At 38.3% G+C, this 72,089-nt stretch overlaps 2 protein-coding genes across 4 annotated transcripts; one reads left to right on the forward strand and one right to left on the reverse strand.

The window, feature by feature from the left end:
- Positions 1–17,699: 17,699 nt before the first annotated feature.
- On the reverse strand, positions 17,700–49,413 carry C22H21orf91 (chromosome 22 C21orf91 homolog). Of its 3 annotated transcripts, none has more exons than XM_009233848.4 (5): positions 48,274–49,413; positions 46,888–47,021; positions 25,337–25,873; positions 23,964–24,026; positions 17,700–22,328 (listed from the first exon to the last, which is right to left on the reverse strand). In XM_009233848.4, exons 2-5 carry the CDS (start codon positions 47,012–47,014, stop codon positions 22,162–22,164), a joined length of 894 nt encoding a protein of 297 aa, XP_009232123.2. In that variant the 5' UTR covers positions 47,015–47,021; positions 48,274–49,413; the 3' UTR covers positions 17,700–22,161. The 3 variants fall into 3 exon arrangements, with proteins under 3 accessions (XP_009232123.2, XP_002830614.2, XP_009232125.2); XM_002830568.4 differs by lacking the exon at positions 48,274–49,413 and adding an exon at positions 48,003–48,083; XM_009233850.4 differs by lacking the exons at positions 23,964–24,026; positions 48,274–49,413 and adding an exon at positions 48,003–48,095.
- Positions 47,537–49,428, forward strand: LOC134760807 (spidroin-2-like). Its single transcript, XM_063720797.1, has 2 exons — positions 47,537–48,313; positions 49,316–49,428. Exon 1 carries the CDS (start codon positions 47,537–47,539, stop codon positions 48,224–48,226), a length of 690 nt encoding a protein of 229 aa, XP_063576867.1. The 3' UTR covers positions 48,227–48,313; positions 49,316–49,428.
- Positions 49,429–72,089: the final 22,661 nt, after the last annotated feature.

Genomic DNA, 72,089 nt, shown 5'->3' on the forward strand with positions numbered 1-72,089 from the left:
TAGGATTGTCTAGGCTATGTGGGCTCTTTTTTGGTTCCGTATGAAATTTAAAGTAGCTTTTTCTAATTCTGTGAAGAAAGTTAATGGTAGCTTGATGGGGATGGCATTAAATCTATAAATTACTTTGGGCAGTACGGCCATTTTCACAATACTGATTCTTCCTATCCATGAGCATGCAATGTTTTTCCATTTGTTTGTGTCCTCTCTTATTTCCTTGAGCAGTGGTTCATCGTTCTCCTTGAAGAGGTCCTTCACATCCCTTGTAAGTTGTATTCTCAGTTATTTTATCCACTTTGTAGCAATTTTGAATGGGAGTTCACTCATGATTTGTCTCTCTGTTTTTCTATTATTGGTGTATAGGAATGCTTGTGATTTTTGATTTTTGCATGTTGATTTTGTATCCTGAGACTTTGCTGAAGTTGCTTATCAGCTTCAGGAGATTTTGGGCTGAGACGATGGGGTTTTCTAAACAGACAATCATGTCATCTGCAAACAGAGACAATTTGACTTCCTTTCTTCCTATTTGAATACCCTTTATTTCTTTCTCTTGCCTGATTGCCCTGGCCAGAACTTCCAATACTATGTTGAATAGGAGTGGTGAGAGAGGGCATCCTTGTCTTTTGCCACTTTTCAGAGGGAATGCTTCCAGCTTCTGCCCATTCAGTATGATATTGTCTGTGGATTTGTCATAAATAGCTCTTATTATTTTGAGATTCTTTTCATCAATACCTAAGTTTTTAGCAAGAACGGGTGTTGAATTTTATCAAAGGTCTTTTCTGCATCTATTGAGATCATCATGTGGTTTTTGTCATTGGTTCTGTTTATGTGATGGATTACATTGATTCATTTGCAGATGTTGAACCAGCCTTGCATTCCAGGGATGAAGCCAATTCGATCACGGTGGATAAGCTTTTTGATCTGTTGCTGGATTCAGTTTGCCAGTATTTTATTGAGGATTTTTGTGTCGATGTTCATCAGGGATATTGGCCTGAAATTTTCTTTTTTTGTTGTGTCTCTGTCAGGTTTTGGTATCAGGATGACACTTACCTCATAAAATTAGTTAGGGAGGAGTCCCTCTTTTTCTATTGTTTGGAATAGTTTCAGAAGGAATGGTACTAGCTCCTCTTTGTACCTCTGGTAGAATTTGGCTGTCAATCCGTCTGGTTGGTCCTGGACTTGTTTTGGTTGGTAGGCTATTAATTACTGCCTCAATTTCAGAACTTGTTATTGGTCTGTTCAGGGATTTGACTTCTTCTTGGTTTTAGTCTTGGGAGGGTGCATTTGTCCAGGAATTTATCCATTTCTTCTAAATTTCCTAGTTTATTTGCATAGAGTTGTTTATAGTATTCTCTGATGGTAGTTCGTATTTCTGTGGGATCAGTGGTGATATCCCCTTTATCATTTTTTATTGTGTCTATTTGATTCTTCTGTCTTTTCTTCTTTGTCTGGCTAGCAGTCTATTTTGTTAATCTTTTCAAAAAAACAGCTCCTGGATTCATTGATTTTTTGAAGGGCTTTTCGTGTATCTATCTCCTTCAGTTCTGCTCTGATCTTAGTTATTTCTTGTCTTCTGCTAGCTTTTGAATTTGTTTGCTCTTGCTTCTCTAGTTCTTTTAATTGCAATGTTAGGGTGTTGATTTTAGTTCTTTCCTGCTTTCTCCTGTGGGCATTTGGTGCTATAAATTCCCTTCTAAACAGTGCTTTAGCTGTGTCCCAGAGATTCTGGTACATTGTGTCTTTGTTCTCGTTGGTTTCAAAGAACTTATTTATTTCTGCCTTAATTTTGTTATTTACCCAGTAGTCATTCAGGAGCTGGTGGTTCAGTTTCCATGTAGTTGTGTGGTTTTGAGTGAGTTTCTTAATCCTGAGTTCTAATTTGATTGCACTGTGGTCTGAGAGACTATTTGTTATGATTTCTGTTCTTCTGCATTTCCTGAGGAGGGTTTTACTTCCAATTATGTGGTCAATTTTAGAATAAATGCGATGTGGTGCTGAGAAGAATGTATATTCTGTTGATTTAGGGTGGAGAATTCTGTAGATGTCTATTAGGTCTGCTTGGTCCAGGGCTGAGTTCAAGTCCTGAATATCCTTGTTAATTTTCTGTCTCGTTGATCTAATATTGACAGTGTGGTGTTAAAGTCTCCCACCATTATTACGTGGGTGTCGAAGTCTCTTTGTATTTCTTTAAGAAGCTGCTTTATGAACCTGAATGCTTCTGTATTGGGTGCCTATATATTTAGGATAGTTACTTCTTGTTGTTGCATTGATGTGTTTACCATTATGTAATGCCCTTCTTTGTCATTTTTTTTAATCTTTGTTGGTTTAAAGTCTGTTTTGTCAGAGACTAGGATTGCAACCTCTGCTGTTTTTTTTTTTTTCTTTTCATTTGCTTGGTAAATATTCCTCCATCCCTTTATTTTGAGCCTATGTGCATCTTTGCACATGAGATGGGTCTCCTGAATACACCACATCGATGGGTCTTGACTTTTTATCCAATTTGTCAGTCTGTGTCTTTTAATTGGGGCATTTAGCCTGTTTACATTTAAGGTCAATATTGTTGTGTATGAATTTGATCTTGTCATTATGATGCTAGCTGGTTATTTTGCCTGTTAGCTGATGCAGTTTCTTCATAGTGTCAATGGTCTGTACAATTTGGTATGTTTTTGCAGTGGCTGGTACTGGTTTTTCCTTTCCATATTTAGTGCTTCCTTCAGGAGCTCCTGTAAGGCAGGCCAGGTAGTGACAAAATATTTCAGCATTTGCTTGTCTGTAAAGGATTTTATTTCTCCTTCACTTATGAAGCTTAGTTTGGCTGGATATGAAATTCTGTGTTGAAAATTCTTTTCTTTAAGAATGTTGAATATTGGCCCCCACTCTCTTCTGGTTTGTAGCGTTTCTGCAGAGAGATCCGCTGTTAGTCTGATGGGCTTCCCTTTGTGGGCAACCTGACCTTTCTCTCTGGCTACCCTTAACATTTTTTCCTCCATCTCAACCTTGGTGAATCTGATAATTATGTGTCTTGAGGTTGCTCTTCTCGAGGAGTATCTTTGTGTGGTGTTCTCTGTATATCCTGAATTTGAATGTTGGCCTGCCTTGCAAGGATAATATCCTGAAGAGTGTTTTCCAACTTGGTTCCGTTTTCCCCATCACTTTCAGGTCCACCAATCAAATGTAGGTTTGCTCTTTTCACATAGTCCCATATTTCTTGGAGTCTTTGTTTGTTCCTTTTCATTCCTTTTTCTCTAATCTTGTCTTCACACTTTATTTCATTAAGCTGATCTTCAGTCTCATATCTTTTCTTCTGCTTGATGGATTCGGCTATTGATACTTGTGTATGCTCACAAAGTTCTTGTGCTGTGTTTTTCAGTTCCATCAGGTCATTTATGTTCTTCTCCTAACTGGTTATTCTAGTTAGCAATTCCTCTAACCTTTTTTTAAGGTTCTTAGCTTCCTTGCATTGGGTTAGAACATGCTTCTTTAGCTCGGAGGAGTTTGTTATAACCCACCTTCTGAAGCCTACTTCTGTCAATTCGTCAAACTCATTCTCTGTCCAGTTTTGTTCCTTTGCTAGAGAGGAGTTGTGATCCTTTGGAGGAGAAGAGGCGTTCTGTTTTTTGGAATTTTTAGCCTTTTTGCACTGGTTTTTCCTCATCTTCATGGATTTATCTACCTTTAGTCTTTAATGTTGGTGACCTGCAGATGGGGTTTCCGTGTGGATGTCCTTTTTGTTGATGCTATTCCTTTCTGTTTGTTAGTTTTCCTTCTAACAGTCAGCCCCTCTGCTGCAGGTCTGCTGGAGTTTGCTGGGGTGCACTCCAGACCCTGTTTGCCTGGGTATCACCAGCAGAGGCTGCAGAAGAGCAAAGATTGCTGCCTGCTTCTTCCTCTGGAAGCATTGTCCCAGAGGGGCACCCGCCAGATACCAGCCGTAGCTCTCCTGTACGAGGTGTCTGTTGACCCCTGCAGGGAGATGACTCCCAGTCAGGAGGCACAGGGGTCAGGGACCCACTTGAAGAGGGCATCTGTTCCTTAGCAGAGCTCGAGCACTGTGCTGAGACATCCACTGCTCTCTTGAGAGCCAGCAGGCAGGAAGGTTTAAGTCTGCTGAAGCTGTGCGCACAGCCACCCCTTCCCCCAGGTGCTCTGTCCCAGGGAGATGGGAGTTTTATTTATAAGCTCCTGACTGGGGCTGCTGCCTTTCTTTCAAGATGCCCTGACCAGAGGGGAAGAATCTAGAGAGGCAGGCTGGCTATATAGCAGCTTTGCTGAGCTGCGGTGGGCTCCACCCAGTTTGAACTTCTGAGAGGCCTTGTTTACACTATGAGGGGGAAACCACCTACTGAACCCTCAGTAATGGCGGATGCCCCTCCCTTCACCAAGCTCGAGTGTCCCAGGTCGACTTCAGACTGCTGTGCTGCCAGCGAGAATTTCAAGCCAGTGGATCTTAGCTTGCTGGGCTCTGTGGAAGTGGGATCTGCTGAACTAGACCACTTGGCTCCCTGGCTTCAGCCCCCTTTCCAGGGGAGTGAATGGTTCTGTCTCGCTGGCATTCCAGGTGCCACTGGTGTATGAAAAAAATTCCTGCAGCTAGCTTGGTGTCTGCCCAATGGCTGCCCAGTTTTGTGCTTGAAACCCTGGGCCCTGGTGGTATAGGTACCAGAGGGAATCTCCTGGTCTTCGGGTTGCAAAGATCATGGGAAAAGCGTAGTATCTGGGTCAGAGTGCGCCGTTCCTCATGGTACAGTCCTTCATGACTTCCCGTGGCTAGGGGAGGGAGTTCCCTGACCCATTGCACTTCCCAGCTGAGGTGACGCCCCACCCTGCTTCAGCTCGCCCTCTGTGGGCTGCACCCACTGTCTAACCAGTCTTAATGAGAGGAGCCGGGTACCCCAGTTGGAAATGCAGAAATCACCTGCCTTCTGCACTGATCTCTCTGGGAGCTGCAGACCAGAGCTGTTCCTGTTTGGCCATCTTGCCAGCCACTCCTGTTGTCTGTTTTTTGAGAGAAGCATTTTACACTTTGTTGGTAATGAATAGAATGGGGTGCAGAATCATTGAATTATGGGAGGCATCTGTTTATGTGCCTGTTATAAAATAGGAGTTTTTATGACCCAGGGACAGACTGATGAATAGGCCTTTGAATGATAGCTGAAGAAACAGCAATTTTATAGTCTCCTACTTTTTAAACTAAAAGATCATCTATGAACAGCAAATTCGATCTATGATCTGGTTCATTTAATTAATATCACATGACTATTTGAATGTATAAATTCTCCTTTCATATAGATAACTCTTTAGCACAAGAGCAGCTTGCAAGGCAAATTTGCTGATGCTTAAAAACCCAAACAAATGGGGTAAGTCATAAGAGGCGATAAGAACAGTACATTTTGTCAATAGATACTAGACTTACTGGAAGTTGGAGCTAGACTCTGTTAGCCAGAAGGGCTGTCTCAAATCCCAGCTCCACCCCTTATAATAGAACAATTTCGTCAATGCAAATGTGTGCCTTTGTTTCCCATCTGTAAAGTAATAGTTCCCACTTTTTAGGTTTGTTAAGAGGATGAACTCATTTAATGATTGTAAAGTATTAGAACAACTCATGGCACTTGGTGGTTTTTGTATAGCATTTTATTATTATGTATTATTATTATTTACTCCCATGTCCTTTGGACTTTTAGTCTAGTCGCTCCTTCTTTTGTACTACTGCCACCCAGAAAAGCAAAGAAAGAACCTAATATGCTGGCTCAAATACATCATTTTGGCAAATGTATGTATGTATGTATGTGTGTATGTCTACATATGGGCAGTCTCACTTCACAGAAATGTCTCTGCCTCCCTTCATTGAGGAGGGGCCATTTAGACCATCGTAGGTGGCTCCCAAGTAATCTCTCCTTAGCGACCACTCTCACCACACTGTCCCAGAGTGACCTCTCATTCAAATGTTGAAGCCTCTACTAGTGAAAGTTTTAAGATCACTGGTGCTATAGTTAGCAGTTAAAAACCTTCTCAAAGAAATGTCTCTACAGGATAGCTTATTAGAGGCTCTGTTTACACAAGCCATCTGTGGGGGACTTTGGAATTTGGTAACTCATCAGTAGTTATAATGATCACAATCACCAGCCCCAAGACCAGGAAAACACCTCCAGAAGCTGTACATTTTCATAAGTGACACAAGGTATTCATCATTGATCACAATCAGCATTGGATTTATTGTTTCAGTTTTCAAGAATCTCACTCTGTTCTGAAAACCATGAAGTTTCCTCACTTAAAAGCCAAAATGTAAATGTGTGACATGTATATTTCCCCAAGGCAAGTGAGTCACTGCAGATGCAGTGACAAGCTATCCTTCAGTTTGATAGTTGATCAGTGAACTGGATGTAAAACTGCAGCAAGTCTGCAATATGAGGAAGTTAGATAAGCAAGATCATCTCTAAAATAAACCTCTACTTTTAAAAATATCTATTACTCCAGCCAAAGTACACAGGGACTGAGGTCCCAGAGATGATTTGGGGGACAACATTAATAGATCATAGATGATTGATTCAATGTGAGAAGGAATAGAACTAAAGGTTAGAATTAAGGATTAAAACAGTCAGTGTAATGATTAAATACACAGGCATAAGAGTTAAACTACCTGGGTTCACCCCTCTAATAGTATGATGGGCTAGGTTCTTAAATTCTCTGCACCTGTTTCCTCATCTGTAGGATGGAGATAATTGTACCTACCTCGTAAAGAAATTGTGAAAACCAAATGTGATGATGTCTATAAAACTTTAAGAACAATGCTTGCGTTTGAGTAAAACTCCACAAATGCTAGATAGTATTTTATCACTTATAATAACTAAAGATTTCAAACTGCTAACATTTGAAACTTTGATGATCAAGGATCAAGAATTTGTGAATACTAATGATAGTATTTATTTTAGCAATTTAAAGTAGCTTCTTTCAACTTGCTAACATTTGAAACTCTAAGGATCAATGATTTGATGAAGGATGAAGGATTTCTCAATTTGGGAGCCATTATATCATTTTTTTCATAGTAAAAGCTTTTCCATTTATATTTTGTTTCAAGCACTGTGTTATGATTGGATAGTCTTAATTGATAATATTTGTTGTTTGTTTTCTTTCAATGAGTAAGCTTTCAATGAGTAAGACCTAAGAATAACAAAGATTTTTAAAAAATTTTCACTATTTTTTATATATATATATATTTTTACCACAGTTATACATTCATATTGTCTTTAAAGGTCAAATTGTATTTTCTTTTTTTTGGTTGTTTCTTTTTTTTTTTTTGAGATGGAGTTTCGCTCTTGTCGCCCAGGCTGGAGTGCAATGGCTCAATCTTGGCTCACTACAACCTCCCTCTCCTGGGTTCAAGCGATTCTCCTGCCTCAGCCTTCCAAGTAGCTGGGATTACAGGCGCCTACTACCACGCCCAGCTAATTTTGTATTTTTAGTAAAGACGGGGTTTCACCATGTTGGCCAGGCTGGTCTTGAACTTCTGACCTCAGGTGATCTGCCTGCCTTGGCCTCCCAAAGTGCTGGGATTACAGGCATGAGCCACCATGCCCAGCCCAAATTGTATTTTCTTAAGGAAAATATTTAGCAGTCTCACATCTTTTCTTACCCCGTCCTCATCGTCACTGCCTAACATCAACTTTGATCACTTGATTAGAGTCGAGTCTGTTAGGCTTCTCCACCAAAAAGTAATTCTTTCCCTTTTGTAATTAATAATTATTTGGAAGGATGTATTTTGAGATTATGTAAATAGTTCATCTCTTATGAAAAACTCAATTTATGTATTCATTTCATCACACAGATTTTCCTATTTTATTCAATGGATTCACTAAGTATTTGGGTGCTTACATTGCCTCTGATTTGGCTAGTGGGGACTCCTTCAATATAGTTCTCTGTTATTTTGACATGTCCCCATCTTTTTTTAGTATTTCTGTACTTTCTGGAACAAAAATATATTCGACTTATCTTGTACCCCAAAGTCAATCGTTTCTCCAAAAGGGGCCCTGATTTAGTGGAGAACAGTTTTGAGAAAGCAGTATTTGGGTTCTAGTTGCTACTCATCACTTTTGTTGGGGGTCACTCTCCCAGACCCCCTTCTCAATGGCCAAGCACAAAGGTGCATTTACATCTGTGTGTATCTAGATTTGTATCTTATCTATGTATTGAAAATCATGCATTTACCCCATTATCTTCAATTGCAACCAGACTCATAGGGTTCATTCTGATTCTCTTCTTTCATATTTGTAACTCTTTGAGGAATGAGAAACCGAACTGCCCAAATTCTTAATATATTTACTTATTTAAATTCCTTCCTATATAACCAACCCTGTGTTGCCACTTTGTCCCTATAAAAGAAATCAGAATCTTGGGACCTCAAACCCACTATGCCAAAAGGAAAGTAAGCCTGGGAACTGAGTCATGCAAATATTGCCTTCCTTCTTCCTCAAACAGATAGCTGTCATTTCACAATTCTATGTCATAACATTGTATGTAAGCCAGGTTCCCAACACGGCAAAAGGCCATATACATCCCCAGATGGCCCCCTTCACAGATTGCTCTCAAGGAAATTCCGTTAGCTCCAAAATCTTTCAGGATACATATTCCCCTATAAAATCAACACATGCCAATTGTAACCTTGGTTCTGCCACCTAAGTTTAACTCCTAAAACCGAGTTCTGTTAAATCTCACCCTGACCATGTCAATTACGAGCTTATCTTCCAAGGTACAGAACAAGTACAAGACATGAACCACTCCTGTGCCTACTCTGAGATGGATGCATAATTGACTCTTTACTTTCTCTTTTCAAATGTTCACCTTCTTTTATGTAAAACATAGATTCCTTTAGTGCTAGTTTAGGCCTCACAAGGATGTAACTATTTGTTTCACTGCCTACCCTCCTTCCCTTCCCCCCGCCCCACCGCTTGCTTTTTCCCCTTAAGTAATGAGTTCCCCAAACCCTCTTCGGAAAGCCCAGGTTACAGATGCTCCTGTGACTTGTGTTTTTCCTGGGTCATCCTCAAACTTTGGCTTAATAAACCTCTACTAATTGAGACATCTGCCTCGTTTTTGTTTATAACCTTTCCCCCTGCTGCTTCCTCCGCCCACTGAGACTCTGGCACCCCACCCCCAATCTCCTGCTCCCCACTGTCCCCACGGGTGCCCTCCTCCTCCCACTCTAGATCTGACAGCCTGCGTCAGACCTCCCCACCCACCCCATGCTAGGCCCTCCTGGTTTGCTCCAGCTCAAACACACCTCACCATGCCCCTGTGAATGAGGATTAACCCTAACCTTGCTTGTTGCACCTGATAGCTCTAGGATGGAATTGTTCCAGAAGGAAAGGGGAAGGAATAGCATAAACTCCATTCTGGGGTTTTCTTAGGGGATTTTGCTGGTGCTATTTCTGGCATCTACCAGTAATGAGATTTTACCCAAGTTGACTGATCAGAACAATTCAGCATACCCAGAACATGTGGCTAAGCCGCAGGCTGCTCACAGGCATGAATTCTTTCTTAGTGGTAGTCTGTCTTCCTGTTCATTAGCACAACAGGAAACCAAGCACTGGTAATTGGATAAGTCCTCCTTTTACTTGTAATGAGCACCAAGTTAGTGGTGATGACTAAGAGGGCTACTTAACTGAGTTTCAGATCTTGTTCTAAAATTCTTTGTATCTAAGTGAGCTTCCATTTCAAATTCGTTCAGGTATGAGATTGGAATTTGGCTTCTTATGAGCTTATCATCTGCCATTCCATTTACCGTAGCCTTCTCTTTGGTTCCAGGATACGGTGCCAAAAAATATATTTCTGCACAAGAGATGCTAATATGATAAGGGACATCTGGGGGCTTTTGTACACATTGCTGTGATTTTCTTTTGTTGACAAGAAAATCCTAGCCACACAGTATCCACAGGCCCTTGAACATATGACTACAATATATAATTTGAGCTGCTTTACTTTGAAGATCTAGTCAGGAGCAGGAGGGTAAGCGATTTCCCCCACCCCGCACCAGGTAATCGCAATAGACGTGTGTAAGCTTTGAAATTTCCTATAAACAAATTTTGCTGAAACTGGCTTTTTGACGTGAAGCAGCATTTGTTATGCAAGTTCTACTGCTATTACTCTTCCCACAGTCTATCTTGGTTGACTTTCAGGATGAAGACATCTAAGCTACTTCTGGATTCCCTAGAAAACTTGTGCTGCCTATTCTTTTCCAACTGTGTAGTCCTCTCCTGGCTGTTTCTGTGGTCCAGCAGACTGTGGAGAAATAGCTTACTATTCCATTAGAAAGAAGATCTTGTGTAATAAAAATAAGAAGTGGTATCAGGTCATGGGAGCTTTGGAAATGGAATCAGGAGATTTGGTGCTTGTTTTTGCCTCTGTGGCTAACAAGGTATAGAATGTTTGGAAGTTTCTTAACTGACTTAGGCCACCTAAAGGTATTAGAGTAGACAAGCAGTTTCTAAAAGGTGCTTTGCAGGTAGCCAGGGGCCTGCTGGTCTCTCATAGCTGCCTCAGAGGCTCATGATAGAAGGTTTGGGAAACTAGGGGATTGTGACTGAGAGGGATACAAAGGGGACTTTGGTCGAATAATCTTCATTGTCTTTCGAGCAGAACAGCAGCAGCTCTATTTCCTATACATTTCACATTTTTTAATTCTTGAAGGATTTTTTTTTAAAACAAAGACCTCTGCTAAAACCAAACCAAACCAAATCAAATCAAATAAAAGCTACAAGACTCCTGAAGGTCCCTCTAGCTCTACATTTTTAGTACTTTCCTGTGATATTTATATATCTCACATGCTGGTTCACTTTGTCATCTGAGATGAGACCAATCTGTGTCCATCTGGGATAGAAATTTCTTCCGTACTTTGATGAAAAGCAGTGTAGTCCTGCAAGATGTGAGTCTATTTCCCCATACTTTATTCACACAGGTATGAAGATGAGAAGAGATGGAGGCAGCAAAGGAAATGTGGTTTTGCATGTCACTAGCTCAAGTCCCTCTGCATTTTCTTTTAAGCAAGGGAGGTGCCCCATTGTCTCTATAAGGCAACAGCAGTTCACTGGGTCCCCACATTTTTCTGGGGCTTTTGTGAGAAGCAGTAGGCAGGAACAGTGAAGAGAAACTTAGCAGGAGGCCCAGGTGCTGTCTTTTCTAGTTTCAGAGCTATCTGATCAGGACAAAAAGGAACAAGCTTGTCCACAGCAAGATGGCCAGCAACTTGGTTATTTACCCAGTTAGTCTTGGGGAACGCTAGAGCTCTTCCAATAGCTGGGCTATTTAAATTTTTTCAAGGAAACATATGCTGTGGGTTGGTGGTAGATGGGATTCAGGAGGATCCTTCTCTTATACAAGATGACTTTCTGGGTAGGTGTTTGTGGGGTACAGAGGGAGAGAGCAAGGAGAATAAGAGAGGAACAAACCAAATATTCAACATTCTAACACTCTCTTTAATAATTTATCTAAAATTATTGGATATTGAATTATTAGAGGCATTGAATCTTTTACTTTTTGTATGACACTCAGTCTTCAAATAATTTGATTGAACACTAGATTAAGAGGAAAAAATAACACCACAAATGAAATAACTTGTATTTTTGTTACGCAAAGGATTATTCTAAAAAATAATACGCTGTTCCTTTAACCCTTTTAGAATACATGGAAAACTTCAGAATAGTGTAAGAGCTTCTTACATGCACTTCTTTCTTTGGCGATTGTGATGACCCAAGTAGAGGATTTAGGATTGGATTGTGCTGCTCAGAGACAACTGTTTGGATAAAATAATGCCAGATTCATGGTTTCCAGACTTGTTAAATTCATGGAGTATTAAAATAAAATTGAAATAAAATGGAAAATACGATGCCCAGTTGTTTTGTCAAAACCAGTCTAGGTGTTGCTTTGAAAGTAGTTTTTAGATATGATTAACATTTAAATCAGTAGGCTTTGAGTAAAGCAGATTACTCTCTGTAATGTGGGTGGGCCTTGTCCTATCAGTCGAAGGTCTGAAAAGACTGAAGTCCCCTGAAGAGGAAGGAATTCTGCCCCTGATCTGCCTTCAGACTCAAGACTGCAGCATCAACTCTCAGAGTTTCCACCCATCCAGCCTGCCCTGCAGGTTTCAGACTTGTCAGCCCCCAGAGCTGGTTTAGGGAATTAAACCAATCTTTCTCTCTCCACATATATACATAGTTTGTTTTGTGTCTCTGGAGAACCCTGACTAATAGACCAATACAAGATTGTGGTTTTAATTTCACCAAGTAAGGACTGAAAACTAAACAAATAAACAAAAATGAAAATCTACCATCTATTGTCATCACTTCATGAAAGAAAGAAAAATTTACTATTCCCATAGGAAAGACATAATCTCAGAACAAAGAACAATTTTATTGATGAATAAATTCTATCCTATTAACTAGCTTACCACATTGCCTTTACGTGTCTCATTTTCCACACACAGGAGCCAGCCTTCAGGAACTGTACTGGAGGTGACCCAACTTCTGATTGTGTGGGAGAACTATCCCACTGTTACTCCTAAGAGAACATTCTCTCCCAATAGTTCCCCCTGATATGGAATGTGAGAGAGTAACAAGATGCCAAAATATATAGGCCTCTTTTTCTTTCTACAACATAGATGCTCTTAAACAGTATGCAGAGGACTGTGTAGCTGCTTATAATAGGAGCCAGGCTGACTCAGCTCTCTTTTCTCTTTTGTCACAGGTGATCACAGAAATAGCTTGCTATAACAGCACCTCACAGTTTCCTCTTAAAATGAAACCACATTTTCTTTGTGCCCTTTCAGCTCAGTTCTGCTGTTCATACAGGGGCTTGGGAGATTTTCCACTGTAGGTTTCTTAAAATTCATTATACTTGTAGAATGTCAGAGCTGGAAGGTTCCCTAAAGATCATAAAGTTCAATTTCATTTTTTACAGATGAGAAAACAGAGGCTAAGAGAGGTAAAGAGGTGCTTAGTTGTAGCAGATTAGAAGAGAAGTTCCTGCATGTCGGTTTAGCAATCATCTTGCTCATTACAACTTCCTCTTGTGCCTTAATCACTTTTCAGTTCAGTTGCCTCTTTCCTCTAGACTAGCCCTTCTCTATTCACACTGCCTTTTCTTTGCTTTGAAGTTACAGATCTGAAACTCTTGCGTTAGCTATGCTATGGTTTTCTTCTACATTCTGTACATTGTACTGACCATCCTCTTATAAGCCTCTTCTCATCTAGGTTAAAGATTTCTTGACTTCCCTCTGGTGAAGCTTGATACCAACTGACCTATAAGGGCTTGGTTTTCACAACAGAGTCTTAGTCCACCCTTGCCATCGCACCAAATACTGAGAGAACAAATAAAATTATTGCTTGAAAAAACTAAGTAAAGACTATAGTATTCATATTTTTCCCACATGCCATTTGCAGTAGCTTTTCATATTTCTCATCTATCCCACACCAGAAATTTCATCTACTGGTTTTGTAAATTTTCTTTTTGAGCCATAAATTTATCTCAGTTTCAGATTCTAATCTATTTTCAGTAGTGCTTTCAGTTTAGTTTACTCCCATTTCAAAAATACTCCCTCTTGTTCTTTACAGCAATAAAATCCAAATGCAAATTCTGACCACCTCAGCCAATGGTGAGTCATGGTCCCTCATTTCCACCTCTTCTAAACGGTCATGGTCGCTCATTTTCACTCTTCTAAGCACCTCTTCTTTACAGCAACAAAATCAGAAAGCAAATTCAGGCAACCTTATCCAATGGTGAGTCATGGTTCCTCATTTCCACCTCTTCTAAACCCCTCCTCTGATGGTCAGGACCCTTCTCATTCCTCAAGTAGTAGCTATTCAGCACTTTACCACTTCCCTTGAGTCTCTGACCCCATTATCTTTTTCGTCTTTCTCATAGAAAATACAGGCAGCCATTTAAGTACTTTCTCAACTTACTCTCCAACAAATCTGATTCAAATACGTTCATCTGTAGTTTTACTTTCTCTCTAGTGTCAAAACCTGAGGTAATCCTAAACCTTTTCAAAGACAAGTCATTCTCGGTGTGATACTCTGTTCTGTGTCTTCAAACTGGGCTCCTTTGATTATTGCTAACTCTCTATCATTAGCCTTTCTACTGGCTCTGTCCTCTTAGTATTTATTCATGTTCAAGTACTTCCCAACCTTAAAAAAAAACCTTGGACCCAACATCCTCTTTGCCTCAACTTCACTTCATAAAATTTTAAAGACATCATACCTCAAATCCACTATCCTACCTGTCTTAGTCTATTTTATGTTGCTATAACAGAGTACTACAGAATGGATAATTAATAATAGTTATTGATTTGGCTTATAGTCCTGGAGGTTGGGAAGTCCAAGGGCATGGTGATAGCATCTGGCAAGACAGCAAGACTTCATGCAAAAGAGGATGTGAGCAAGCAAACAAGAGGGGGCTGAACTTGCTTTTATAACAAAGGTACTCTCATGATAACTAACCCACTCTGTCCATAACATTAATTCATCCGTGAGGGCAGAGTCTTCATGACTTAATCACCTCTTAGTAGACTCCACCTCTCGATGCTGTTGCTTTTGGGATTAAGTTTCCAACACATGAACTTCAGGGAACACATTCAAATCATGGTACTACCTTGCATCCATGTAACAATCTGTTGTGATCTACTTTTGTCCCCACAGGTCCATTAAAACTGTACTCCATGAATTTCTGGTTGCTAAATACAATGAACATTATTCAATCCTTATTCTTTCAATCTCTTGGCAGAATACTTTCCATTTGACCAACAGAGTCTTGTTGGCTTTTATATCCCTTAGACCCAAAGACTTACAGGGCTTGGTGGAGTTTCTGGCAACATAACGAAATCTGAAAATTGATGAAAGATTTAAAATGGAAAATAAGTGGATGCCAAATGGTGAAGGCTTTAAATGCTAAACTGTGGGGACTGGCTTTTATTTTGTAGGCAGTGATAATCTAGAAAGGTCTCTTAGCAGGAAGGTAGCATTACCACATCTTTTGGTAAGTAAATTCTGGGGCAGTTTATGGTTTGGAGCAGTGGTTTCGTTTTTTTCTCTTTTTTTTTTTTTTTTTTTTTTTAGACAAGGTCTTGCTCTGTCACTCAGGCTAGACTGCAGTGGCACAATCACGGCTCACTGCAGCCTTGACCTCCTGGGCTCAAGCAATCCTCCCACCTCAGTCTCTGCCCCACCAAGTAGCTGGGACTACAGGCCTATGCCACCATGCCAGGCTAATTTTTATATTTTTTGTACATACAGAGTCTTGCTACATCGCCCAGGCTGGTCTCAAACTCCTGGACTGAAGCAAGCTACCGGCCTTGGCCTCCCAAAGTGCTGGGATTATAGGCATGCGCCAACGTGCCTATCCTAAAGCACATTCTTAACAGGAAAACTGACATCTGCATTACCAAGAGGTTTAATTTCTCTTCAGAATCTTCCCATCAATCTTCACTTGACTCAAAAGGCAGCCCATGTGGCTGAGGGTTAGTTTAGATATGCATTGGCTCTTAGCAGTTCACCTCTGGAAATGAATTTCATAAGATCTCAGAGTAGAACACAGGACATAGACCCAGTGGAAGAGGTTAGGTTTAACAAGAGTTCTGAGTTGCAAGCTAGAGAAAGCAACTAGTTGACTTAGGCTATAAAGGAATTTATTCAATGGGGAGAGATCACCCAGAAGGCTGGGAAACCACGCAGGAACAACGGTGATGTAATCAACTACTAGGATCACAGTCTAATGTACACAAGGCAATGGCTATTCAAACACCAGATGTCAGGAACTTACCTGTTGTACTTACTGGATATGGGATAACGGCTGTTGTCCCTGCTGACAGTTAGCCATTGATGCCCTAAACACAGGCCTTCTCCTATCCAGTTTTCTTTGCTTTACCAGTCAAGGCGAGGTGCCTCAGATACTAGAAAGGGATTCAGATGTGGAAGAACAGCAAAAAACCACAAAACCAAAATCAAAAATAGAAAATAAAACCCAAAGACGTAAACTTGCAAGGATCCAATGCATCACTTTTATCAGATTCTAAAAGCAAAACCTTTCGAACAGCTTTTTATGAATTTAGAGTATCAATATATAAAACAGGCCTTGTTCTGCCTGCAGCTCCCCTTCCTATTCTATCCATCATCCACGTATGACTTGGCAGCCTCTAAGACACCTGCAAAGAATTTCTGGTCCTATGATGACATTAAAAATTAGGGGAGAGCAAACCATTTTACAAATAGTTTGAAAATTCCCAAGAAGGCTGGGAAACTGAGCATGAGCAAAGCCTAACAAATTCAGGCTTAGAAAAGTTACAATTTCTCTTAATGTCACTTAGTTAAAGCTAAACAGGAGAACTTCATTTGTAGTCTGGTACTCTTTCCAAACCAGACTCTTGGTCTCCATTTCCTCTCCTGAAAAACAAAGCAGTATGACTATTAGACTTTGAAGAAACTTTCAAAATGACAGATTCTTCTAGTACCCCACGAAATGTTTCAATTCTCCAGCAATCCTTATTTTGTAATTTGCCTCTGATCTTTTGTAAAATCATCTGTTTCCTAGTTTTAAACTGCTTGTTGCCATAAAATCATCATATAAATGACTTTAAAAATCATTTGTGGAAAAAAAACTGGTAATGTAGTATTCAGATTCATCATGCTAACTAAAAGTGACCTTGAATATTTTGTTGTATTCCTATTCTAATATTTTTTAAAGCCGATTTAAAAATATTCATATTCATATAAGCCCCAAACTAAAAACAACTCAAATGTCCATCAACAGGTGAATAATTAAATTATGATATATTCATACAAAGGAGCAGTAGTCAGCCAAAAAAAAAAAAAAAAAGGAAATGAACTATGAACTATTACTGATCTTTGAGCTAACATGGATGAATTTTAAGAACATCCAGTGGAATGAAAAAACCCTGGAGCAAAAGAGCATATGCTGTATCACTACATTTATGTAAAGTTTTTAATGCAGGCAAATGCAAAGTACAGTAATAAAGATAGAACAATCAGGCCAGGTGCAGTGGCTCACACCTGTAATCCCAGCACTTTGGGTGGCTGAGGCAGGCAGATCACCTGAGGTCAGGAGTTCAAGACCAGCCTGGGCAACAAGGCAAAACCCCGTCTCTAGTAAAAATGCAAAAGTTAGCCGGGCATGGTGGTCTGCACCTGTAATCCTAGCTACTCAGGAGGATGAGGCAGAAGAATCGCTTGAACCTGGGAGGTGGAGGTTGCAGTGAGTTGAAATCGTGCCACTGCACTCCAGCCTGGACAACAGAGTGAGACTCTCATCTCAAAAAAAAAAAGGATCAGGACAATCAGTGGAAGGGAAATGGAAAGTGAAGTGACTGTGAAGGGAACCAAAGGGAATGATGGTTCTACAGCTGCATACATTTGTTAAAACTCAAACAATACAGTAAAACGCTTGTGTGCTTACTATATATATATTAATTACACCCCAATTAAAAAAATTGCATACACATCTAGTAAGTCACAGGCATCTTATTTCCTGCTTCTGTATTGTTGGGAGACAGAGAATATTAAGTATCAGAGATAAGGTAAGATTATTACAAGAAATTGTCAGATAAGATCATTTATAGACTCCCTAAACCTGCAAAGCAAAACCCTTCATATAGACCCACTATTTAAAAAAATATAGCTACTTTTCAAAGCATCCACTCAAGCTAGCAGATAACAAAATACTTATTTTATTGTTGTAAAATTAAAAATAGTAGACAAGCATATATACACTTCCCAAGCAGAGCAATACAAATATATAAATTATTGCAGTTTTCAAAGAAAATATAACAGCCAAATAATTGTCTAAATACTTTTTTGAAACAAACTTGGTTTTTACCACAGCAGTTTCATTTTCTTTTTCCAAAAGTCTTAACACAATTTTGTAAAGTAAATTTCTAACACCAGAGAGACTAAGTTCAATGACCAAAGTATATGCTACTGTTTTAAAGCAAGGTTAACACACACACACACACACACACACACACACAAAATGGAATTGAACAAAAGTCACTACTTAATACTTTCTAAATTGCCTCTTTTGGAGGTATGGTGAAAGAAAAACATACTAGATGTGTCTGAAAGAAACAAGGTACACACACTAAAATTCCCCTTTGCTTTAGGTGTAGTTGAGGGAAGTTCAACTCATCTTTAAACCTTTTTTGGGAGAGGGCAATACTCATCTTCATGATTTTTTGTTTACTTTGGTAAACTTAAAATTGTGAAATAATTAAATATTATTAAAATGTATTAGTAATGTGGACTCAAACTAAAAAGAACGGGGAAAGTGTATGTTACAAACTAGATGTTTTGGAGACTTGATATAATATGGTTCATATCAATGTTACTATAGCCAAAAGTTGCTTAATAGGTTAGACTGCACCATAATATGGGCAATTATGAAAGGATGAAATGAAATGAAAATACTGAGATGCAAGCATTATAACCCTCCTCCAAGTTACCTTTATTTTGTGTGAGGGCTCTGGTATTCTGGTAAATAAACTCTTCCCTGCCCCATGACCACAAAACTTTACTTGGTAAGAATAAACTGTTGGGGGTTCTATCTCTTACTAATTTTCACCACAAATTTCCTCAAATGGTTACTCCCACCAACGTAAAGTTAAAAATACAATCATACACTGAAACGGCCTCAATTATCTTTGCTTTACATCTGAACAAAAAGTATTAACATTTTTTTATAGCGTATTACACTTCTTAATAAGCACTTAGTAACAACATTTGTCAGTAAATGAACTGGCAAACATCAGAAAGAGTGACAATACAAGAATTTTACATGGTACCATTTAAAATTTTCATGTACAAGTAACCCACTTTATTTATGGTCACTAACCTGAACCTCCTAATAAGCTACACAAATAATTTACTCTTTAAAAATTCCTACTTTAGAGCATTTACATTTTATAATTTAATAATGAAAGCAGATTCTTCCAAAACAAAACAAAACCCAAACTGGGAAACATTAAAACACAAATAGATCTAAAAGCTTACTTTAAAAAAACTACAAAAATGGACTAACAAGCCTTACCAGTGTAAACACTAAGGTAAAAAAATATATAAACAACATAAAGAAAACACAAAACCATTTTCAGTCATAAAGAATATGGTAAAATGAAAAACCAAATCTCAAGATACCTGTCAAGATATATTTGACTATATATTTTGACTATATTTCTGAAATCACTAACATGAACTTGACATTAAAAAAATAATCCTTAAATGTATATAAAAATGGGCACTTTGTGGTAAAATGAACATGTATTTTGAAAAACTAAGAACGTGTCTTTGCTCCACCATTGTGCATAGTCAACGACACAACAAAACACTATTCTGCTGCCTGAATCATCTATTACTGGAGTCTCAAGTGCATGCCTTTTAAAAAAGACTAATTTGGATATTAATATGAGGATCAAAGGATAAGATGATAATCTCAAAGTAAAACATAATTGATTTTTAGCTTCATTATAAGGCTGAACTTTAAAGAGAACAACCTGTGTGGTCAAAAACACTTTTCTAATTTTTAAAACTCAATTTAACGTGTCAAATTATAAAACTGAACGTGAAAAAGATTAGTCTTATCTCACTCCCCTTAATCATATAAGCTCTGAAAATCTAGTAATGGATGACTGGCAGTCTGTTTTGCCACTTTTTAAACAGTATTACATGAGATACGCTTCAAAACATTCTCAAAAATTACTAACAACTGTAGAGAATAGCCAAGTGTGGAAAACAATAGTTGTGATATTTCATGTTCTCTTGTTAGAACTCAACTCTGTACCTGATACTTATATTTGCATATACAGTAATTGCATATTTGATTAAGAAAACTAACAAAACTAACATAGGACTAAATTATAAGTTTACCAAATATTTGGATAAACTGCTGTGCAAAATACTTCAACAAAAATTTTTTTACTAGGAACTCATCCAAATAAAGTAGTGTGAGTACCAGCACCACAAAGTTTTTAAGAGCACCTCTCCTTTTTAGAGCTTAAGTAGAAATATCTAAATGGAATAAATCAGAGTCCCACTTAAGACCTTAGCACATGCACACTTTCATCCACTTGTTCCATACCCATTAGTAAAGCTATGTATTTGTCAGAAAACTCCTTTCTTTGGATAACACTGTTGTATTCAGGACTTTAACTTATGGCTCATATCCTGGAAATATGCTACTACTGATATCAAATGCAACATATCCCCAACTTTTATGACTGTCCCTAACTCATCTAAACACAAACCCAAATGTGTGCAAACACACTGGCTGGTAACAATCTTACTGAATTACGCCAAAAAAGAGTAAAGTCAAATTTGAAAATGTGGGAACAATTAAGCACTAAGATATTAATCAGGAAATGTATTTACCCAACTTGTAAGTTTGAATATTTTGATATTGCACACATTTAATTTAAAGCTCATCAAAACTAAGGCAATGCATCCATACTCCCTGGATTTTAAATTCATTTTGCATGACTTAAAGAACTGAGAGAAATCAAAAGCATCTTTCAAAAATTCCCTCCAAAAAGTAATGTTATACTTCAAAGAAAAACAAAACAAAATCAACAGATATCAATTAATACCCTCAGGCCAATTTAACACGTCAGCATTACAAAAAGTTGTTTTCAATTAAATTGAAGTGTTTCTTTGCTTAAATACTTTCTTGTGTTCAAGAACAAAATCTGACCCAAGCCAGGGTAGGCTGCCAAATTTAAGGCAAATGTCATTTATATCTTTATGCATGAAGCTGCCACGTTACTGGGCTTTTCTGCAGATACTTTCAAGCAAGGATCTACCTCATAAGTACATTCTAAACACGAGTTAAAAACAGAATTTAGAGCCCATTTTAATTCTACATTGGTTATAGCTTTTACTATAATACATTATTGAAACTTATCTAGCTGTTAGGGACAATCTGTTAGATAAAAACTCTTTGGAAGCATCATAGGCAACTTACGAGAACATTCTCTTAATACATAGGCTTATTTTTTTTTAATTAGGAGTTTTGCTTTTCTTCTGTCAAGCAATCCTATATTTCTCCATAGAGTCTAAAGTTTAGAAAAATACCTCACAATGCTTTCTTTGAGCACTAAGTTCAATGATGGTGATAATACAATTTGGACAGTTTAAGTATTTTTGAAACTTTACCCAAAGCGGCACACAAAATAATCTTACTTTTTTTTTCAAAGACAGAACAATTTCACAGCACATTCAATTTGAAGATAGACATTATATTTGAATTGGAAGTGAGGCTTGACTTACTCTGTCCAAATTCTAATGCATCACAGTCATTGGTGTGAAGCTAATAATGAAAGAAGCAGAGGAGGCTTTCATTTCTACGGAGACAAACTGACATAGAAGCCAGATTAGTCTTTTCTTCCTGAACTAAGAACTGCTTTTGTTAGAAAACAAAATAATGTATTTTATTTACTTGAATACTGCTTTAAAAAGTTATTAATTCCTCTTTTATAAGAGGTATTAGAAATGAAAACAACTCAACTAGATTTCTAATCCAAAATACATTTATCTTTGGAAAGCAAGGTAACCATTGTAAAAACATTGTATTAAGAGAATAAAATGCAGTGACCTGAAATATGGGTGAACATATTCACACGATAGTGTAAATAAATATACAGAACCACTCAAATACACATTTATAAAGAGAATGGCAAAGTACCTAAAATAGCATTTTTACATATAAAATTTTTATATTAAAATATTGCTCATAATAAATAAGAGGTGATATGAATTCCATTTCCCTCTTAAAAATTCTCTCTAGTAGTTTAGACTAAGGAGTTAATCTGTTGTTTTGACAGGTGAATTACATTAAAATGTTTAATAAAATGACACTGTAACAGTATATTTAAGTAGTCACATGTGATAAAATTTGTTTAGTAATTCTGGGAAAAAAGAGTCCCCAAATGAGCCAAAATGATTAGCCCTTGAAGACTAGAGTATAATGATCTGCTTTATTTGACAAAGATGTTAAATACTGCCTTCTGTTTAGCAAATTTAATGACCATAAAAAAAAGGACCAAAACTTTCTTCAAACTTCTTCAAAGTTTGCATGTCTGGGAGACCAATAAAGGGCAGGGCATACGTAGTAAGTCTGTTTAGGTCAGTTGTTTATGGGTAGGTGTGACTTCATTCCTGTTCGCCCTACTTGCAAACATGGTAACTTAGAATAGTTCTTCAGAAGCTGTTCGATGGCAACGTGGCGGACATGGAGCTGTGAGGCCAAAGAATCTTTTTCTTGCACTTGGTGTGTTAACTCTTCAAAAACTTCTGTAAAAGATTTAAAAACTTTCATTTTTAGTATGCAGAAAGCCAGTGCTATGATTTATATTTCAAGAACTCTAACTGAAATCTATGCATTGGGCAAAGTGTCACAATGAAACTGATTTGATACCAAGGAAACAGTTCTGTTCTCTACAAAGCATATCAGTTCTGATCATCCTAGGCATCTGTATACTTTACATAGCCAAATGGAATTTGGCTCTTCTCCATCAAGTGACTACAGAGATACACAGCAAAAATGGTGGTTGCTACTGTAGCTGAGCTACTTTTCTCAATTAGAATCTATAAACAGATTCAATTAGTATATAATGTGATTTATGGACAAGAAGTGCCTGTTAGTATTCAGGTCTGGAACCCCTTCTAAGAGGCTTTGGAATCAGACTACCAAGAGTTTTGAATCCTTGTTCCTACTCTTACGTGCCTTAGGCAAGCAACTTTTGGTTTCAATTTCCTTTTCTGTGTAACATTAATAATGATAGTAAGCACTTCACCAGGCTACTGTAAAAATTAAATGAGATCATATTTGTAAAGTACTCATACATTTCTACTACAACTATTATTGTGATTATTTTTATTACTCTGAGAAGCTGTGTGGTTAAGCTTTGGAGTTTAAATCCTTGATCTGCTACTGATTGGACGCATGATCTCTGTAAGCAACATCTCTGAAGTACAATTTTCTCATCTAAAAGGAAATAAACTGAAAAGGAGACAACTGGGGAATCTGAACATTAATTGTTAGTGTTAGCATTATACTTGATGATGTTAAGGAATTATTAACTTTAAATGGTGTGATAATGAGACTGTGACTATTTTTTAAAAAGTTATCTTTTAGAGGAAATCCTAAACTATCTATGGACAAAAAACAATGTGTTAGCTAGGATTTGTTTGAAAATAATCCATGCTACGGGTAGTGCAATGGGAATGGATGCAAGTAGAGATTATTATTATGCCTTTGGTAACAGTTGAAGCTGGTGAAGATGGCTTAAAGGGTTCACTATACTAGTCTCACTACTTTTATATATGTTTGAAATTGTTTATAATTTAACAAAAAAGACTAATATCACACGCCTTAAAGAACTGTTTGGGAGGACTCCCACATAGTGCCTGGTGCAATAGTGGGTAGTCAATAAAATGTTAGTAAGAGGTTGGAGTTTCCATTTTCACTTAGAAAAGAAAAATGTGGCCGGGCACAGTGGCTCACACCTATAATGCCAGCTCTTTGGGAGGTTGAGGCAGGAGGGCTGTTTCAGCCCAGGAGCTCGAGATCAGCCTGGACAATATGATGAAACCCCGTCCCTATAAAAAATAGAAAATTAGCTGGGTGTAATGGCGCACCATGACAGTTAAGTCCCAGCTACTCGGGAGGATCACCACTGCACTCCAGCTAGGGTGATAAAGCAAGATTCTGTTGCAAAAAAAAAAAAAAAAAAAAAAAAGGAAAAATGTATTTCCTCTGCAACTGAAAGTTGTTTCTTTCTTATTCTTTTTGCTCTGAAAACTCTAACAGGTTTGAATATCTCATTTCCAAATTTAAATGTAGATAAAGCCAATGGTGTCCTATCATAGGTGATTTTCTATGTCAAAATTTTTCACACACAAAAAAGCATTGACAGTGATTCTTACCCTGGATTTGCTGTAGGAGCTTTGCATTCAGTTGCTCTACCTCACCAAGAGTCATCGAATTCACTGAAACATGAAAATGTATTCACTATTACCACAACAACCTAGAAAAACATGCTGCTTACATCACCAACACAATATCCTATTTTTAAAAATCAGCACTTAACTGCCAACACAACATTCAGCAGTACTCCAGTATTCAACCATTAACGCTCTTAAATGTGGAGTAGAAGCTTTCAAACCCTGACCACAACCCATGGTAAGAAAATTTTATTTTTATTCTTTTTTGAGACAGGGTCTCACTTTGTCACCCAGGTGGGAGTGCAGTGGTGCGATCAATGGCTCACTGTTGCCTCAACCTCCCTGGGCTCAAGTGATTCCTCCCACCTCAGCCTCCCTAGGAGCTGGAACCATAGGCGTGTGCCATCACACCTAATTTTTTTATTTTTTGTAGAAATGGGGTCTCCCTGTGTTGTTTAGGCTGGTCTTGAACTCCTGGGCTCCAGTGATCCTCCCACCTTGGCCTCCCAAAGTGCTGGGATTATAGGTGTGAGCCATTGTGCCTGGCCAGAAACATATTTTTTATCACTCCCAGTATATCACCACCCTCCAATGAAACAAAAGTTTCACCAAAAAATAGTAGCAGGTCCAATGAATTCTGATATCTCCTATTCTGTTTCAGTTTTTAAAAAGTGTTAGTCACTACCCATTAAGCTTATTTTGATTAAGCATTACACAGTTTAAAACCTGCAGTTTGAAAAATCAATTTGTCTATCTAGATATACAATCTTAAATAATTCACATTTAGAATCAAGAAGTTGTATAACAAGATACCAGAGGTCCCTTCTGGCTCTGAAAACATGATTTCAAGACAATTAAAATCACCTCAGCTTCTGTAAATTTTTGTAGAAATAGATGTAGAGAGAATGAGTCACCCTTTCTAACTTTACAATAAGTGCGCACATTACCTTTGGCCTTTAGTAAAATGTCAGATTTTTGCTTATGAAATGCCACCACCAGTCAATTAGTCTTGCAGGGATCAGCAACATGACAATGTGTATTAGCCAATAGACGAAGCTGTACTTCTAAACTATACGAGTCCTAGATGTTCCAATTCAGTTTGTTGATTCCATTTAGTGTAATCATTTTAAATGGCAAAACAAACATGGAAATTGCTTACCTTCAATGCTTAGAAGACAGAATCCCAGTAAATGAAAAATTTTAAGATGTCTCATTTTTGCTAAGGTGAACCTGTTAAATAAAATGTTTCCCAAATCTACCATTCCACAGCAAAATTCTTGACCCATTACACATCTGTACAAATGTACAAAAATCCCAAACCACCCAACTTTTACTCTTCTCCCCATTTTACTTACATTCCTCTCTGCTGTAATGTGGATGCTGGGTCTGGACATTAGCCTCTGGACTAGAGATTGTCTCTTCTTTTTTCTGTGCCTGGTTGTGACTATGAGGCCACAAAACACTGTTATGACATAAAGTGGCACCTGAATCTTGTAACATAGCAAGTCCAAAGTCTGTATTTTCCCTCTGCTCCAAAATTCTTTGTGTACAGTTAGAGATGCCACCTGCACTTCCATCTATCCATTTTGCAGAATATTTTGGTACTTGGGAGTCAAACTGTGGGAGTAATTTTTCTTCTGGCTTATGCCTGAAATTAAACAGATGATGCTGAGGGTTTTTAGAACATTCAGAATCTGAATCCAGATCCTTGTTTTGTGCATACTGCACAATCCAGTTTAACTTCTTACTCAAAATGGTTTTAACTTCTTCATAAGTACTTTTTGAAAGCTTAGATCGAGGACAACCCTGGTTTGCAATTAAATGGTATTTTTCAAAGCAGTCTTTATGGCCCCTTAATGATTTGGTGTGCAAGAGATCAGACTTTGGTACCCCTATGGAAAAAAAAGAGAAACAAAAGACTTGAGAAATTTTGTTTTCTATAAGTCACTTTAAGAACATACAAATCTTAGTAAAATCACAGAGTCCCTGATAGTCTGTGAATTAGAGGAAAAATGCTAAAGAATATTAGTATTAATATACAATGTGGCCTAATAATTTCTGCTTCAATTTAATATTCAGTAATATTAAATTCTTATGGATAGCAAAATCTTTCTAAGAACCTAATTATTCAATTTTAATCCTAGTCCAGAGATGTTACTGCACAATATAAAAAAATACTACTGAACCCAGCAATTTACCTTTACAGATTCTTGGCCTTTACATTATAGTGCTTTCTTCATGAAACCTTCTGAAGTACACACTTGCAAAAATATCTATAATATTATGAGGTTCAATAACAGAAATACTCAACAAGTTTTCCTCCCTAAAACACAGTAAATCATGTTCTTAAACTATGTTGTGTTTATTGAAAAAAAAAACCAGAACCAGAAAAATGCAAATAAATAAAAGTCAAAAATTCAATAAACTATTTAGATTTATTTTTTAAGAAAATCAAAGCATCTAACATTTTTCACATCTCCATTTTATAGTTACTAAAACCTTATCAAGATCATTTTATTTTCTAGAAGAAATGCATTATACATAATCATTTTCCATACAGCAGTAAATTCAATCTGCCAAGATTCAACAGCCAGTAATTCCTCAACTCACAAATGTTCATTATATACCATAAATAACAGAAATACTACTTTTATATCTCTCAACTTAGTAGAGTGTAAGGAGGCTACCTCAATTATTTTTTAAAAATATAAAAATTATAAAAATATAAAACATTTTCAAATACCTAATACATTTCAAAATACAGACTATATTCACACATTTTTATAAGTTCAAGCCATATTATTAAACTCAAACAGCGCTACTTTTATACTGAAGGTGAATTAGGAATGTGGACCTGAAAATTTATGTCTGCCAGAACTAACCAGTTTAAATCTGCTTAGCTTTTTAAATGCAGTAAGCGGAGAGCCACTCAGGAGCTAGTTTAAAAAAAAGTTTTAGCTGATTCATCAGAAAAAAATACATTTTGTAATTCCTCCTTTGCTTTGAAAATTGAACTCATAGTTATTTTATTTGAACTCCAAAGTCTGGCTAAAAGAAAGATAATGAAGCATTTGCACTTTAATGGTATGAAATAAAGTATTAGCATACTTGTGAATATTAATGTTTTTAAAAATATATATAATATCAGCCAATGGTGGGACTTGATGAGACTGTCAAAACCAAGTGTTAAATTGGTTATCAGTTCCCTCAACAGTTACTGTAAGCTATGTGAACACACCTCTAAAACACATTAATATTATAAGCACATGTAAACAACTGCTCTCATGAGGTAAACTCAAATATCTGAGCCTTGTTTTTTCCAATGGGTACAAAAATTGCTAGAAACGTAAACAGAATTTAATATACATTTTATTTATCACTTTGCTCCTTGTACTGCAATTGTGAGCACGTATACATTTCTACCAGTTATTATCTGATTACATCAAATTTCCAGCAACATTAGAATATGTAAATTATAAATCTCAAAGCTTTATTTGATAATAGAGTATACATCTTTAAAAATGGGAAACTGACATAAAAAGGAAGCTCACAAGCCCTGCTTTATTAAAAGTTTTATTATTACGCATTTTAGATAATACGACAAAACAGTAGTTATCACAAGTTATACACCAAAGGAAGAATGGTTCCATTCTGCTATCTGATTCCAATGCTTAGTTTTCTGGGAAACACTGGTATGCAGAGAGAACCTGAAGCTTGCCTATTACTAACTGGAACATTTATTAAAGAGCTCCCCTACCCTCTGCAAACTCTTTTAGGTCTTGTTGCCAACAGATGGTTAGCTAATCCCTCAAAACCATAAATGGTCTCATTCTCAGTATACTGCCTCAGCTCTATGTAGCAATGAAATTCTTTAGCATATAAAAAACGTTGTGAACCAGGCTACGGAAAGTAATATTTATTGTTAAATTTTGTGGGTTTTTTAGTATTTATACAGAAACTCCAATGAAAAAGTAATTACATTAAATAACTAATTTTCTGATGTACTCTAGAGCTTCAACAACAGGTCAATATAATAGATATCTATTTGCAGAATAAGGAGGACTTGTAAAGTTTATCTACTGTTTCTTAATAATTCATGTAATATAATTTCCACTTAGATGTACCTATTAGCTCCTCTAACTCATCTTACTGAACATTTAACTCCTTTATCTCTCTCACCACACACCTCCAAAGCTGATCCCCTTACTGAATGTGGCATCACCAACTGCTCAAGGAAGAAACCTGGGTGTCCTCCTTGAAAGCTCTTCACTCCCCGCAATCCCAGAGGTTTTGCTGACTGTCGTAACAGATTTCTCCCCCATAAAATCTAGCACCTGCAACATCTGAAATCCTTCTGCTTCACTCAAGCACCACTCCCACTACAAATGTGGGTCATGATCATCATCACCTCCTGTCTAGTTCTCATTTCCCCTAAGAAGCGTCGTCTAACCCAAACATCTGGGTTAGTTTATCACACTAGATTTTACAATTGCCTCTTTCGTGGCCTGTATCTCCTGACAAAATGTAGGTTCTGTGAAAAATATGGACCATGTCTATCTTACTCATATATTCTCAGTGTCAAAATGCCTGGCACATAGTAGGTACTCAAAAGTAGTTAAATGCATAAAAGAAAATTAAAAATATATTTTAAAACACCAAAAACAAATCAATTATCACTCAAGGTCCCTTGCAAGGTCCCTCCTAGCAAGGGAACTAGAATTTGCAGTTCTGCCAGGCTGCTCAGTGGGTAATTAAAGGCATCTTTCAGTGAAGTTACTCCTATATTTAGTCTAATGGGCTATTAGTCTAAAGAACATATCAGTGGCACTGATACAGAAATGGCATTCCTGTGGCATCATTCAATCTGTCAAAGAAAATAATGAATTTCTACTTGAATATATATTTTTAAATAGAAATTTACATACAGAAAATATACAAGAAGATGGTTTTATGTTAACTGTAGCTCATTCATCTAGATACATACCTCTAATTTCTTTAGTTACATCAGTCATACTAAAATTTAAAAACCTGACTGAGTTTTAAAGTTCAATTAGAAACATTTGTTTTATAAACATATTTTAAAATATCCTGTGCAGCAGTAGCATAGGAAACAAAAACTTCTATAATACACTGACTACTTCATATACTTGAAAAAAATTACTTTTTAATCTAGAAAATAATGTGAGTAGCTCACTTAATTTGCATCAGTAATACACATATCATTTTATAAACTCTTGAAGTGATTTGTTTTTTCTACCTCATCAGTTCAAATTATTATAGCAGAAACAACCATTGCTATTTCAAGAGATCCCAGTGGGTTTCCCAACTGACTTTTCAATTTTAACTGCATTTACAAGCGTAAACAGCTCTGAGCACTAATTTGTTTCCTAAGCAGCTTTTGAAAGGGAATAAATCTAAATGCAACACAATCAGTTGATACTTTTGAGGAGCTGAGTTATAATAATTTCCAAACCAGTCTAACCAAGATTGTACTACAACTTGCTTGCTAATAAAAATTTTGAAGGCCAACGTAATTGACTTCCTATTATAAAAACATCTTTAAGATACTTCAAAGATATCCATGTCACTTTTTTAAAAATCATAAAGTCATTATTAGAGAACCAACACCTTAATTGGCAACCAAAAGTCTTAATCTTTTTTTAAAGTATGGGTTTCTTAACAGATGCTGGAGAGGATGTGGAGAAATAGGAATGCTTTTACACTGTTGGTGGCATTGTAAATTAGTCCAACCATTGTGGAAGACAGTGTTATGATTCCTCAAGGATCTAGAACCAGAAATACCATTTGACCCAGCAAGCTCATTAGTGGGTATATACCCAAAGGATTAAAAATCATTCTACTATAAAGACACATGTACATGTATGTTTACTGCAGCACTAGTCACATAGCAAAGACATGGAACCAATACAAATGCCCATGAAAGATAGACTGGATAAAGAAAATGTGGCACATATACACCATGGAATGTTATGCAGCCATAAAAAAGGATGAGTTCATGTCTAACACAGGAACAGAAAACTAAACACTGTATGTTCTTTTTTTTTTTGAGACGGAGTCTCACTCTGTTGCCCAGGCTGGAGTGCAGTGGTGCGATCTCGGCTCACTGCAAGCTCCGCCTCCCAGGTTCATGTCATTCTCCTGCCTCAGCCTCCTGAGTAGCTGGGACTACAGGCGCCTGCCATCACGCCTGGCTAATTTTTTGTATTTTTAGTAGAGATGGGGTTTCACCGTGTTAGCCAGGATGGTCTCGATCTCCTTGTGATCTGCCCGCCTCGGCCTCCCAAAGTGCTGGGATTATAGGCTTGAGCCACCGCGCCCGGCCCGTATGTTCTTATTCAAAAGTGGGAGTTGAACAATGAGAACACATGGACACATGGAAGGGAACATCACACACTGGGGCCTGTTGGGAAGTAGGGGGCTAGGGACATCACAAACTGGGGCCTGTCGGGGGGTGGGGGGCTAGGGGAGGGATAGCATTAGGAGAAATACCTAATGTAGGTGACGGGTTGATAGGTGCGGCAAACCACCACGGCATGTGTACACCTATGTAACGAACCTGCACGTTCTGCACATGTATCCCAGAACTTAAAGTATTAAAATATATACATATATGGGTTTCTTCTCACTAGAGGCTATTTAGAAATGTATATAGGCCGTATTTCTGTATGAATAGTAGTATTTTAAAAAGCTGTTCCTATTCAATAATTTTATTTTTCTTTTATCTTTTCCCATTTTATCTGAGTTTTTATACTATTATTCTGTACTCTGAAACCCTCCCTCTAACCCATCTGGCATGCTAGCCCCACCTCTATCCTTTAAGTTCCTCTTTAGAATAAATTGCTTTAAGAAAACTTGGTTAAATCCATCCTAAAAGTGCAAAGGCTACTCAAATGTTTAGATGTTTAGCTCTAGTTACCATCATTACTCTTATTTTTTTGAGACGGAGTCTCGCCTTGTTGCCCAGGCTGGAGTGCAGTGGTACAATCTCAGCTCACTGCAACCTCTGCCTTCTGGGTTCAAGCAATCATCATACCCCAGCCCCCCAAGTAGCTGGGACTATAGGCACGCACCACCACACGTGGTTAATTTTTGTGTTTTTAGTAGACATGGAGTTTCACCATGTCAGCCAGGCTGGTCTCAAACTCCCCACCTCAGGTGATCCACCTGCCTCAACCTAGCAAAGTGCTGGGATTACATGTGGCATGTAATTCTGGGATCACAGTGGCGTGAGCCACTGTGCCTGGCCCACTGTTACCCTTTTAAAAGAATGATTAGATTGTATTTAATTCGCAAATTACAGGAACAATTTTTTTCGTAACAAAAATAATACTCCAAATGGCACTAAAAAAACCCCACAAATATCAAAATGCTTAAAGTTCTACCACATGTCCCATGATCCTCTGCTTTTACCCCTAGCCTCTTGAAGAAGACTTGATTTATAACTTGGTAGTAATAAGTAAGCTAGGCAATCTTTTCCTGATGATTCACCAGCTGGTCCTGTCAAATAGCACTGTCTCTCAGCTGTCTACACTGATGCTGAATGCCTTTATACTTCACACATTCTTGAATCATGTCATCTGACTCTGTTACACTTTTTGTGGTCAATTAGACTATATGTTGAATTTGATTACATATTCCATTTCCCAACCAAAGGACTGGCTTTACATAACTTGGTGCTCCACAAGGAGAGCAAATATAATACAACCATCAGTGGATGTGAAGTTGTAATATGCAGTATCACATCAGTAGGAGATTGGAAAGCACTAAGAAAGCAGGCACTCCAACTTTTACCTCAAACTTAGAGCAGAATTAGGGAACTGGGAGTATGGGTTTGCTAAATGGTGGGTTTATGTGTTCTTTCTTAATGTTTAAATAAGGCAAAAAAATTAAGTATCCAGTTGTTAACATGCTGTGAAAAAATTTTAAGCACATTGCCTTAAAACATGATAAATGTATTTGTGCAACAATACATGCAGTATTGCTTCAAAATATTTTTTGGCCAGGTGTGGTGGCTCATGCCTATAATCCCAGCACTTTGGGAGGTCAAGCCAGGTGGACTGCTTGACCCCAGGAATTCGAGAGTTGTCTGGGCAACACTGTGAAACCTGGTCTCTAGAAAAAATACAAAAATTAGCCCAGCACGGTGCATGCACCTATAGTCTCAGCTACTTAAGTGGGAGGATTGCTTGGGCCAGAGAGGCGCAGGCTGCGATGAGCCGCGACTGCACCTCTACACTCTATCTAGCCTGGGCAACAGAGTGAGACCGTGTGTCTTAAAAAAAAGAAAAAAAGGTTTTTTATGGAGGCTCACATTTAGCGCAGCCTAAGTAATTTTCCAAGATTAAAGGTGTTTTTCTTTTTGTGATGATGTTATCTTGGATGCTAAGAAACGGAGTACAGGTACTTGAATATGTATGTGTTGTCCATATTAAGTAACAATAATCTTGTGCTTCTTTAAGCAAGTGTTCACTGTAAAAATGGGAGGGTAGCCAAATTCCATGTTATTAGGAAAGACAACGGATTAAAATGTTACTTGTTTCTGAGGTGCAGACAACCATTCCTGATAAAAGGAATAAAGGAAAAGCCCCGTGGGTAGAAGTGGCACTCCCACGGACTGAAAGCTGGATCCATACTGCAGGTAAGTTTTGTTTAGCCCACAAATATTTTAAAGAGAAAAATTAAAAACAAAATGAGAGGATCTGGCAGGAACTGGCTGCTGAACTGGGTATGTGCTCTTCAATTCCAAATAGTTCTTATTTCCTTAATGAAAGCACTTGTACCTGTGAGCCTGCAGGCTCCACATCCATGTCCGGTCACCTGTACTGTACTGAGACTAGGCTGGATTGCTGCAGTGTAAATACTACTTGCCCCAGCAATGGTTTTGCGCTCAATTCGACTAGACTACCATGCATTTGATGAGCAAGCAGTGGCCAAGCCGTAATTCAAGAAGTTATTACCATGATTATCTATTGTCAAGCACTGCCACTGAGTGGGAGGTGCTCAGTTTGTCTATCCTGTCATGTGACCAAGGCAGAAGATTAGACTAAAAGTGGGATGGCAAGGATGAATAGCTGGAGTACCTACTTCCCACAAAAGGACAGGCTTCTGCCTCTTAAAATTTTTATCAGTTGTCCTAGGTGTCTTAGAAAGTACTGTGATAAAGAGTACCTCATTTCCTCACCCTCATGCCTTTAGCTAACTCAGGAGCCACTTAAATGACTAAATAGTCTGCCATATTCAAGTACCCGACATACCGTTTAAAAGGTAACTGCTTATCTCTGCCTTGGTAGCAGATGGAATATTGGCAACCACATGAAGCCAACACACAGATGGGTTCAGAAACTTGCTTCCCCACATTTTGAGAATTACTGCCCTAAAGAAAGATTTATCAACAGGTGGCCTTTAGATGGCAGATTTCAGCTTAGAGATGTGCATGCCATTTTAAAGTTCCTGTGTGTGCTAAGGATTAGAGCAGTTAATCAAAGCAGCTTAATCTAATAAATGAATTGTAAAGGAAAATTTCAATGAGCTAAGAGTTCAGAGAGACAATGATAAACCTCACCCTCAACCAAGGAGGCCAGAGCAGAACTGAGATCTTTTATTGATAGATGTATACATTGCAAATGACTTGTCAAAAATAAAACCTCTCTCAGTGAATTCTACTTTTTCATTCTAACAGTTGGAAAGTTGGGGAAACACATCTACATAACAACTATTTATTACTAAAAAGGCACAAAACTAATCCAAACTCAATTCTACTCCCTAATGTAGCTACCTGTTTTTTAACAGCAATGCCCAACAGAACTTTCTGTGATGATGGACAAGTTGTATGTATAACTGAGTTATGCAATAAGGTAGCCAGTAGCCACAAATGGCTATTTAGCATCTGAAATGTAGCTAGTCTGACTGAAGAACTAAAGTTTTAATTTTAATTTAAATGAATTCAATGTGGCTAGGCTACTGAATTGGACAAGGCAGCTTGTCCATAGGTAACTAAGCAAAAGGGTACTTGCAAAGAGAACATGGATAGAAGCTATCACCATTTCTTTTAAAACCATACTGATTGATTGATTGATCGATTTTAGATGGAGTTTTGCTTTTGTCACCTAGGCTGGAGTGCAATGGCGCAATCTTGGCTCACTGCAACCTCTGCCTCCCAGGTTCAAGCGATTCTCCTGCCTCAGCCTCCCGTGTAGCCAGGATTACAGGCGCCCACCACCACACCTGGGTAGTTTTTGTATTTTTAGTAAAGACAGGGTTTCACCATGTTGGCCAGGGTGGTCTCGAACTCCTGATCTCAGGTGACCCACCCACCTCGGCCTCCCAAAGTGCTGGGATTACAGGCGTGAGCCACCACACCCGGCTAGTGTACTGATATATTAATATGGGATATTACACTCACAACAGCACGATATAGAAAGGTAAATTTGTTTTTCTGGTAAAGTAAATCAAATTTGGACTATAAGGTTTAATTAACATTATGTTACAAAAAATTTTAAGCCAATAATCCAGTGGACCCAAGTAACCCTCTACTTGTTCCATATTCCCCTAAAGGATTTAAGTGAATGTACTGACATTTATTCTAAAAAAATTTTTCTGCATAAAATTGTCATAAGACATCTAAAAAGCTATTCAAATTAACTGTAACTGAATTACTAGTTTTAAATATCCAGTTACATGGGGCATATGGAGACACCAACTTACAGCAAAACAAAAACACAACAAAGTTTCCTAATGATAGACAAGATTAAAAAGATGTTACTTAAACAAATGATAGCCTTAAAAATGCCTTCATAATAACAACCAGATGAATGAGGGCACACTATTATGACAAAGCAAATTTAGGGTTTGAAAGCAAGAAATGTGATAACTCTGTCTCTTTGCCTTTCATCTCCTCAACTGCCACCTGCTCAAACTTAAGTTCTAACTGAGAAAGTGATCTATTTTCTTACAAACATCAGACTTTCAAAATTACAATAACACGAACCTGTTTATTGCCTAGATAGCTAGGTGATCACTGGTGAGAGCAAAAGAGGGTGGCAAATTAGAGGGCACGAAGAATAGTTGGGAGGAGAAATGAGACCCTAAATGAACTGCTCTTTAAAGAACTATGGCTTAAGGAAAAAAGGGAAAAGTTTTTTCCTTGACTTTTTCTTTTAAAATGGGAGACATGAACATTTCTGATATGCTAATCATTCTTTTGGCCAATCTGCCAGGTTACATAGAAAATAACTGTAGGTTGCCAAGCTGATGAGTTAGTAAAAAAAAATGGAGGAGAGGGTAAATAGATGAATTAAGAGGGGGAGGCTGGGCACAGTGGCTCATGCCTCTAATCCCAACACTTTGGGAGGCCAAGGCAGGTGGATCATCCTGAGGTCAGAAGTTTGAGATCAGCCTGGCCAACATGGTTAAATCCCATCTCCACTAAAAATACAAAAATTAGCTGGGCATGGTGGCAGGTACCCGTAATCCCAGCTACTCGGGAGGCTGAGGCAGAAAAACCACTCGAACCTGGGAGGCAGAGGTTGCAGTGAGCCAAGATCCTGTCACTGCACTCCAGCCTGGGCAACAAAGCAAGGCTCCATCCAAAAAAAAAGAGTGGGAGGTAGAAAAGACAGAGGCTGTAAGAAGTGTAAAAGAAATTAAATTGGTCTATATTCACTCTCAATTGAGAATTGAGATTTCCCAGAATATCTATGACTGCTATTTATCCAATACACTTTGTTAATAAATAACCTGGTAATCTAAAACTGACTTTTCTGGAGAACTTTCTAATACATAGGAATTATATTTTATCTATACTGTATTTATTCTACTGTGTAGTAGAAATAAAATTGATATGGTTTCCATTTGTGTTCCCACCCAAATATCATGTCAAATTGTAATACGCAATGTTGGAGGAGGGCGCTGGTAGGAGGTGACTGGATCATGGGGCAAACTTCCCCCTTGCTGTTCTCATGATAGTCAATCTCACAAAATCTGGTTGTTCAAAAGTGTTAACACCTCCCCCTTCTCTCTTCCTCCTTCTCCAGCCATGTAAGATGTGCCTGCTTCCCCTTCACCTTCTGTCATGATTATAAGTTTTCTGAGGCCTCCCCAGCTATGAATCCTAGCTATGAATCCTATACAGCCTGTGGAACCATGACCCAATCTCAGGTAGTTCTTTATAGCAATGCAAGAATCAATACAGAAAATCGGTACTGAGAATGGGGCATTGCTATAAAGATACCTGAAAATGTAGAAGCGACTTTGGAACTGGATAATGCGCAGAGGTTGGAACAGTTTGGAGGGCTCAGAAAAAGATAGGCTGATAAGGGAAAGTTCGGAACTTCCTAGACCCTTGTTAAATTATTGTGCCCAAAATGCTGACGGTGATATGGACAATGAAGTCCAGCAGTAGGTGGTCTCAGATGGAGATGATAAATTTATTGGGAACTGGAGTAAAGGTCACTCTTGCTATGCTTTACCAAAGAGACTGATTGCATTGTACCCCTGGTGAAGGGATCTGTGGACCTTTGAACTTGAGAGTGATGATTGCTATCTGGTGGAAGAAATTTCTAAGCAGTAAAGTGTTCAAGATGTGGCCTGGCTGCTTCTAACAGACTATGGTCATATATGTGAACAAAGAGATGATCTGAAACTGGAACTTATATTTACAAGGGAAGTAGAGTATAAGACTTCAGAAAATTTGCAGCCTGACCATGTGGTAGAAAAGAAAAGCCCATTTTCTGGGGGAGGAATTCAAGCCAGCTGCAGTAAAGAGGAGCTGAATAGCCAAGACAATGGGAAAATGCCTTGAAGGCATTTCAGAGACCTTTGTTGTAGCCGTTCCCATCACAGGCCCAGAGGCCTAGGAGGAAAGAATGGTTTCATGGCCTAGGCCCAGGGCCCTGCCGCCCTGCACAACCTTGAGACACTGCTCATGTCCCAGCCACTTCAGCTCCAGCCATGGCTAAAAGGGCCCAGGATATGTCTCAGGCCTCTGCTCCAGAGAGTGCAAGCTGTAAGCCTTGGGGGCTTCCACGTGGTGTTAACCCTGCAGGTGTGCAGAGGGCAAGAGTTGAGGCTTGGGAGCCTCTACCTAGATTTCAGAGGATGTATGGAAATGCCTGGATGTCCAGGCAGAAGGCTGCTGCAGAGGGGGAGCCCTCATGGAGAACCTCTAAGGCAGTGCAGATGGGAAATGTGGGGTTGGAGCCCCCACAAAGAGTCCCCACTGCGGCACTGCCTAGTGGAGCTGTGGGAAGAGGGTCACCGTACTCCAGACTCCAAAATGCTAGATTCACTGACAGCTTTCACTGCGTGCCTGGAAAAGCTGCAGGCACATAACCCCAGTCTGTGATGTCACCTCACTGTATCTTGGAAGTAACTAACTTGTTTTTTAGAGGCTTATAGACAGAAAGGACTTAATTTGTCTCATATGAGACTTTGGACTGTGGACTTTTGAGTTAATGCCAAAATGAGTTAAGTCTATGAGGGACTGTTGATAAGGGATGATTGCATTTTCCAATGCAAGAGAGACATGAGATTTGGGAGGGGACAGGGACAGAATGATATGGTTTGGATTTGTGTCCCCACTCAAATCTCAGGTTAAACTGTAATCCCCGATATTGGAGGAGGGGCTTGGTGGGAGGTGATTAGATCATGGGGGCAGACGTCCCCCTTGCAGTTCTCATGATAGTGAGTTCTCACAAGATATGGTTGTTTAAAAGTATGTAGCACCTTCTTCTTCTCTCTCTCTTCCTCCTTCTTTGGCCATTAAGACATTCCTTCACCTTCTGGTATAATTGTTAAGTTTTCTGTGGCCTCCCCAGCCATGCTTCCTGTACAGCCTGCAGAGCTGTGAGAAAATTAAACCTTTTTCTTCATAAATTACCCAGTCTCAGGTAGTTCTTCATAGCGGTGTGAGAACTAATACAATAATGAAAATGTTGATTTATCAGGATAAATGGAAAATAATTTGTTCAGCCAAATTAACATGGTCAAAATTATGAAGGATATTAAGTAAAAGAAATGTCCTCAGAGTAAACAGTAATATAAAAACTTTAAAGTATTTTCTACTGTCCAAAATACTTAAAGATACTGAAGATCCTCTTTAATATTTGAAGATAGCAGTATAAAAGTATGAATGAAGGAGTATTCCATGTTAATCTTGAAACACTCCTCCCAAATAACACAACCAGATTTTCTCAATGTATGGGCTCTAATTTTCAAAACAGAGTAGCAATTATCATTAATTAAGTTCATGGTAGATATTATTCCACCAGTAATACGTTTAGGACAGATATTAAAAAATGTCATTAAGTATATTTGTATAGCACTTCAGAAACTGGAAGGTGCTTTTAGTGTCTATTATACTTCATAGTGGCAAATAATCCTGTATTACATTCCAATATGCCATATAATTTATTGATTCTATTGTCTTTTTCCTCCTCTCATGTAAGCCTCATGATGTTGGGGATTTGTTTATTTTTGCTAACTCCATTATCTCCAGCTACTAGAGAATTTCTGACACTTAGTAGTTGCTCAATTAGTATTTATTGAAGGAATATGTTTAAAATTATGGTGAAATCAACCATAGAGCTTTCATTTTGAGATTCAGATTTATGGGTACACACAAATCATTATTTTGCCTTACTGTTGTACAACTCAGACAGTAACAGCAAAGAGCTACCAGAAATAGATATATTAATTGAAAATTATTTAGAAAGAACAGACACTGTCCCCTTGTTAAAATGATAAATCCAAAGCTCAGAGTTTAATGGGTTTATTCTCCTTATCAAATTCCTAACAGATGGCATGACAAATTGAATTAGAATAATTTAAATTCACTCCAACCAGAACTGTGGTTAACAGTTTGATAACTCTGCAACTTTACTTAGCTACTTTGATTTCAATCACTCATACATTTTTCATGTCTTGCCTTATTTAAAATTCACATTTAATGCTCATTTCCCATAATATGGTGATTAAATGTAACAGCAAAATCACCTTCCAACCTCTAAAGTGCTATACAAATATAATTATATTGTTTTTAATTTATATTCAGTAATAAACATTGAAAAAATTTTGTTTTAATTTTGAACTGTAAACAGAGGAACAGTATTTCTAAATATGTTCTACATATTTCTAAAATGTTCTATTGACATAGTTAAGTTTAATGCTGATTATCTTCTAAAATTCAGAAACTAGGAAGCTCAACATTAATGAACACTTTCTTTTCTCTCTGGTTGTCCCAGCATCAGCTATTGAGGCTGATAAGCAAAAGGGAGCTGCTGTGCAATTTCAGGATTGGTGCTGACATCTTCACCTGTGCTCATACCGTCTGCTTCCACTCACTCATAATCCTGTTCTCTCTCTTGAAAGAAAGGCTAATCAGGATAAATATGCTAGTCTGCCTTACTTGGATGGTGGAAGGACAGAGAGCAGTGTTAGAATCACTGTTTCACTACCAGCTGACATCTGCATGGTTCTTCTGGGTAAGGACCAGCAACAAGACTGTCTTGTGTGTCCTTTTTCTTCCTAGTTCCTCCCATCTCTCTGATTAACACTAATCCAATAAAAATTTCTCAAAACTATATTATGTTGGCATATTATTGTTTGTTTAGATTACAATCTATATGGAAATTGCATCACTCCACTCTCTTAGGTCATCAGAAATGAGTATTTTTGGCTATTCCACAGAATGTGTATTCATTAAATATCATGAGTAGAAATTATTTAAAAATTAAGCATGTCTTAGGACCCAAACTTTAGTCCTTGCTTGAATATTCACATTTGTGTAATTCATTTCCAATCTTGCCTAAAAGTTACTTAATAGCTCCTAAATTCCTAAGAGTCTATGTCATTTTCTTTGGAAGCAGAAATTTAGGCACCTGGACATTTTGGAATCAGAGACCCTGGGTCTCTAACCTTTGTGATTTTTGGAACAGTTACCCAGACTCTCTACTCACTTTCCTTATTCATCAAACTGGGATAACACAGAACCTACTTCATATAGTTGTATTAAGAATAAAATCAAAAACTGCACGTAAAGTGTACAATACCTGGTAAATAACATCCAACTATTATTTAGATAAGAGACTTACCTAAAAGTATAAATTCCCTAAATATTTACTGAGCATAAGGTGGACTAGTTTCTTCCAACTAGAGGGTGACACTTCACTTCCTCTAGAGTAGAGATAAATCTATCTTTGTCTTCTTTCTTCACAGGCCATTATTATTTGCAGGTAATAAGAAAAATTACACTTTTAGTCTCTATTATACTTCATAAAGGCAAATAATCCCTTCTGGACAGGTGATGTCTCTTTATCAGTTTTCCAGTAACAGTTATCGTAAGTTATTTCAACATAAAAACTGTATCTTTGAGAATATTTTTGATCCAAGTAGTAAAGACATTCAATTTAGATTTAAGTTGTTTTCATATATCTCATAAAACATTTCTTTTCATCTCTATCAGACTACTGGGATAAATGAATTATGACTCTGAACCAGAAAGTCATTTCTATGTATCCTAATAAATCATTTTAATTTATAATTATGATATTCTTATTAGTAGGATATTCTGGGTTATACAGTCTGCCTGTTTTCAACTTTAAATCACTGATTTAAAAGAACATATTTTTATCACTGACTTAAAAAGCACTCAAGATCATCATTATGAACATATATACTCGTCTGTTGCAGAGGAAATATCTTCACAACCAAAATTTAAGTGTGATCTAAATTTTAAACGCACCCTAGACACCCTAATAAAGTTAGGCAGGAGGAAAAAAAAATGAGGCTACCATCAATAGGACAAGGATAAAAGTCTGGAAACTGGCTCCTCATATATGAATTGTTAGTTAAATCACAAATCTTTACCAGATATTGTTAGCCTAGTTTCAATGATTTTTCTTTAAAAATATTCTATTATTTAAACTTATCACCAATTAAGCCTACTTTTACTCTCACCCATCCCTACTCCTGTTCAAATAAAGTATTACTACCAGAGCTATTTTTAAAGTGTTCAAACTAAGTGATATTAAAAGGAAGTTAAGAAAAAAAAAATAACCTTGAGCCTTTATTTTCAAGTTGCTATGGTGTGAACGTGTCCCTCAAAGTTCATGTTTTGGAAACAATCCTTAAAGCAACAGTGTTGGGAGGTGGGGTCTAATAGGTGATTAGGTAATGAGGGCTCTGACCAAATGAATGAAGCAATGTCATTATCATCAGAGTGGGTTAATTATCTTGAGATAACTTTTGTAAGAAACCACTGTTGGCCCGGCATGGTGGCTCACGCCTGTAATCCCAGCACTTCGGGAGGCCGAGGTGGGCGCAATATGAGGTCAGGAGATCGAGACCATCCTGGCTAACCTGGTGAAACCCCGTCTCTACTAAAAATACAAAAAATTAGCCAGGCATGGTGGCGGGCGCCTGTAGTCCCAGCTACTCAGGAGGCTGAAGCAGGAGAATGGTGTGAACCTGGGAGGCGGAGCTTGCAGTGAGCCGAGATTGCACCACTGCACTCCAGCCTGGGTGACAGAGCGAGACTCCATCTTGGAAAAAAACAAAAGAAAACCAAAAAAACCCACTTTTGTTATAAAAGTGAGTTTAACTCTCTCTTGACTTCCTGCCTTCTGCCATGGGATGATGCAGCATGAAGACCCTTGTCCAAATGCAGGGCCTTCAACCTCCAGAACTAAGAAATAAATCTGTGTTCTTTATAAATTACCCAGTCTCAGCTATTCTGTTATAGCAGCTCAAAACAGACTAAGATAAGAATATTAAAGATCACCAAGCTAAAGTTCAGAATTCCCATTAGGCTTTATACTTCAAAGTGCAACTTTTAGTTAATACATGATGTTTGCCATTACAGGATGGGAAATGAGAAAGAGGCTAATGCCAGATTGAATTAGCTCTTTACAGCTTCCTGATCACAAGCGGTGGGGCCCCTTACTTAAGTGGAAAAAAGTTAGTGTGTCAGAAGCACGACACAGAGGAACAGTTTATGTCCTCTCCGAGTAATAAACAACAAGTTCTGACTTCCAAACCAAATCAAGAATTTCATATTGAGATTCAAATTGGTCCCTGACTACTGACCACAAACAGTATATGGTAAAGACACAGAGAATCAAGGAACAGTAAGATTAAACGTAGGCACTAATTCACCTACGACTTAACCAAGATTACAGATTTTTCTTGCTGGAAAGATTGCTAAGGAGATGACTTTGGGTCTCCTTCTAGAATGGTTCTAGAAAGAACTAATTGAAAGTAGTCCAAGAGGCACTACACAGAGAGCAGCCAGATACATACTTACTCATAACTGGCAAGGTCAACTTACACTGAAAACTTTGTTTGGTACAGATTGAGTATCTCTTATCTGAAATACTTGAGACCAGAACTGTTTCAAATTTCAGATTTTGGAATATTTGTATTATACTTACTGGTTGAGGATTCCAAATAACAAAAATCTAAAATCCGAAATGCTCCAATGAGCATCTCCTTTGAGCATCATGTAGGTTTTCAAAAAGTTTTAGATTTTCGATTTTGAATGCTCAACCTGTATAACAGGAATTGGTCCAATCTTATAAAAAAAGTTTTAGCCAGGTGTAAGGTGATGCACACCTGTAATCTCAGCTTCCTGAGAGACTGAGGTGGGAGAATTGCTCGAGGTCAGCCTAAGCAACATAGTGACACCCTTATTTTAATAAAATAAAGAAAAGAAAAAAAGCTAAACTAAGCTAAGCTAGCTTAAAAAAAGGGGGCGTTTTCTCTATGGAAAAGAAAGCAGGCCAATTATAGGAAGAGAGAAATGCTCTAAGAATTATTTGTACACTATTTTGGTACAAGATGAAAACTGATAGTATGAACCAACAGTACTGAAACCCCGGATCTTTTCCTGCTCAGGTCTCACTTTGGGCTTTGTTACCTTGCAGTTGAGTTTCATTACTAGCTCCTAACTACCCTGGGCTGCCTTCCTCTTTGCCATTCCTTAGGGAATGGTAGTGAGTTGGTCATTAAATATCTTTAGAGATTTTAGCAATTTGAACTATGATGCATATTAGAGTATTTGATCACTAATATGTATGAAAAAGTTCATAGTGTCTTAGGGTCAAGGCTGTAAGTATTTAGGAAGTTTATGCATCTGTCTCCTAATCTGAGAAGCAGACAATTTATTTTAATGGTGTATCAGTCCATTCTTGCATTGCTATAAAGAAATACCTGAGACAGGGTAATTTATAAAGAAAAGAGGTTTAACTGGCTCACAATTCCGCAGGCTGTACAAGAAGCACGGTAGCATCAGCTTCTGCGGAGGCCTCAGGGAACTTACAATCAGGGCAGAAGGCAAAGAGGGAGCCAGCACCTGAATTGGCTAGAGTAGAAGGAAGAGAGTGAGGGGGGGAGGTGCTACACACTTTTGAGCAACCAGATCTCACGATAACTCACTCACTGACTATCATGAGAACAGCACTGAGGGGATGGTGCTAACCCATTCATGTGAATTCCTCCTCTAGTCTCTGCCTAGAACACTGGGGATTACATTTCAACATGAGATTTGGGTGGGGACACAGATCCAAACCATTATCAAATGGTGAAGCATAGGTTAAAAAAGAAAATCAATCTTGTGAACATTTAAAAATATCTGAGTCCTCAAAGTGTGTTTCTCAGGTCCTTAAAGCATATCACCTGTGGCTTGGAAGTATATAAAATGTAGGCTCCTCTTTCTTTTTCATTATTGTAAAGTCAGAGAAAAAGCCAACTTAGAGCCATGCCCACAATACAAAATCTGTTCAACAAGATTAGATTGTCTTTTGTTATTTCTTCCTTCCTTTGTCTTCATTTTATAAACGTATGCATGCACACAGCTTTTAAACAAGAGGCTAGTTGATTAGGAAACCAGTGTTGATTTGATGTAAGCAACAATCCAAAAATTAGAAAATATTATTATTGTTTACTACAAATGTAAGGACTCAAAACTAGCTTGTTATTATTCCTCAAGAGGAATATTTTTACTCAGCCTCTTCTCGGAGAAGAGTGCTTTAGACCAAAGTTAGCAATTATAAAGCTAAGAAATCAGGCAACTGCAATACTACCAAACTACAAAAAAATTTACACTAAACTAGTAAAGTTAAATATCATTTTTAAAAAGCCCCTCTTACATTCTATTGACAGGCATTGTGTTGGGAACTTGATAGAGGAAAGAAAACTTCAAAAACATTTAAAAAGATTTACTGACAACAAATATACCTTGTTATTTTTCTAGTACGTAATTATTATGACTTTTTCCCCCCACTAATTTCTAAAGACCTGTATACTGATATAAAAACTAAAATTTTGTGCAATTCAAGATGCTCATTTCCCTCCTCTTTTCTAAACTAATTTTTTTTTTTTTTTTTGAGATGGAGTTTCGCTCTTGTTGTCCAGGATGGAGTGCGATGGCACAATCTCAGCTCACTGCAACCTCCACCTCCTGGGTTCAAGCAATTCTCTTGCCTCAGCCTCCCGAGTAGCTGAGATTACAGGCATGTGCCACCACGCCTGGTTAATTTTGTATTTTTAGTAGAGATGGGGTTTCTCCATGTTGGTCAGGCTGGTCCCAAACTCCCGACCTCAGGTGATCCACCTGCCTTGGCCTCCCAAAGTGTTGGGATTACAGGAATGAGCTACTGTGCTGGCCTACGATAATCTTAAACAAAAAAGTTGTAATACACTAGCTGATCACTGTAGTGAAAATGAAAATGTGTATTTGTGAGAGCTGAGAACTGACACCAGATAGAGAAGAAATTATTTGATTCTAATTTATCTTACAAAGATTAAATTGGGATTTTAATATATAAAACCTTTAATATACATAGAGTATTAAACGAAATAGTTCTAATTCAAATCGAGAATTGTCTTTTACACTGAAGGGAACTATGATTTCAAAAACAAAGGACTTATTCCATGCTTACATGCTGAGATATTATCAGAGCTGAAATGTTAAGAGATGGTACCTAAGGTAATATTTGTATATTCTCTATATAATGACTGAGAACCAGTTAAAAGCTTATTTTAAAAAGCTAGAAAAGCAATTATGAAAATTTAGGGTTCTGTGGAAAAATTCGATCATGGCATGAACTCCGTTAATGATGATTTGCCAGCAAACACTGGTTAGAAAAAGCTGGCTGAGAGAATAGCAAGGATAACCAATTAGGATTAGAACATCAGCCCTACTGTTATAAAATAACTATCGACAGTAGATCAATGGTATTAAGATCACATATACTAGAACCAGACTGCCAGGCTTTACAGTCCAGGACCGTCAATTATGAGCTGTGTGACTTCAAACTGTATTTCTTAGGTCTCCAAGGTTCAGTTCTATCACATTTAAAATAGAAAATGACAGTAGTCATTCCAAAGCTATCTTGAGTTAAATAAGATAATCCACATAAGGGGTTTAGCACAGTGCCTGGCACATAACAACAGCTTGCCATCACCACTACAGCAACCCTGGGCAGTCCAACTTTTTGGCTGTTTCCTTAAATGTAAAATACAGGGTTTGGACTAGATAATTTCTAATGTCTTTACCCATCTAAAATTAAAATTCTACAATGTATCAACAATATATAAGCCAACTCTATTTCAAAAGAACATAAATTTGGATTTTCACCCTAGCATGATTTAAGTACTGTAAAAGAAGCTTATTTTTAAGATATCCTTTTATTTTTATTTATTTTTTTAGAGATGGGGTCTTGCTATGTAGCCCAAACTGGACTTGAACTCCTAGGCTCAAGCAATCCTCTCACCTTAATCTCTGGAGTAGCTGAGATTGTAGGAATACACCACTGTTCCTGTTATGTCATCTTTTGAAATTAGCTATAATCACTACATTTATTAAAGCCAAAGTTATAGATATTCTATGTAATCCACAAGAAATCCATAATCTTCCATCACATACTGTTTGGTGACCATAATAATTTCTGAATAACAAGTCCTAACAGGAATTTCAAGGTATATAATCTCCCACTGTTTTTTTTAAACAATAAGAACATTTCATACCCCATACTTAGTAAACAGAAAATAAAGATCATGAACAATTTCAAATATATAATACAGAAAAAAGGAAAGAACCATTTTGAAACTGTCCAAAATCTAGAGGTTTAATAAAGTCTCTCTACTGATATGTTACAACTCAAAACTCAAATTACAGGCCAAATTTTTTTTGCAGGAATATTAAGTTTTTTTTTTAGTATGACTCATAAATATCTAAACCAAAAATCAATTTTAATATGACAACACTAACTGCACCAACCCAAATAAATCCTTCCAATAGGGCTTCTTTTTGGGTTTCTTTTTGGATTTGGAGAATTTTTCTTCATATATCTTAGGGACATTATTAAAAAATTTTTAAAAACCTTTTCAGTTTTTAAAAATTACTGTGTGTGATCACTTAAAAGAGGTTAATCTAAAAATTTTAAAATATTTTTCCAGATAATAAGATCATACTGGTGAGAAAAGAGTCGGGCTCATCTCACTCAAATACTTGCATAATAGGCTCGAAAGAATAAAAAAATTGTTATGTTACTTCTTAATATGAAAAACACACACGTCTGTTAAAATCTGACAATTCAATAAGCTCTCAAACCAGAAAACACGTTTCCCAGTCAACACTCATACTTATTTCTGTATTAGGAAAAATGGGGTTGTTGCAGGGGTCTTTAAAAAAAAAAAAGATTTCTCTTAAATTCGTAACTCTGTTAACTGCACCTTCATTTCCAGAAACCTTATCTTTAATAAATCTCTACCGTATTCATACTTAGCACAATTTCCAATCATTGAAGATATTTTAGTTTTACCTTACAGTCAGTATAAAGCAGCTGTGTTAAATTCATGCCATAAAATCAAAACTATACTCTGTCCTTACCCTCAATATTTAGCTCAAAACAAATGTGGCAGAAGGAGAGTGTTTCTTTGTCTGTTCCCAGTTTACAAACACTGCAAATGTTGTCATCATTCAAATCAATGTTTACAAACTGCTCCTCTTCGTTCATAGTGCCCCTATTAAGAAACAGAAAAGGAAAGTTACACAATTTCAAGAACCTGCCTTTGGGGTAGTTCCCTTTACTAGGAACTTCTAGGAAATAAGGATGCTGTTCAGCTCATCTAAAGCAAAAGCTTCATCAAACAAGCATCGCCATACTTGCACTTCAACATTGCACTTTTCCTGTGGAATGACACAAAGCTACTAAAACTTAAAGCCAGGCCATAGGTGACACTATGTCCGTGTCTTTTTTGTCCTATAGTTCACTGGGTTAAGGGGACCTGAAGGAAAGAGGTTTGCGGGCATTCTAGTCCTCCTCCTTCTTCCCCCAACCTCGAAGAATCAGAGAGAGGGCTTAGCAGCGAGGCCTTTTCAGCTACCAGCTTCTGCCAACCTAGTTAACGCTGTGAGAAACAGGAAAAACGACCTGCACGGGACACTGCTTTGCTAACTTTATTGGGGGAACCTCAGATGCGCCTCGCGAACTCGGAGTTGCGAAGCTTCGCATCGAACGGAGGTCGGCGGCAGCAAAATGCACGTGGGTACCGAACACCCGGGGAGGGCGTCCCGCCGTGTCCGGGGTAACTACACCGAAGGCCGAGCGGCGGCTTCAGGGTACCGGCCGGGCACCGCCAGAGGGGCCCAAGTCGGAGCTGGGAGAGCCGCAGCATCCTGGAGCCCGGCGGGCGGGAGAGCCTCGTCCCATCGCTCCGGGATTCCTCCCAGAGGGAAGAAAGCGTCCGAGGGCCACGGCGGCCGGTCCGCCCAGCCTCAGCGTCTCGGGGAGCCGGGTCCTGGCCCGGCCTTCAGCGTAGGGGGCGCGCGGCCGCCCCCAGGGAGTCGCGGACCCAAGTCCGTCTCTCCGTCGGTCTGTCCGTCGGGGATCCTGGCGCGCAGCAGCGCGAGGGGCCACGGGGCTCGGAACTCGAAGGAGGCGGGACGATGGGACTGGGGGTGGGGGCTCAGGTGGGATGGGAGCAGGGGTGCGGGGTCTTTACCGTCCGGCTCCGCGGGCCACCACCGCCGTTCCGCGCGGCTCGGGTTCCTCCACTATTGTTTCCGGCCGCAGCGGAGGCGGCCGCCGCGCGCCTGGCCCCGCCCTCTCCCGCCGGCGCCATCCCGTAAACGCTGCGGGGGGGTGGCGCGGCCGCGGGCACACCTGCGCGCTCGCAGGGCTGCTACAAGCCCGCCCCTCCGCTCCTGTACCGACGCCGCACCTTAGCCTCGAGTTCTCCTGTGATCCCGTGCGTCCTGGCCGGAGTTTCTTACCGTTCCCTGAAACGTAGCTCCTCACACCCCCCTGGTCGAGGTGCATAGATAGACGAATCCGTTCCACCTCTCCCTTCAGCATAGTGCAAACTACTGCCCCGGGGCGGGGGCCGAGGCGGCGGGGGTAGGAAAGCCGCGGGTGGATGACAGAACGGGAGAGGTGCGTGGGTGGCACTTTGACTTCAGGAGAAAGAAGCAGAATACTGTCACTGAACTTACAGTTAAGTGCCAGTTGAAGTATCCAACGAAGGAAAAGTTCATATTCAGGTGTCATGATAGAGGCATAATTTCAAATACAGAAGCTTTTTAAATAGATTATTTGTTGTGGGGCGCCCCTGCCCCCAATATGGTACATCCCTCAACGCCCACGGGGAAAATCCCAAAGCCGCACCTCTTATTTTTAGTCCTGCTTGGTTCTCAGATTCTTTGCTTGACTTTTGTTTAAGCTATTCTGGTTTTTATAGGGTTGGTTCATGCAGTACTTTCACTTACATTTTCTACTGTAGTCCTCACAGTAACCTACAGAGGAGAAACAGGAACTGTTCTCTCATGTTGCAGCCTACAAGTAATTGACCCAGGTTATCACAGTTGGTTAGAAAAAGGCTGGGACTTGAACCCAAGGCTACTGACCTAAGATCAATGTTATTTTCTACAGCATCATATGTATGTGTTCTGGTTGCACTCACATAGAAAGAGGGCTGGCCTGTCAATCTACATGTAGGCATTCTTGAACTGATGGTTAAGAATGGACTCTCTAGATCTTGGAAACTTCTGGGCCAAATTAGCACTCCAAGTATGGCGTTTGTGCCTCGCAGTAGCGATCTGTGTCCTTGCCACCTAAATTGTAGTAGATGAACAAGCAACGTTGACATTACCTGGTTTCCTGTTAGAAATGTAGAATCTCAGACCCCACTTGAGATTTCCTAAATCAATACTTGCACTTTAACAAGACCCCCAGGAGATTCCTATGTTCATCGAAGTTTGAGATGCACTAATTGAAATGAAAAGCCTGCGCTTTTTCTCTTCGAATTTCTCATTCTAGGTAACTACGACTAAAATTCTTGCATCTTGGATTCTACCCATCTTTTCAATAAAAAGGATTCTTTTAAAAAGGACTCTTTTAAAGTGATTCAATAAAAGTGTTCTAAAATCACTAAAATTTAAAAATTGAAACAAGTTCTTTTCAATTCTCAGAATCGTCTTCCTTCCTATGGCATTTCACATTGTTTACTTGCTATTCTTAAAACTCTTCTCTCTTGTTGTTGGCTTTTTAAAAAATATCAAGGAATAATTTACAGAAATAAAATGCTCCCATTTTAAAAGCATTATTTGATGGGTTTTGGCAAATATATACATTTGAGTAACCACCACCCCAGTGAGGATACAGAACAGTTCCACAGCCCCAACATTTCTTTCTGTTCCTTCTTGGTCAAGCTCCTTCAACATGGGATCTAATTTATATGACTAAGTGTTTTAATTTTGTCTGTTATAGGAATTCATATACATAGAATTAAGTAGTGTGTGTTCATTTGTGATGGGCTATTGTCATTCAGCATGTTTTTGAGATTCACGATGGTATTTTGTAACAGTGCTTTCTTTTTACTGCTTGTCTTAGTCAGTTTGTGTTCCTATAAAGGAATACCCAAGGCTGGATAATTTATATAGAAAAGAGGTTTATTTGGCTGATGGTTCTGGAGGCTGTACAAGAAGCATGGTGCCAGCATCTGCTTCTGGTGATGGCCTCAGGCTGATTCTATTCATGATAAGAGGCAAAGGAGAGCCAGTGTGCGCAGAGATCATGTGGCCAGAGGGCAAGCAAGAGAGAGAGGGGAGGAAATTCCAAGCTTGCTCTCTCTTTATTTTTTTATTTTTTATTTTATTTTATTTAAAAACTAGTTCCATTGGGAATTAAGAGTGGGAATTGATTCACACCCTAGAGAATGGCACCAAGCCATTCATCAGGGATCCATAACTAAGCTCCAACCCCTTGCTCCCCGCTCCCCAACCAAGGTTCACCTCCAGCGCTAGGGAATCAGTGGGGCCTGGGGGCTCATACCTGTAATCTTAGCACTTTGGGAGGCTGAGGTGGGCTGATCGTTTGAGTCTAGGTGTTCGAGACCAGCTTGGGCAACATTGTGAAACCCCATCTCTACCAAAAAAACCCCACAAAAATTAGCCAGGCATGGTGGTGCATGCCTGTATTCCCATCTACTCAGAAGGCTGAGGTGGGAGACTGGCTTGAGTCCTAGAGGTAGATGTTGTGTGAGCTGAGATTGTGCCACTTCACTCCAGCTTGGGTGAGAGAGTAAGACTCTGTCTCAAAAAAAAAAAAAAAAAAGAAAAAGTAAAAGAAAAAGATGTCCACACCCTAATTGTTGGATCTTTTGAATATGTATGTAACATAGCAAAAGAGACTTTGTAGATATAATTAAGGTTATAAACTTTAAAATAGGTTTTCCTGGATTATTGGGGTGAGCCCAGTCTAATCACATGAGCCCTTATAACCAGAGATCTTTCTCCGAGTAAGCTCAGAGAAATGTAGCAAAGAGAAAGTCAAAGTGATTGGAAGCATGAGAGGGACTTGACCCACCATTGCTCTAGGAGCAAACACTGGTCTCCAGCTGGTAGCCAGCAAGGAAATGGGAGCCACAGTCTTTAAACTGCAAGGAACAGAATTCAGCCAACAGCCTGCATGGATTGGGAAGCTCATTTGAACAATCTCCCAACATTTTGATTTTAGCCTTATGAGATTCTAAATAGAGGATTCAACTGAATCATGCTGTACTGGAATTTTTACCTACAGAACTGTGAGATAATAAATGGGTGTTGTTTCAAGCCATTAAACTTGTGTTAGTTATGCCAGCATTAAAAAGATTGCATGTCAAAATTTTTAAAGAAGGTTGAGATTTATTTTGGGAAGATGTTACTCAGTGGCTGATCAGCTTGCTTCTTTAGAGACTTGTTTGTAAACCTTGTGAAAGTCTACACTATCATTTTGTAATATGGATATCTTAGTCCAGTCCTTGAAGAGTGGCTTCTTAGACGCTCTATTGTATGTCATGGGTATTTAATAAAGATTCTGCACTCTAGTTGATTAAAACTCAAATGACTCCTGTCCCTGTGAGTTCCAACAGGTGTTCAGTTTGTAGTTCCCCAGTAATTGTTCTTTCGGTGATAGTTATTTTTTTGCCCTGGTATTTAAATTTTCTGTAAAGTCTCGCCCCATACATGCACAGCTTAGTATTCAGCCAAAGACTTAAAGAGTACTCTGAAACTTTCTATGTATAGTTTTTCCTTTCTGCCACTTTTTATTGCAAATTCCAGCCCGTCTTAGACTTCCCAAACTCAAATCTTTTTCTCCCCAGAGCAACTTTGCTTGGATTTCCTTATGTGGACCATGGTCTGAAAGTATTTCCAGGTGTAAAATCAGGGTAATCATAGGTCTCCTCTCATTTGTTTCTTTCCTATTATGGATCACATGTTTGTACTGTCTGTGTTTCAGTGTCCTAGAATTCATATTTTCTAGATTTTGGTTGTCTGCCGCCATGTGAGATGCGCTTTTCACCTTCCACCATGATTGTGAGGCCTCCCTAGCCAATTGGAACTGTAAGTCCATTAAACCTCTTTCTTTTGTAAATTGCCCAGTCTTGGGTATGTCTTTATTAGCAGTGTGAGAACAGATTAATACAGATTCCTAACTAAGCCTAAAGTCAAAGTAATGTCTGTTTTAGGCCAAGAGCTAATTACAAAACTAGTCATTGTATATCACTTTATAGTTTATAACACATTTTTGCACACTTCACTGAGTTACTAAATTAGTAAGAATTGTAGTTAGTTAAAGGTAAAATCCTTGACTATTCAAAGACCTAGGCTTTGAACCTGTACAGCATGTGACTATACTGAATACTATAGGCAATTATAAGGCAATGGTAAGTATTTGTGTATCTAGACATACTAAAGGTATGGTAAAAACACTGTATAAAAGAAAAAAATGGTATATCAGGCACTGATTATGAATGGAGGCTGCAGGAGTAAAAGTTGCTCTGAGTGGGTCAGTGAGTAAATGGTGACTGAATGTGAAGGCCTAGGACATTACTAAAAATCACTGTAGACTTTATAAACACTGTACATGTATACTACACTGTTTATTTTATAAATTTTTCTTTTATCAATAATTAACCTTAACTTGCTATAAAGTTTTTACTCAATAAACTTTAATTTTTAAAATATTTTGACTATTTTGTAATAACAGCTATATTAGTCCATTTTCACACTGCTCTAAAGAACTACCTGACATTAGATAATTTATGAAGAAAAGGTTTATTTGATTCACAGTTCCACAGGCTGCACAGGAAGCATGGAGGCCTTAGGAAACTACAACCATGGCGGAAGGCAAAGGGGAAAAAAGCATGTCTTACCATGGTGGAGAAGGGGAGAGAGACAGAGCAAAGGAGGAAGTGCCACCCACTTTCAAACAACCAGATCTCATGAGAACTCACTCACTATAACGAGAACGGCAAGGGAAAAGTCTACCCTCATGATTCAGTCACCTCCCACCAGGCCCCTCCCCTGACATGTGAAGATTACAATTCAAGATGCAATTTGTGTGGGGACACAGAGCCAAGCCATATCATTCCACCCTGGCCCCTCCCAAATCTCATGTCCTTTTCACATGTAAAATCACAACCATGCCTTCCCAACAGTCCCCCAAATTCTTAACTCATTCCAGCATTAATTCAAAAGCCCAAGTCCAAAGTTTCATCTGAGACAAGTCCCTTCTACCTATGAGCCTGTAAAATCAAAAGCAAGTTAGTTGTTTCCAACATACAATGCGGATATAGACTTTGGGTAAATAGTCCCATTCCAAAAGGGAGAAATTGGCCAAAATAAAGGGGTTACAGGCCCCATGCAAGTCTGAAATCTAGCGGGGCAGCCATTAAATCTTAAAGTTCCAAAATAAACTCCTTTGACTCCATGTCTCACATCCAAGGCATGCTGATGCAAGGGGTGGGCTCCCAAGGTCTTGGGCAGCTCTGCCTACATGGCTCTGCAAGGTACAGCCCCTGAGGCTGCTTTCATGAGCTGGCTTTGAGTGCCTACAGCTTTTCCAGGTGCAAGGTGAAAGCCGTCAGTGGATCTACCATTCTGGGATCTGGAGGACAGTGACCCTCTTATCACAACTCCACTAGGCAGTATCACAGAGGGCACTCTGTGTGGGGGCTCCAACCCCACATCTCCCATCTGCACTGCCCTAGTAGGTCTCCATGAGGGAGACCAACAATATCTGTTAGAGAGATCGTATAATGTTTTTTTCTGAAAATCATTGCACTACCTCTACAATGGTGAAAATTTTTCTCATCATTTAAAGTCCAATTCAAATGAATGTCTGCTACAAAAATATCTCTAATCCTTTTACTTTCTTGAATTCCCACAATGCTTGCCCATACCACTACTATTGTTAGTATGTTTTTCTGACATGGCCCCATTTTTAAAATAAAGGATTTAGTATATTAGATATAGTCATCCACCCATCTCTCACCTATTTGTTTCTCCTCCTATGTTATCTAATTCTCTCCAGTTAGAGAGGTGCTTTTTCCATTTAGCCAGGAAGGTTGGCATATGTAGCCCCAGGCTCAAAGCCTTCTGGTACCATGATCCTGAAGGTACTAGAAATTCAAGATGGTGTGACCGATTGATTGAATTATTATTTCCACTTCTTCACCCCCTTTCTCTTACATGTGACCTTATAGTTCACTGTAGTGAGCAGAATATATTTCCCCATCCCAATGAGATATTAATGAACATGACAATGAGCAGAGACCTTAAATGTGGTTGTATGCCTTAGCTTGGCTTCTTTATCTCTGTCCTATGTCCCAAGAAGACCTTCATCCAGGTATTTGCTGGTCCAAGAAAGATGAGAGAGATGTAGAGATCAAACAGATTGAAGGGTCCACCTTGCAGCCTAATGCTGGGTTGCCCCAGCTGACCTATAGATCCATGATGTTTGTTATTAAAGTACTGATATGGTTTGGCTGTGTCCCCACCCAAATCTCATGTTGAATTCTAATCCCCAATGTTGGGGAAAGGAGCTTGTGGGAGGTGATTAGATCATGGAGGTGGATTTCCCCCTTGCTGTTCTCGTGATAGTGAGTTCTCATGATATATGGTTGAAAGTGTGTAGCATTTTCCCCTTTGCACTCTCTTTCTCCTGTCACTGTGTGAAGATGTGCTTGCTTCCCCTTCACCTTCCACCATGATTTTAAGTTTCTTGTGGCTTCTCCAGCCATGCTTGCTGTACAGCCTGTGGTACTGTGAGTCAATTAAACATCTTTTCTTTAAAAACTACCCAGTCTCAGGTAGTTTTTAATAGCAATGTGAGAACAGATTAATACAAGTACTGAGTTGGGGGTTGTACAATTATGCAACATTTTGCAGTGATAGCTGATTAATACAGCGGGATTCTGAATGGCCAAATGTGATTCATATGCTTGTCTCTGAATCAATCACAATTGCTAGTACTTTAATTGGCCAGGCTCTATTACATTTCCAGCTCTTCCTCCATTCCCAAATAATTGAAGTTGGCTCAAGTGTGGGGGTATAGGAATTAAAATTTGATCTCAAGATATGGAAGACAAGTTTCCCAAAAGGAAAGTGATTGCTCTCACCAGAGGAAGGGAATTGGTTTGAAACCTATTAAACAGGAAAAATCTGTCATAATCCAGTCTGGTACTCTTTCTGCATCATTATTTATTGCTAAATTTTAAGCTGATTTGTATGCAGAAACTCTGCCTTACTCATCTTGTATTTAACACTTACAAATTATAATATCTTGTAATTTGTGTTTGAATCCAGTAGGATTAAGTTTCACTGCAAGTAATATAAAAATCCTCAAGTAACAGTGACATAAAAAGTTGGACATGGGCAGACATGCTGGCTCTTGCCTGTAATCCCAGCACTTTGGAAGGCTGAGGCAGGAGGGTCACTTGAGCCCAAGAATTCATGACCAGCCTGGGCAACATGGTGAAACCCCATCTCTGCAAAAAAATTAGCCGGGTGTGGTGGCGCAGGCCTGTAGTACCAGCTACTCAGGAAGCTGAGGTGGGAGGATTGCTTGAGTATGGGAGGTCAAGGCTGCAGTTAGCTGGGATCGTGCCACTGAACTCCAGCCTGGGCAACAGAGTGAGACCTTGTCTCAAAAAAAAAAAAAAAAAAAAAAAAAGTTGGACTTTATTATTTTCTCTTATGTTGAAGTCTAGAATTGAGCAGCTAGGGTGAGTGTGGTGACTCTGATCTTCAAAGTTCTTAGGCATGCATTTTGCTTTGTTTTTTTTTTCCATGAGACAGAGTTGCTCTGTCACCCAGGCTTGAGTTCAGTGTTGCAATCTTGATTTATTGCAATCTCCGTCTCCTAGACTCAAACTGAGGTGGGGGCTTGGGGACCACATCTTTATTCCAGGTGACCATATGGCCAGCTAAAATTCAGGGCTTCTAAAAGAGGGAGCATAGATACTGCAACTTACAGCAAGCAATCTCTACTGCAGTGCTTAATATTTATTAAATGAATGAATCACATTAAAAATTAAAATTGATTAATAAACACTGACAATTAAATTTTTAATCTTAGATGAAATGCTGGATTAAAGAATATATTTGAGTCTGGGGGTGTTGGCTCACACCTGTAATCCTAGTACTTTGGGAGGCTCAGCCAGGTAGATCACCAGGTCAGGAGATGGAGACCATCTTGGCCAACATGGTGAAACCCCGTCTCAATTTGGCAGGCTTATTTCAGTTTTATTCATCCATTTTCTAAAAGTGTAATCCTTATAAGATTCTACACAGGGAGTCTAGCGCTGCTCTCTTGGAATCTTTAACCCTGAAGAAAATATCACTCTTAAAATTATGGCTCCTCTTAAGCTTAGACAAGCATCCCTCTGAAAATTTGAGATACAGATATTTGCATTAAAGGGATTTATTACCTATAGTTTTAGTAATGCTGACATTATGGGTAAGCTGGTTGCTGATCCATTGTCTTGTTTTGCAAGCAGAACAACGCAAACCTGTTTTTAGTCTGTGGATAAATTCTGTGCTGGCATTTCTGGGAGAAGATTGGGAGTTAACTACCAAGCTATTGATTTTTTTTTGTTTCTGCTGTGAGCCAAATCCAGTCTTCAGTAATGTGCACAGTTCCCCCTGTTAAATTCAAGGTGATAAAAGGAAAGTTTAGTATTGATGTCTGAAGTTAGAAAAGTCTGTTTCATAATTTACCAGAGGTTTATTTTTATATTCCATTGTATAAGTATCAGTCTTTGGGTATAGAATACTCAAGCTAGAAATTAAAATCCAGACATGTTTCTGAGTTTACTATTGGTGTACCCATTGAATGAGATACAATTTTGAAGTTTGATGATGAGAGAATTATAGCATTGTTAAAAGAAAAACTTTAGACAAATTAAATTTAATGGAGTTTAATTGAGCAAGAAAAAAATGATTCACAAATCAGGCAGCCTCCAGAATCATAGCAGATTCATAGAGATTCCAGGGATGCCTCGTGGTCAGAGCAATTTATAGAAAAAAAAAAAAAAAAAAGGAAAAAAAAGAAAGTAACACACAGAAAATGGAAGCGAGGTACAGAAACAGCTGGATCGGTTACAGCTTGGCATTTGCCTTATTTGAACACAGTTGGAACATTGAGCAGTGTGTGAGTGGCCAAAGTATGGCTCCTGGGATTGGCTGAGATTCAGCTATTGCCACAGAAGCATTCTCCTAAGTTAGGTTTTCAGTCTTGTCTACCTACTGTGTTAGGTTATGGTTTGTCCAATAGGACTCAAGTATGGAAATAGAGAGGCTTTCTCAGGCCATATTTACTTCCATTTATCAGCATTAAGGGTAGCAAAAAAAAGTACAACTTTTTTGCTTTTCTGCTTTTTGAATTTCTACTAAACTTTTTTTTTCACAAAAGTTAAAACCAATGAAAAATGAAATTCCTTCATTCAATCAATCATTGAGTTATTCATTCAGTAATTATTTATTAAATGCCCATTATATGTGAGATACTGTGCCGGATATTAGTTACACAGTAGAGAGCAAAACAAAGTCCTTCCTCTTGAGAAATTTACTGCTTAGTATAAGCGAAAGGCATTAAGTAATTGCATTTGGAAAGAGTTTTTAATGGCAATGGAATACATTTGCATTTCAATTGCTGTAGCACCATGAAGATGTCTAAGTACCACATTGGCAAATAACTTTTATTTCTTGCTTTTTTCACTATTTTGCTAAATCTTGTATGTTAAGCATATTAATAATTCATTATCTATAGTCTGTAATAAGGGATCCCACCGTAGTATTTGTTTTCAAAATAATTGGAAAATGTAGGTTTCAAAACTGAAAACATTTTAGCTATTTTGAAAGAAAGGCTTCCAAAGTGTATTATATTCTTTTTTGCCATCTTAAAATATATAGGAGATAATTTATACATTAGCAAAATATGTGTGTTAGTGGAGGATAAATTCTTATAAACCCTGACTTAGAAATTCAGTGACTTAATAAACAAGAAAATGGTTTTCCCTCATGCAACAACTGAAGGTAGGTACCCCAGGTTGGTAGTAGCTCTCCTTCACATGGTGATTTAAGGACTCAGGTTTCTTCCATCCCCTAGGACCTTGTCATCTGATGCAAGGTCAGGATTGCATCCAGATTTCAGCCACTGGAAAGGGGGATAGTGTGGAGGAAGCACACCTCTTTTAAAAGGCCCGTTCCTGAAGAGGCAGGCATATACCACATCTACTCGTATTTCACATTTCATTATTGAGAACTTAGTCACGTGGTTACATCGGTCTGTGAGGGAGACGGGGAAATGTAACCTATTTTTGTGCCTAGGAATAACGAGTGGATAATTTTTAGTAGATGACTAGCTGTCTCTCCCACAGCCTGAAACTCTGGCTGTCAAGTTTCTGTGTATATCCTTCTCATACTCATCCTCTCTCTGGGCAAGCCCCAAGGAGCACATTCACCCTTCCCCCAGGGAGACAATTCAAGGTTATATTCAGCTGCTGCATCCAGCTCAGCATCCATAGGTATGTTGATTGGTGATGATCAGTCCTCTCACTCACATCCATAGGTAGCTCCTAGTTATCTGGTGACCTATAAGTTGAAGGTAAAATACTTTTCCTCTCTTTCTGTCACCCCTTCCTCCCACCAGAATAAATGGTGGACCAGAGACAGGATAACTGCAATTAAAACTCCTATTCAGAAAAGGGAAGAAGGAGAAACACAGCAGTCACTGGTCCATAGCACTGATAGAAACCAGCTTGACAGGGTGGGGGTCAAAGACCTCTGTCTTAGTAGTGAAGGAACTTCCTTGATTGGGCCTTATTTCTGCTTTATGGGAGTAAATTCTTGTCCATTGGTCTCTGGCCCCCTGCTGTGCTCTCTGGAAGTAACTTCTTTGCCTATTATTCTTCTTGATCAGATCTAAGAGGGCTTTGGGGAATTTGTTCCTCTTGAAAGCTGCATATATTTTACAGCTTAGTTTGTAGGCCCATAGAGTCACAAGGCTATTTAGTTCTTAGGCTCATAGATTCTTTAGCAACACAGTTTCCTCAATCTCAGTAAATTCTAAGTTTATTTGCTTCCAAGGTGCCTGTAAGCACAACCATAACATTTTCTGGATGTTTTCTAAATAGTACTTCAGCGTTTGCTTTCTTGCTCTTTCTCTGACATATTCTTTCACATTAATAGCAGCCATCTCGAGGCTATCTGAATAATTAGGCTTTACTGGGAAGGCAATAATCTGAACTTTTGCCATTTAGAATGCAGAAATCAGCTTTTCAGGTGAGAGGGTGTCTTAATTTTTGGCCCCTTCTCCTTGAAATTATTGTCACTTTTCAAGGAGGTCTTCTCTGATCACCCTATTTGAAACTTCCACCTGGACCCATCTTAGTGTGATTTTTTTTGAAACACTACTTGTCACTTTCATATATGTGTGTGTGTATATATATATATATATATATATATAAAATATAATTATTTATTATACTAATTGTTTATCATCTGTCTTCCTCCTTTGGCATGTAAACTCCATGAGGTTTAGAAGTTACATTATATTCTCTGATGTCTCTCAGGTATAGAGAACAGTGCCTGCTGCATGGTAGGTGCTCAACAAATCTATGTTATGTGAGTGAATGAATAATTTGAGAGTATGTTTATTTTTCAGGATCTGCTATATATCGTGCTATATGTCAGCTATGCAAATACTGCAGGTTACAGTTATTCTTTCCTATTGCACATAGATAGAATTTTTACTTTGCTCATTTGTCAGTGTAGGGCAGGATGAGTGCATCTGTTTTTTCTCTGTTCCCTCCATAGAGACCTATTCTATGCCAATTATGGAAATTCCATTATTCTTGTTGGTGATCCATCTAACAATGGACCAGTGAAGCATGTTGGCCCGTGAGGGATAAGCAAAAGTATGGTAGCATGAAGTATCTCTAGAAAAAATTTTGTTTTCCTTTCACTTCCTTCCTTTCTGCTGTGGGTTTTGTTTTTGTTTTTGTTTTTGGTAGAGACAGGGTCTCACTCTGTCACCCAGGCTGGAGTGCAGTGGCACATCACTGTAGCTCACTGTAGCCCCAAAATCTTGGGCTAAAGTGATCCTCCTGCCTCAACCTCCCGAGTAGCTGGGACCACAGGTGTGCATCACCACACCCAGCTAATTTTTGTATTTTGTGTAGAGATGGGGTGTCGCCACATTGCCTAGGCTGGTCTCGAACTCCTGAGCTCAGGCAATTCACCCACCTCAGCCTCCCAAAGTGCTGGGATTCTGTGAGTATTTTTTATTCTCACGATGATACGATGTTGGAACTTCAGCACCTGTCTTATGATCATGAAGGCAGACATTGCTAACATTCCGAGGTTTAATGACGGGAAAGACAGAAAGAATCTCAACCCATATAACATAATTGAATCCCTGTTCCGATGTTGGAATAATTTTCTTTTTAAATGAGATAATACGCTTCTACTTTATTTAACCCATTTTGGTCTACTGTTCTGTCATGTGTTGATGTACCTGAAAACATCCTAACTGATACAGCAGCAGTATCTTCAGTAGCTACTGAGACTAATTTGCTACCACACTGCAACTCATTCAACCATTTGTCCATTCATTCATTTATTGAGTAAATTTTCTATATACTAGGCTCTATGCAAAACCTAGAGGTAAAAAGATAAAGATGCAGTTTGTGCATGTCCTCATGGAACTGACAATAGTGGAACAATTACAAATTCAGTAAACAAGTAGTAGTTGTACAAGAGTTCCACTAGTTCTACTGAATTTGAATAATGGTAAGCATTTGCTCTGTGATAAGTGTCCTAGACAGATAATTTGTCTTCTAGGCATATGAAGATGGATTTCACCTATCCATCCTTCACCATTTGAGGGATGTTCTCTTCTGTTGCCACAGAAGAAGTGGCACCAATGTAGGCAATTGTGACCATATTATTTAGTTCCTATCTATTGAGACGTAAACTCATAGGTGGAGAAGATTATATAGAGTTAAACGCAAGATAGCTTGCTAGTTTGCTTCTTTCTTCTCTATGCCCACTTATAGGTTTTTCTTAAATACTTAGAAAAATAGAACTCTGACTGTGGTTAGAATGCATACATCGAATTGTAGCTGTTTAAATATGCTCTTATAGGCTCTTGGTCAATTTTGCGTGTATGCCTGGAAAATAAATTAGAATTGCAGATTGTTAAATATTTTAGTTTTATCCTCTGGGAAACTACAGTTTTGTGTGTGTATGTCTTTTAAAAAAAAACAAAACCCTACAGCTTTATCAATCCAAGCCAGCTATCTAGTCATTGATATACTGAACAATTTTATTTGCAAAGCTGTTCAATATCTGCAAATGGTAATGCTAGTGGCCAAATGAGTATATCGGCTTTATAACTCAAACTCAGTAAGAGATGTTGTGTATTCCCCACCCCTTTTTGATAATTTGAATTCAAATGACAAATACATGTATGCTTAGGATGAAAAAGTATGTCATAAAATACTAGGTTCACTGGACTACTTTTCATATTAGGCTCATTGAAAGTTTATCTAGAGAAGTCTAGGCGCAGTGGCTCATGCCTGTAATCCCAGCACTTTGGGAGGCTGAGGCAGGTAGATCACTTGGGGTCAGGAGTTTGAGACCAGCCTGGCCAACATGGTGAAACTCCGTCTCTACTCAAAATACAAAAATTATCTGGGCATGGTAGCACACACCTGTAGTCCCAGCTACTTGGGAGGCCGAGGCAGGAGAATCCCTTGAACTTGGGAGGTGGAGATGGCAGTGAGCTGAGATCGTGCCATATAATTGGCTATAATTTATAAGAATGTTGTCATCGAGTGTGTCACTTAAGGTCTTAGACTGTGAACCTAACCATATTTAATGAAATGGTTTACTGTACAAAAAGTCTAAACCAAAGGTTCTCAGGGAACAAAGCACATGTGCAGTTTTAAAACAAAGCAGTGTTTTGTCCCATTGCTGTGATTTGTAGTAATACTTTACTCACTCTGAAATCCAATTAACACTAAAGGATTAAGTGTGAGATTTTGGCTTATGCTATTTCTGTATCTCATACTACTCCCTCTTTTTTTTTTTGAGACGGAGTCTCGCTCTGTCGCCCAGGCTGGAGTGCAGTGGCGCGATCTCGGCTCACTGTAAGCTCCGCCTCCCGGGTTCACGCCATTCTCCTGCCTCAGCCTCCCGAGTGGCTGGGACTACAGGCGCCCGCCACCATGCCTGGCTAATTTTTTGTATTTTTAGTAGAGATGGGGTTTCACCGTGTTAGCCAGGATGGTCTTGATCTTCTGACTTCATGATCCGCCCTCCTCGGCCTCCCAAAGTGCTGGATTACAGGCATGAGCCACAACGCCCGGCCCCCATACTACTCCCTCTTAATAAACAAGTTTCCACTGATGATATAAAGGGCTGGTATAAAAATGTCTTTAAATGAGTAAGTTTTCTTTGGTAACATTAAATCATACAAATTATTTTTAAAACCTTCTGATATATACAATATTTAGCCCAGTTTTCTAATTTTCTGGATGTAAAACAAAAGGTTTAACATACATTCCTTGAGCTGTTAGTGCTATTGAAATCTTTTGTCCCATTTAAGTCCTAAACACTTTTGGTTTGTTGAGTAGGATGTGAGTTTTTTTGGGTCTCATAGCATGCTTTTTGGCTTAATTTGAGGTTTATATATATAAATAAAGGAATTAAGTAAAAATAAAATTTCAGTTACTTTTTGAAAGCACCTGAAATCTTGGACTGGAATAGGTTGTCTATTTCAAGTCTAAAGCTGTGGTTTTCCCTTTCTGCTTTACCCTTCTTCAAATGTTGTTTTAATGTAATTCTTTCCTGAGCTTTCCCTATTTCCTTAATAATGCATAGGATGGCAATAAAAATAGTTTTAAATCTCATCCCTCCATGAGAGGTTAGCTCCCCAAGTGTAGGCTCCTTTTGTATTGTACTTGTAATTGCTCATTCAATGTTGGTATTGCCCGGTAGACTGTAAGTTTCCTGAGGGCCAAGAATGCTTCTGCCTCTTCCATTGTTGTTTCCCCAGTACCTTCTGTATATTTCATAACCAAATAATGAAAATGATATATTCCATTTAAAGGGTCAAAAAAAGTTTAGAAAGAAAGTTTATGTGGGAAGAAAAGGTAATATACTGTTTTCCCACAGACATAACAGGTAGATTAATTTATATGCATGTGGAAGCTGTTCAGGAGCTACTCTTAGTTTGCTTTATGTATTTAAAGTTTGTTTTAAGTATCTTTAAGTCTTAAGTATCCCTATTTTTTTCCTCTTTTCTAGAATGATTTTGGAATTTCCACTTTTTATTCTTGTCTACTTTGTGATTACCAAGTTCTCTAATGGTATTTGACAGTTCCCTTTGTTTTGATTTGTGACATATGATGGATATGTATAGTTAACAGATATAGAGGGGAAATTGTCACATTTAATACATGTAAACCTGTAATTTTAAAAAGAGGAACTACTAATATATATGTCTGTGATAAAACAAAAAATAGATTATCTCATATCTAGAAATAAAAAAAGGTTATTAAAATTCAGAGGAAATAAAGCTAGCAACCCTGACAATACCAAAGAATATTTTGATTTTCATAGTGCCTTTTGTCAACTAAAGAAAGAAACTGAGGCAAATTAACATAAGTCGAGAATTTATTTGGGCCAAATTTGGGGACTGCAACCAAGGAGACACAGATTCAAGTTGCCATGAATATATGCTTTGATTAGCAGAGTTACAAGTGGGCTTTCAATACTCATGTCTCTCTGGATCTGATACATTTTGCATACCTCACATAGCTCAGACATCTCTGAGCTACTTTTCTTCTCATTTCCCCCTTTTGATTGAGATCTTCCTCTTCTGAAAGCATTGATAATCAACATTTTAAATGTAGCTTTTCCCCACATTGCTAGGAAGGCTCATTCCCGGGTAATCTCTCTCTACATTGGAGGGAAAGAGGAGAGGCACTACAGCTTAAGAATTTAGTAAAGTCTTAGGCTAAATTAACTGGCAACACAAAGGGACAGAGGAATTGGGTCTCAGTTAGGATTTCATCCACTTACAAAGGAAGTATGGTGTGTTGATTAATTTCTATGCATCTAGCTATCATGAGTTTAGTTTCTGTCAAACACTTTAGATAGAGAAATGCAAAGCATAATCGATTTAAGAATCAAAAATATGACACAAATAAGGACAATTACTAATTAAACAATTTGAAATCCAAATGTGAGAAATATTCCTATACCTGAAGGTAACCAGTCAAATAAATCATATAAGGGGTCTGTCTTTCCAACCACGGGTTGTCTTGTAGCCATTTAGCCTTTTGAGTGATCTTTTTAAACTGAGTTTCAATTTCTCGTTCTGGTCTGAAGAACCAGGTGACTGGCTGCAGGTCAGCTTCAGTTGGAGATCTCTGATGATGGAAGATGCCTACTCACGCAGGGCTACCTTTTTAAAATGAGAAATGTAAATCCATGAGTCAATGCCTTTGAGTTTAGCTGCACAAGTATTGATAAACAATACTTGATATAGCTTCTTCCAACATGATTAGAAGGAATCCAAAACTCTCAAAGTTGGAAGCCATGAGATTTGATATCATAAACTCCCAAGAGCTTCCTGTTAAAAGAATCCTCAATTAATTTAGAATTTTTAATGAAATGCTTTTTAATGCCTTGGCAATAATGAAGATTATCATCTTTAAGGAGAGCTGGTTTGTAGACTCCTTCTTGCAGGCACATGGGGCTTCCTGGTATCATTTTAAAGGGAAAAAGCTGATGTTTTCCGATTGGGTAGAATGTAAGTTAAGCAATAACAATGGAAGAGCCTTAGGCCAGGGAAAGTTAAATGTTTCTATAAGCTTTGTCAATTTATTTTCATATTATCCCATTTGTGTGTTCTACTAGTCTGGAAGATGGAGGGGAGTATCCCCAGTGGAAATGCTGAAAAATTGACCATATGTTACAAATGGACTGAGTTATTTGTCTAGTGAAATAGGTTCCTTGGTCACTGGGAAGACTGGAAGGAACTTTCCAAGAAAGAATAAGACAAGTATTAAAATGGCCACGGTTAAAGATGCAATTGACAAGGAAATTTGTGCATTTTCTTTTTTTGTTGCCTACAATTCAACATACTAATCATAATTATGACTGATAACATATACCAAGATATATTAGATTTTTAGTAATCTCATACAATTTTGGGACACACTAACACATTTATATATATATACCACAAAGCTAAATGCCATTTCTTATTTGACGGTGTTTTCTGTATGATTTTTTACATACTGAATAAGCCTAGTATCTCTCTTTGGAACTTCCAGGGGTTCTTTTTGGGATGTCCAAAAGTTAGTTCCTGATGAAAAGACTTAATTTAGAATTTGAAATTTGATTTTGAGAAGTTTATTAAATATTAAAGGTTTAAAACCCTGGATCAAAATGGAATCATTTATTTAGCCAAAGTGATGATTAAAATATTTCAAAAAGCAAAAAAAACAAAATGAAACAAAAATCTCTTATCTTTGATAGAGGAGATTCAGTTTTCTAAACATCAAGACTTAATAAAGACAGCATGAGACCAATAGAATCTCTCTCTCCTTTTCTCCCTATTTTTTTTTTTTGCAGTTTACTCAAAAGATGAAATCCTTTTACTACTTCTTATTAATATTATACAAAAATCTTATTCACAAGAGAAAACCAAATTCTACCTTTGTATTATTAATGGTGAAAGTAATTTTAATAAAACCTTACAAACAGATCTATCCAATCTCAATCAGCTTTAACCACACAAGATAAGATTTCTATAAAACTTTTATAACCTCTTACAATTTAATTCTTTCTTTCCCAAACTTTCTATATCCATTTGGTTTTTTTATTCCTTTAATTTAAAATAACCTTCAAATAATCTCTAAGCTAAATTACTTTTCCTTTAATCAAAACCATATTCTTATAACCTTCTTTCTTATAACCTTCTTTACCAAAAAACACATCCTTCTTTTCTTATGTACTCTGTATACAAAAGTATTCTTTTGCGTCTAGTAGTTTTAGTTACATATTAACTATAATTTTACCTCCTAGTGACTCTAATTTTCATTGAAAAACCTAGTAAGTAAGAAATTTTAATTATGTATCAGGTGCAGAAGCTAGGACAAAGGGCATAGCTGTGAAGACAATACCTAGAGACCCTTACCCTGCTCAAGCACGGTTATAAGACATAACTGGGCCAGAGAAGACACATTGGGTTTGGCTCTGACATGCAGCTGGTGGACTAAGTGCTGTCAACATACACATGTTTTCGGGCATCACCATGGCCACCTGTCTAGATTTCAGAATCTAAAGGCTCAAAACCAAAGACATAGGCTCACAAACAATTAAGCAGGTATAAAAGAAAAATCATGGAAGCAACCATTGTAGGATGTTTAAAACATCTAGCAAAGACAGTATAAATTTGTCTTACCTGTAGACCCAGGTAAAAATATCTAAAGTTAAATTTAATTTCATCAATCTTGAAGACATTTCTATTCTGTTTTGCCAACAATTTAAAGACTAGTTTTGTTTACAAAGATTACTAAAGTCTTACGAATTTGAAAAGTGTTTAGTCTTATTTACTTAATTTATGAACACTCATTTCTTTATAAGTCAGTTTGGTACCATGTGGACAACATGCAAACACAGACACGTGCACATGTACACATAAAAATACAGATACACACAAATAAAATCTTATAACTTTGATTTTAAAATTCCAGCCATGAGACTGGTAAAATTCTCTAGTTTAAAAGGACAGTTGGATTAAACTATACCTCTGTAAATGGAGCAAGTTAATCAGTCCCCAGGGTAGCAAGTTTACATCTCAAAGCACAGGGAGAGAATTTAAGCTTTATTACTATTATTTAAGGAGTTTGGATATATTACTTAGAGGAAGATTAAAAATGGATACCAAGGTAACACAAAAGCATAAGCATTCACCACAGGACTTTATAAGAGAACAATTTCATTTAGATAGGTAGCTTCTAATTTAGTCTCCATTTTCTAACTGGACCTCTGAGCTCCAGGAGGAGCCCATTAACAAACAGTCCTAACAAAAAATTAGCAGTTTGCAGGAGGCAGAGCATCAAGGTCTTTAAAAATCAAGGATCTCATCTTTACACGAAATCGTGGGTCCCCCTAAAGAGGGAAATGCCTTGGGATGGGGCTACACAATGTTTCCGCAGTGCTACTCACTACAAAGACATTCCCCTGGGGCTGGGGCGGTGGGTGACCCAATGCCATCAGCCCCCTCTGTGATCAGCCCATTTCCCGAGAGAGTTTTATCCCTTGGTGATGAGGGTTTCTATATCCTCCAAATGTTCAAACTGCGCCTTTCTTATCTAAAGACACAAAGAAATGAGTGGCGCTCTGCAGTAGTAACCATTCATTGTAACTGCTGTCAGCCACTTCCAAAACTGCAGTTCTTGCCAGTGACTTGCCAGCTGCAAAGAGGTTACAGAAAGATCAAGTTTCGTCTGATAGTACAAGGTAATCCTTGTTACTTCAAAAGCCAAAAAAAAATCAGGTAACTCAATGCAGAAGAGAACAAAGCTTTAGACCTGAGAGGAGCCTTCATATGACTCTCAGAACTCCACAAGGATGACAGAAAACCTCCAAGCGAGGGGTGTGCATGGCACCTTTTTCTGTGTTTCTCAAGGGGTATCGGGATGTTAGAAGGCTCTTCTAGATTTCTTCATGTGGCACTGAAGATGGTAAAGGGAAGGAGGAGCAGAGTAGAAGGAAATGGAAGAGCGAGTCTTAGAGGAGCAAATTTGGGGAGAACTTTCTAAAAGGCCAGTGAAGTTTTATATTTTTCTCAGCAAAAATCATGCCAACAAGAAAGGAAGCAAACAGAGGGAGCAAGCATACAACTAAAAAGGAGTTTTAGGAGTTTTAGTTGACTGGAAAAATTCCTGGAAATGGATCTAAAAGGGAGCAGAAATGCCTTGCTTTTAAAGCATAGATGTTTAACAAACAAAAACCTTCAAATCCCTTATAATCAGATTTCAGCCAGGACAAACAGAAAGTAGGCCTCTCATTCAATTTGTTTGGTTCTAAAATGTGATTTGTTTTTCAATTGTGTGTGCAAATATATTAATTTAGGAATTTTAAATCACCCTCATTTTTGCCATTGTGATGGCCATTTGGGGGTCATCTTGAGTCATGTGGGTCCATTTACGTAAGTATTTGCCAGTTGGAGCTTCATAGGTATTACATGAAAACCCAGCTAGTGTTTCCAAGGGAGATTGTCCCTTCAGGGAAAGCTCAGTTTTGATGAGCAGTTTCCCATAATTTTAGAAATTCCTTTTCAAATGTGACCAAGGCCAGGACAGTGTATCAGGTTGAAGTGTGCTGTTTTGTGAGTGTCACTTCTCAAAGAGTCACCAGAGAGTCATGACTTGCTTTTTATGTGTCTTGTAATCTCTGATCACCTTATGGTGGCAGAGTGTTCAAGATGCCAGGCAACTAGCCCTCGCACATACCTTCTGGCTGAGCTGAAAGTCATCACAAGTGTTCTTGCAGACAGGACCTATGATACTATGATACATCTTGAACAAATGTTCTGTATCTTCATAAAGTCTTTAGTCACCTACAGCACCCAATTGAGTTTGGAGGTAGCAAGTTTCTCTCAAATTTCAGGGTGAGAGAGTTCAACCTCATGCACCTTTTGGCTTAAAACTAGCAGAAACTAGTCACAAATAAAATGACAATTGTGAATCACAAGCAGTAAGAAGCAGCTACAATTTTAAAAGAATGTAATTTATGTAATTTCAGGCCAAAAAGAGGGAAAATGGCAGTGCCATAACCTGAACCTCTTGCCATGAGGTGGAGGCAGAGAAGGCAGAAATTTTCTGCAGAGTGGTGTGCTGCACCATGACCTGAACCTCCTACCATGGGGCAGAGGTAGGGAAGGTAGTTCTCTGCAGAGGTTTTCACCTGAAGCTCCCATTCAGAGACGGAGACCAAAGCCTTCAGTCTTTAAAAACAACAACAACAACAACAAAAAAAAAACCCAGCCCAAATAAAGCCTAGACCTCAACTGAGAAGAAAGAAGTTCAGATTCAGTAGGACTTGCCTTTTGTACTCAGGGAAAGATGTGGAGACAGAGAAACACAGTAGGTTTGTGCTGGTGCTGAGTGCTGAGTCCAGGAGAGGTCACTAGGTGATCCAGGGTGTGAGGAGGTTGCTCTGAATCCTGACAGCTGCCTCAGATATGTTGACCTAAAGAAAGAAACTGGGGCAAAATTAATATTGGTAGAGAATTTATTTGGGCCAAATTTGGGGACCGTAACCCAGGAGTCACAGATTCAAGCTGCCCTGATGGTATGCTTTCATTAGTAGCAGTTACAAGTGGATTTTAAAGGAAAAAAGGAGTGGTTCTTACATTGGTTCATTAAAATATCATAAGCTAGTGATTGGCTATACATATTGTTCTTTGTATCACAAATTCTAGAACCATAAAGATAATGAGTGAGGGTCACATTGTGCAACTTGTGATAACATTTTAGGTAATTTATCAGCTAGTCTGGAAACTACAGAGAAGCAAAGAAAGAACAAAATGCCTTTAAATAATTGCCCCTGGGAATGGGTGCACCAGGAGTATGCTGAAGTTTCATACTCATGTCTCTCTGGGCCTGATTAATTTTACATACCTCACATAGCACAGACTGCTCTGAGCTACTTTTCTTTCTCACTTTCTTCTAAGAAGATCACAAGTATTTCATGTATTACCTTATGTTCATGACATTCTTACTATTGTATATCTGCTTTATGTTGTGGCATTGAAGGTTCATCTCCATGGTGGCAGAGATGAACATGACTCTGAGAGCAATGACTTTCCCATCAATCATGAAACACATATTTATTCACCACCATTCTGTATTAGGGATCCTATTGTGTACTGAGTTACTGCAATACCCACAAGGGAGTCTCTGAAAATTCTGACCCACAGGACCTCTATAGGGCATACTTCGCATCAGATTTAATTGGAAAAGCAGAAGGCAAGCCATGCGGCATGCCAGAATGACAGCATCAGGTGTCCCTTTTTAATAAGACTTCTTGCGGAAGTCCTCACACCAATCAAAAAGCAAATCTCTGGCTTTTAAGTTGACAGTTAAGGTGCGAGGAGATGAGACACGTACATATGGTCCATCTTGGCTTAGAAGCCTCATGTCTCCAATAAGATCCTATATTTCTTACAATGTTTGAGGCATTAATTCCAGAGTCCCTGCAGTGAGCCTGCCCAGCTGTGAGAGTCATCACACCCATGGATCCCAAAGCTATGGTTTCCCACTAGGTATTTATAGTTTATATATAGTTTCTCTCCTGTCAGATGCAATTTGTCATTTTTTTATCATAAGAAATATTGCCTAGTAGCAAGCAATATTTTCATCCTACCCTTTTCAGATCTCCAGGGAAACAGTGCTATAAAGTTAACTCAAGGTCAAGTTTGTTCATATAGGACAGAAGATTTTGTTAATGCTTTAACCACAGATAATGCAGTCTTTTTTATACTATTAGGACTAGGTCACAGGTTTAGCAGATCTTATTAGTTACTGATCAGTTGACACATTTTCTTTGGTTCTTGATAAAATGAAGTCAGTTACGTTTAATTTACTAGCTAACAAAAATATTTTCCAACCTTTTTGTCTTATAAACAAAATCCTGTTGTACTTTATTTTGTATTTACGACTATAGGAAGAGATAGAATTAGCTCTTGGCATTTGTCTAATAGAACAGATCAAATGTAGGGCAGAATGCAGCCCCACTGTTAGGAATTCCTAGTGAGTTAAAATGTAATCCAGAGTGGAACAACCTCCAATGTATAATCTTGACCCTCCATTTACATCTAAAAAGGTGCAGATGAGGCCAGATCTTTCCAGGCATACAGAAAATACAGGCATACCCCAACAGTATTTCTCCCAGTTTAACATTTTTCCATCAGAATGCCCTGTGACTTTTAATATCTGAACTTCATAAAGCATACACATCTCTTAGCCGATGCACATTTAGGACAAATTTATATTTGTGCCTATAAAATGTGATATGGTATGTATTTTTTAATGTATAATTTTCATGTGATAAAATGCATAGATTTTAAGTATATTGTTCAATAACAAAATGAATATACCATAACATTATAATAGCAACATAACCCCACACCATTGTCAATAACAATGTAAGCTACATCATTGTTGAGATATAAAACATTTCCAACACTTTATAGTAAATTCCCTCATGCCCCTTCCTGGGCTCTTTTCTCCTCATCCTGAGATAACGACTCTTAATTTCCATCAATATCAATTAGTTTTACCTATTCTGAGCTTCATGTAAATGGAATCATAAAGTGTATGGTCTTTTCTGTGTCTGTCTTCTTTTGCTCAACATGTTTTTGTGATTGATCTATTATATACATCAGTAGTTCATTCATCAATGTATGAATATACCACAATTTGTTAATCTCCTACCTATTGTTGGACCATTATGCTATTTCCAGTTTTAAGCTATTATGAATATGGCTGTGATAAATATTTTTGTGTGAGCTTTTTGTGGACATGTTTTCACTTCTCTTGAGTAAATACCTAGAGTGAAATTTCTGGGTCATAGAGTAGGTACATGATTAACATTGTAAGAACCTTCCAAACAATTTTCCAAAGTAATTTCCATTTAACTATATCATTTTGTGCACTAATACACACATCTTTGCTTGCATTAGGTGTTGTCAAACTATTTTTAGCCATTCTAGTATGTAAAGCTTCAGAAGAAAGAAACACGGCGATAACTTTGTGACCTTGAGGTAGGAAAATATTTCTTAAACAGGACATAGAAATCACTAACCATGAAAGAAACAATTGAATTATTGGATTATAAAAATCAAAACTTCTCTTCCTTGAAACCCATGGTTAAAATAATGAAGAGCAAATCACAAACTGAAGAAAAATGTTCACAATACATGTGCTTGACAAAGGACTTGTATCCAGTGTCTAGAAAGAACTCATCTCTCAGTAATAAAAGTACATACAATTGGGCTGGGTGCGGTGGCTCATGCCTGTAATCCCAGCACTGTGGGAGGCCGAGGTGGGTGGATCACAAGGTCAGGAGATCGAGACCATCCCGGCTAACATGGTGAAACCCCGTCTCTACTAAAAATACAAAAAATTAGCTGGGCGTGGTGGCGGGCACCTGTAGTCCCAGCTACTGGGGAGGCTGAGGCA

This window comes from Pongo abelii, chromosome 22, assembly GCF_028885655.2.
Source record: "Pongo abelii isolate AG06213 chromosome 22, NHGRI_mPonAbe1-v2.0_pri, whole genome shotgun sequence".
Lineage (NCBI taxonomy): Eukaryota > Metazoa > Chordata > Mammalia > Primates > Hominidae > Pongo > Pongo abelii.

What these genes read in the sequence shown, in the direction of transcription:
- C22H21orf91 (XM_009233848.4), bottom strand. Translation starts at nt 47,014, where the DNA reads ATGAACGAAGAGGAGCAGTTTGTAAACATTGATTTGAATGATGACAAC. An exon ending in ACATTACAGCAGAGAGGAAT is followed by an intron (nt 24,027 to 25,336) that starts GTAAGTAAAATG and finishes TTCATGTTTCAG; the next exon opens with TGAATTCGATGACTCTTGGT. An exon ending in GCTCCTACAGCAAATCCAGG is followed by an intron (nt 22,329 to 23,963) that starts GTAAGAATCACT and finishes AATCTTTTACAG; the next exon opens with AAGTTTTTGAAGAGTTAACA.
- LOC134760807 (XM_063720797.1), top strand. Translation starts at nt 47,537, where the DNA reads ATGCACGTGGGTACCGAACACCCGGGGAGGGCGTCCCGCCGTGTCCGG.